Source organism: Zingiber officinale, chromosome 4A (genome assembly GCF_018446385.1).
Source record: "Zingiber officinale cultivar Zhangliang chromosome 4A, Zo_v1.1, whole genome shotgun sequence".
NCBI classification, from domain to species: Eukaryota; Viridiplantae; Streptophyta; class Magnoliopsida; order Zingiberales; family Zingiberaceae; genus Zingiber; species Zingiber officinale.
Window position 1 is genome coordinate 123,428,566 of NC_055992.1, and position 69,646 is coordinate 123,498,211.

General features: G+C 43.2%; 8 protein-coding genes and 1 pseudogene across 8 annotated transcripts in view; 4 read left to right on the forward strand and 5 right to left on the reverse strand.

Moving 5' to 3' along the window:
• Positions 1-18,122: 18,122 nt before the first annotated feature.
• Positions 18,123-21,760, forward strand: LOC121972736 (mitogen-activated protein kinase kinase 7-like). Its single transcript, XM_042524378.1, has 2 exons — positions 18,123-18,243; positions 20,609-21,760. The coding sequence occupies exons 1-2, from the start codon at positions 18,123-18,125 to the stop codon at positions 21,730-21,732; spliced, it is 1,245 nt and encodes a 414-aa protein (XP_042380312.1). The 3' UTR covers positions 21,733-21,760.
• Positions 21,761-21,910: 150 nt separating this feature from the next.
• LOC121972737 (probable cinnamyl alcohol dehydrogenase 9) lies at positions 21,911-26,770 on the reverse strand. Its single transcript, XM_042524379.1, has 6 exons — positions 26,682-26,770; positions 24,634-24,664; positions 23,160-23,242; positions 22,538-23,051; positions 22,219-22,372; positions 21,911-22,118 (listed from the first exon to the last, which is right to left on the reverse strand). Exons 1-6 carry the CDS (start codon positions 26,768-26,770, stop codon positions 21,916-21,918), a joined length of 1,074 nt encoding a protein of 357 aa, XP_042380313.1. The 3' UTR covers positions 21,911-21,915.
• LOC121970907 (protein kinase PINOID-like) lies at positions 23,459-24,634 on the reverse strand. The gene is made up of 3 exons (XM_042521906.1): positions 24,308-24,634; positions 23,915-24,055; positions 23,459-23,761 (listed from the first exon to the last, which is right to left on the reverse strand). The coding sequence occupies exons 1-3, from the start codon at positions 24,451-24,453 to the stop codon at positions 23,479-23,481; spliced, it is 570 nt and encodes a 189-aa protein (XP_042377840.1). The 5' UTR covers positions 24,454-24,634; the 3' UTR covers positions 23,459-23,478.
• A 4,534-nt stretch (positions 26,771-31,304) lies between the features above and the next one.
• Positions 31,305-32,490, forward strand: LOC121973622 (annotated as a pseudogene).
• Positions 32,491-32,743: 253 nt separating this feature from the next.
• Positions 32,744-33,775, forward strand: LOC121970911 (protein ELF4-LIKE 3-like). Its single transcript, XM_042521909.1, has 2 exons — positions 32,744-32,882; positions 33,295-33,775. Exon 2 carries the CDS (start codon positions 33,318-33,320, stop codon positions 33,630-33,632), a length of 315 nt encoding a protein of 104 aa, XP_042377843.1. The 5' UTR covers positions 32,744-32,882; positions 33,295-33,317; the 3' UTR covers positions 33,633-33,775.
• LOC121972738 lies at positions 32,772-36,740 on the reverse strand. Its single transcript, XM_042524380.1, has 12 exons — positions 36,654-36,740; positions 35,789-36,323; positions 35,509-35,598; positions 35,372-35,430; positions 35,250-35,266; positions 34,826-34,879; positions 34,506-34,587; positions 34,250-34,423; positions 34,041-34,136; positions 33,777-33,945; positions 33,335-33,648; positions 32,772-33,238 (listed from the first exon to the last, which is right to left on the reverse strand). Exons 1-10 carry the CDS (start codon positions 36,738-36,740, stop codon positions 33,865-33,867), a joined length of 1,275 nt encoding a protein of 424 aa, XP_042380314.1. The 3' UTR covers positions 32,772-33,238; positions 33,335-33,648; positions 33,777-33,864.
• Positions 36,741-37,186: 446 nt separating this feature from the next.
• On the forward strand, positions 37,187-37,930 carry LOC121970908 (zinc-finger homeodomain protein 8-like). The gene has a single exon (XM_042521907.1). It carries the CDS (start codon positions 37,311-37,313, stop codon positions 37,863-37,865), a length of 555 nt encoding a protein of 184 aa, XP_042377841.1. The 5' UTR covers positions 37,187-37,310; the 3' UTR covers positions 37,866-37,930.
• LOC121970910 (calmodulin-like) lies at positions 37,930-42,581 on the reverse strand. The gene is made up of 4 exons (XM_042521908.1): positions 42,396-42,581; positions 41,108-41,265; positions 38,488-38,568; positions 37,930-38,333 (listed from the first exon to the last, which is right to left on the reverse strand). Exons 1-4 carry the CDS (start codon positions 42,469-42,471, stop codon positions 38,199-38,201), a joined length of 450 nt encoding a protein of 149 aa, XP_042377842.1. The 5' UTR covers positions 42,472-42,581; the 3' UTR covers positions 37,930-38,198.
• A 21,401-nt stretch (positions 42,582-63,982) lies between these two features.
• LOC121970912 (histidine--tRNA ligase, chloroplastic/mitochondrial-like) overlaps positions 63,983-69,646 on the reverse strand; it is a 12,401-nt gene continuing 6,737 nt past the window's right edge. The window contains exons 6-12 of the mRNA XM_042521910.1: positions 69,616-69,646; positions 67,934-68,008; positions 66,408-66,525; positions 66,143-66,285; positions 64,982-65,110; positions 64,586-64,746; positions 63,983-64,327 (exon numbers count right to left, since the gene is read on the reverse strand). The exon at positions 69,616-69,646 is cut by the window's right edge and continues 62 nt beyond it. Of these exons, the coding sequence (XP_042377844.1) occupies positions 64,189-64,327; positions 64,586-64,746; positions 64,982-65,110; positions 66,143-66,285; positions 66,408-66,525; positions 67,934-68,008; positions 69,616-69,646 (796 nt within the window). The 3' untranslated portion in view covers positions 63,983-64,188. The remainder of the gene's footprint in view (positions 64,328-64,585; positions 64,747-64,981; positions 65,111-66,142; positions 66,286-66,407; positions 66,526-67,933; positions 68,009-69,615) is intronic.

The following is a 69,646-nucleotide window of genomic DNA, read 5'->3' on the forward strand; positions in this document are numbered from 1 at the left end:
AGCCACAGACTCTTCTCGGCCAAACAAACCTCCGCGCGGCGCTTTTTGTGTTTTCCGCGACCAGTTCACGGCCGGTCTGCAATTTCCACTTCATCCCTTCATCATTGATGTCTGTAATTTTTTCGGCATTCCGCTCGGAAGCCTAGTTCCCAACACCTTCCGCCTTCTATGTGGTGTTGTCGTCCTGTTTAAAATCCATAACATTCCCCTCGGACCGGAGGTTTTCTACTATTTCTACTATCCTAAGCAGTCCGAGTCGGACACTTACATGTTCCAGGCTCGGCCCGGCTTGGTTTTCTTCAATAAACTACCTTCTTCCAATAAGCATTGGAAGGAATTTTATTTTTATATTCGCCTCCCGAGCGGGCTCCCTTCCGAACCCAATGGCAGGTCGGAAATCCACTCTCCCCAGAACTCAAAAGATTCAAGACCCGACCGGATTATCTCCACGCCGCCAACATGCTATCCGGTATGCGGCTTGACATCAACAAGTTCCTTCCAGAAGGGGTTATGTACATCTTCGGCTTGAGTCCGATCAGAACCCCACTACCGAACGGCTTCGGTAAGAGTTTAACTTGGTAAATTCATTTTAATTGCTAACTGATTTTCTCTGTTTTCCTTTGCAGCGAACACCATCATGGAGTTAGTGATGGCTGGCATCTTGAAGAGAAGGGCGGTAGCGCTCGAAGCCGCGGCAGCAAAGGAGATGGAAGCGCTCGGCATCCAGCCGGTTGGATCGCATGAAGGGGAGAGAGGGACCCATGCTGGGGAGTCGGCTGCTCAAGCTTATCTTCCAGAGCAAGTGACTGGCGCAACTGCTAGTCGAGAGCCTTCCGCTCGGGAAGAGGGCTCGGCGCAACAGGAAGAGCGCCCCCTCCGACAAAAAAGACGCCGAGAGGAAACGCCACTCCGCTCGGCTGCTTCAGTTATACATCCATCCGAGCGGGTTACCGCCGCTTCTCGAGGTAAAGCTCCAGAGATCGAGGCGATTTCATCCGATCGGACTCCCTCCCAACTTGACGCATCCGCGGACCCTCTCGAGGCAGTTCCAGTCAGTGTCCTTCCGCCCGCTCCCCGCCAGGTCCATTGTTCTATAATTTTGTCCCAGTTTTCTGCGCCGGCTTCCGCTCCTTCTCCGGCTTCTGCCCAGACGACACCCGGTCGGCGCCGCACTATCCGAGTCTCACTTCACCTACCTACCGAAGAATTGCTGCCCGAGGCCGATCGACCCTCCGCGCCCGAGCACATGATCACAATGAAGGGGCCCTTAGCTGAAATGTGGGTCGACGCTCGGGCGCGTGTGGCACTGATTCCGCTCCGCAACTTGGCCGATAGCCACATGCAACAGGCCACCGGGGTAGGTGTATTTTCTCCAACTCCCTCGCACATTCTTTCTGATCGGCTTATAATAAATTTTCTTCTGTCAGAGATGGGTGGCGGAGATCGCTGTTTCCAATCGGCTTGCCATGGTGGACGAGGAGCTTAAAAGGCTACGGAGCTCGGGCGACGCTCCTCCCCAAGGCCCTTCGTATGCCGAGCTTCAGAAGGAGCTCAAAAAGACTCAGGATTTGCTGGCGGCCGAGCAGAAGAAGACGGCCGATCAGGCCCACGCCTTGGCCGAGTCCGAGCGGCAAGTCAAGTCGCTCGACCAAAAAATAACCCTGGCCACCACTCGAAAAAACACGGCCATCTCCGATCTGGAGAAAAAGAATGTCGAGGCTTGGGGATTGGAGTAGAAAGTCAAGGAGTTGATGGAGTAGCTCGATAAAGAGAAGGCGGGTCGCTCGGCCGACGCAATCAAGCATAAGGACGAGCTGAAAACTCTACAGGAATCCCTTGCTGCCTCCCAAGCGGTCTTTACAGAATATTAGGAGGCCGAGCCGAGCCGGGTCGCCGCCCTGAGACAGAATTACATCCGCTCGCCTGAATTTTCGGAGAAGGTTTGCGAGCGGATGTATACTGCATTTGACCTTGCTATGGCCGCCACGATGACCTATTTGAAGTCCAAGGGGCACCTTCCCGAGTCCACCATCATCCCAGCCGCGGATCAAGTGGCTCTTCTCGACAATATCCCGAAGGATCTGTACGATTATCTTGAATAAGAAATTTATATGTAACTCGGCTGCTCAGGCAAAGACTACCCTTTTTGTAATTCGGCCGATCGGCCCTAGTTTCTTTAATATAATCTCTGTTGGCTTGCTTTGTCCTTTTCCTAATCAATATGTGTGCTGTCCGCTCGCCTCTTATCCTATCTCTCATGTTCGAAAGGGATTTTTATGAGTATTTTGAGTAAGTATTCTGCTCGACTGAATATGACCCGCTTCGACAGGAGGTTATTTGCTGGATATTGAAGTACCTTTGGGTACTGGGCCGAGCGGGACGTAGAGGCGGCCGAACGATTATCGATGGCGAATACCTTTGGATACGTGTTCGCAAGTCTTTTTTATTGCCAAATTCCGCTCGGAGGGTTTATAGACGTCGGCTCGTCTCTCGATTTTTAACGTCGGAGCTCGACGGTCTTCCGCTCGGAGGGTTTATAGACGCCGGACGTCAGAGCTTGACGGTCTTCCGCTCGGAGGGTTTATAGACGCCGGCTCGTCTCTCGATTTTTAACGTCGCAGCTCAACGGTCTTCCGCTCGGATGATTTATAGACGTCGGCTCGTCTCTCGATTTTTAACGTCGGAGCTCGACGGTCTTCCGCTCGGATGATTTATAGACGCCGGCTTGTCTCTCGATTTTTAACGTCGGAGCTCGACGGTCTTCCGACTGGTGGGTTTATCGACGCCGGCTCGTCTCTCGATTTTTAACGTCGGAGTTTGACGGTCTTTCGCTCGGATGATTTATAAACGCCGGCTCGTCTCTCGATTTTTAACGTCGGAGCTCGACGGTCTTCCGCTCGGATGATTTATAGACGCCGGCTCGTCTCTCGATTTTTAACGTCGGAGCTCGACGGTCTTCCGCTCGGATGATTTATAGACGCCGGCTCGTCTCTCAATTTTTAACGTCGGAGCTCGACGATCTTCCGCTCGGATGATATATAGACGTCGGCTCGTCTCTCGATTTTTAACGTCGGAGCTCGACGGTCTTCCGGCCGACGGGTTTATAGACGCCGACTCGTCTCTTGATTTTTAACGTCGGAGCTCGACGGCCTTTAAGGCTAATTTTAACACTGCCATTCGGCGAAGCTATTTGCCACCCTTCTATCATTTCTGCTTCCTGCATTACAAGGACACGGACGACCAAAACGTATATAAAATTACATTTAGCGCACCTCTCACCCAGCTCGATACGGCTGGAGATGATTCGCGCTCCATGGTCGATCCAGCCGCCGTCCGTCTTCATCCTCCAAATAATAAGCGCCCGAGTGGAGCTTTTCGATGATTTTAAAGGGGCCCGCCCAAGGAGCCTCCAGTTTGCCGACGTCGCCAACCGGCTTTACTTTCTTCCAGACAAGGTCGCCAACTTGGAATGCTCTAGGGATCACGCGCCGGTTGTAGTTTTGCTTCATCCGTTGCCGGTACGCCATCAGCCGGACGGACGCCTTGGCTCGCTCTTCATCGACCAGATCAAGCTCCATGTTCTTCCGCTCGGCGTTATCATCATCATAATTTTGGATCCGGGCGGACTCGACGCCGACTTCGACAGGAATAACCGCTTCGCCGCCATACACCAAATGGAAAGGCGTGACGCTCATTCCTTCCTTTGGGGTCATGCGGATGGCCCATAAGATGCCTGGGACTTCATCCACCCAGCTTCCTCCCAAATGGTCGAGCCGAGCACGCAGAATGCGAAGAATTTCCCGGTTTGCTACTTCGGCTTGACCATTGCTTTGGGGATACGCCATGGACGTGAAGTGTTGCTCGATGCCGTAGCTTTTGCACCAATCTTCGAGCAACTTTCTCGCGAACTGCCGCCCATTATCGGAAACAAGTCGGCGGGGGATGCCGAACCGGCAGATGATGTGTTGCCATATAAACTTTTTGATCATCTGCTCGGTGATCCTGGCCAGTGGCTCGGCCTCCACCCATTTGGAAAAATAGTCGACAGCCACCAGTAGAAATTTCCGCTGATCGGTCGCTATAGGAAATGGACCCACAATATCCATTCCCCATTGGTCGAACGGACATGAGACGGTGGCTGCCTTCATTTCCTCCGCCGGTCGGTGGGAGAAGTTGTGATACTTTTGGCATGAAAGACACGTCGCGAAGGTCCGAGCGGCGTCGGCTTGCAGGGTTGGCCAGAAGTATCCGGCCAGCAGGACCTTCCTAACCAACGACCGTCCGCCTGGATGCCCTCCGCACGATCCTTGATGTACTTCTTGGAGGATGTACGCCGCGTCTTCCGAGCTCACGCATTTCAAAAGCGGGCGAGAGAAAGCCTTCTTGTAGAGTTGATCTCCAATAAGAGTGAACCGACCGGCTCTCCTTCTGACCAGCTGGGCTTCATCCCGATTGGACGGTGTAGCGCCTGAGCGGAGGAACTCCATAATGGGTGTCCTCCAATCGCTTGGAAACGCGAGGCCTTCCATCCGGTCGACGTGCGCCACCAAAGATACTTGTTCAATTGGCTGCTGGATGACGACTGGTGTTATTGCACTTGCGAGTTTGGCTAACTCATATGCCCCCTGATTTTCTGCTCGGGGTATCTTCTGGATAATTACTTCTCTGAAATTGGCTTTAAGTTTTTCGAAGGCTTCAGCGTAGAGTTTAAGCCGAGCGTTGTTAATCTCAAAAGTACCAGAGAGCTGCTGAGCGGCCAACTGAGAGTCTGAATGCAGCGTCACCCGTCCGGCCCACACATACCGGGCGGCCTGTAAGCCGGCTATAAGGGTCTCATACTCTGCTTCGTTATTTGTAGCTCTATAATCCAGTTGGACGAATAAGTGCATCTTTTCTTCTTGGGGAGAGAGCAATAGTACGCCAATCCCGCTCCCGAGCCGGGTGGATGATCCGTCCACAAATAATTTTCACATCACTTCGGGCTCTGGCTTTTGCACTTCGGTGATAAAATTCGCCAAGGACTGCACTTTTATCGCCGGACGGGGCTGGTATTGAATGTCAAATTCACTCAATTCCGTTGTCCATTTGATGAGCCGCCCGGACGCTTCTGGGTTCAATAGCACTCTTCCCAATGGGCTATTCGTCCGGACGATGATAGTATGAGCCAAGAAATAGGGACGGAGGCGCCGAGCGGCGAGAACCAGAGCGAAAGCCAGCTTCTCGAGCCCAGTGTAGCGAGATTCAGCATCTTTTAAAATATGGCTTAGAAAATATACAGGTTCTTCTCCGCTCGCCCTTACTAGTGCCGAGCCGACTGCTTGCTCGGTTGAAGATAAGTAGATACAAAATAGCTCACCCACAGCTGGCTTGGCTAACACCGGCAGAGAGTTCAAGTATGTCTTCAGATCTTCGAATGCCCGATTGCATTCTTCGTCCCAGTGAAACTTAATGGCTTTGCGCAAGATTTTGAAAAAAGGTAGGCTCTGGTCGGCAGTCTTGGAGATGAATCTGGACAGAGCAGTTATCCGACCGGTCAAGCGCTGCACTTCCCTCATATTTCTTGGGGGCGGCATATCTTGCAGTGCTTTCACTTTGCTGGGATTTGCCTCGATGCCCCGCTCGGTCACTATGTATCCCAAGAAACGCCCGCCTTTTGCTCCGAACAGACACTTCTGAGGGTTAAGCTTAACTCCATACCTCCTCAGCGTTCGGAAAGTCTCCTCCATGTCTTTAAAGAGGTCGGCCGCTCGGACGGACTTAATGAGAATGTCATCCATATATACTTCCAGATTTCGCCCGATCTGCTCCTTAAACACTTTGTTCATCAAGCACTGATAAGTGGCTCCCGCGTTCTTCAGCTCGAACGACATCACATTATAGCAGTAGGTGCCGTCGGCTGTAACGAAGCTGACTTTTTTTTGATATTCTCGGGCGAGCGGCACTTGATGATAGCCTTGGTAAGCGTCGAGCATACATATCAACTCGCAGCCAGCTGTGGAGTCCACCAATTGATCGATTCGAGACAGAGGATAAAAATCCTTCGGGCAGGCTTTGTTGAGATCCCGAAAATCTATGCACACTCTCCATTTGTTGCCCGGCTTGGAGACTAATACTACGTTCGCCAGCCAGCTCGGGAACTGGACCTCGCGTATATGGCCGGCCTCCAGGAGCTTCTCAACTTTCGCTCGGATGATGACATTCTGTTCAACGCTGAAATCCCTTTTTCTCTGCTTCACCGGCCAGCGTCCTGTCGGACATGGAGCTCGTGCTACGCTATACTCGACGAAATTCCAGGCAGCTCGTGCGTCGACCAGACGAAGACATCCCAGTTCCTCTGGAGGCATTTGATCACTTCCTCTTTCTGGCTCGCCTCCAAATCGGTCGCAATGAACGTGGTGGCCTCCGGTCGGGTTGGATGAATCTGCACTTCCTCTTTTTTTTCATACACCAAAGAGGGTGGTTTATCGTTTATGGCGTTTACCTCGATCCGGGGCACTTTCCGAGCGGAATGGGCTTCAGCTCGGACAATCTCGACGTAGCATCGCCGAGCTGCTAGCTGGTCTCCTCGTACTTCTCCCACTTTATCTTCCACCGGGAACTTGATTTTCTGGTGGAAGGTGGAGACGGTCGCTCGGAACTCGCTGAGCGCCGATCGCCCCAAAATGATGTTGTATGCTGAGGGAGAGTCGACGACGATGAAGTTTGCTGTCCGCGTTCTCCTGAGCGGCTCTTCTCCTAGCGAAATAGCTAGCCAGACCTGTCCGACCGGCAAGACTTCATTGCCCGTGAACCCGTAGAGGGGGGTGGTCATGGGCAGCAGCTCGGCTCGATCAATTTGTAGTTGGTCGAAGGCCTTTTTGAATATGATATTGACCGAGCTCCCTGTATCAATGAAAATGCGGTAAATAGTGTAGTTGACTATTACCGCTTTGATGAGGAGAGCATCGTCATATGGCACTTCGACTCCCTCCAAATCCCGGGGCCCGGAGCTGATTTCGGGTCCGCTCGCCCTTTCCTGGCTGCAGCCGACCGCATGGATCTGCAGCTGTCTGACGCTCGCCTTTCTTGCCCTGTTGGAGTCACCCCCGGTCGGGCCACCTGCTATGATGTTGATCTCGCCTCGGGAAGTGTTGTTTCTATTTTCTTCTTCCCGAGCTGACGGCCTAGGCTGCTCCCTGGACTTCCGGGGATTATTCTCGCGCCGCGGAGTATGATGCCGATCGGGAGTCTGTCGCTGCCTCCTGTCGGATATTATCCGATCGGCTTCACGAGGTCCCTGTTGCCTTTCGGCTGATGGCGATCGACGACCGCCACTCTGGGGAACGGGGTGAGCAATTAGTGGAAGGCTTCGACAATCTCTCGTGTTGTGCGTGTCCGTCCGGTGGAATGAGCAGAACATGGGCGTCCATTTCTTTTTAGACTTAGGCCGCTCGGCAGACACTTCTTGAATGGCGTGGGATCTCCCATATGGCAAGGGGCGAGATGCTTCAACTCGCGGTCCTCTGGGCGGCGGATGAGCAGTGTGCGACTTCAGTTCGGCGATGGGCGCCCGCTCGGTTGGAGTTTCCTTCCTTCGCGCCGCTTGCGCGTCCTCCACATTGATGTATTCGTTGGCCCGGTGTAGCATATGATCATAATCTCGGGGCGGCTTCCGAATGAGCGAACGGAAGACGTCCCCGTCCACGAGGCCTTGCGTAAATGCGTTCATCATTGTCTCGGAGGTGGCCGTTGGAATGTCCATGGCCACCTGGTTAAATCGCTGGATATAAGCTCTGAGCGACTCTCTAGGCTCCTGCTTGATGGCGAATAAGCTGACGCTAGTCTTCTGGTAGCGCCGACTGCTTGCAAAATGGTGGAGGAAGGCCGTTCGGAAGTCTTTGAAACTTGTGATGGATCCGTCTGGAAGCCTCCGAAACCACCGTTGAGCCAATCCCGAGAGGGTGGTAAGGAAAACTCGACACTTCACTCCATCTGTGTACTGATGAAGGGTAGCTGTGTTGTCGAACTTACCCAAATGATCGTCCGGGTCGGTGGTTCCGTTGTATTCACCGATCACCGGGGGCACATAGTGCTTTGGTAGAGGATCCCGCAGGATGGCCTCCGAGAATTGACGGTTGATCCGCTCGGGTGAGGCGTCCGTTCGGGGGGCCTTGACTTTTCTGCTATCTCGTCTTGGCGCTTCATCTGATGAAGACCCTCGATCCCGATTAACTGCTGTGGCTTCAGGAGTGCGGAATAGGGCCCGATGAAATGGAACCGTGGCCTGTGGTGCTTCCGCTCGGCCTCCTGATCCTGATATTGCTTGCTACTCAATCCGTTCGGCCTGCGACTTCTGCCTTTGTTCCACAAGCTTAGCTGCTCGTGTCTCGATCAGAGCGTCGAGCTCCTCTGTGGAGAGCATCACCGAGTGCTGTCGTCCAGCTTCGTCCATTGCTTCCGATTGGATTCATGAGCGTTCCCACAGACGACACCAAATTGATCCTGTCCGAAAGCTGAATCAACGGACGCTGGGCACATGGCGCTCTCCAAATTGCTGACGTGGATCTCTGACCGTCCGCGCGGACCTCCAGCGAACCTGCAAGGAAGTCGGGCCGGGAAGAGGTTCCCGGCGACGACCCTCCGACGCTCAAGTCAGGCAAAGCTCGACAACAAAGAAGTGGCTCCAAATATCGTAGAATGCGTACCTCCAGCGAAGTATAAGGCTCCTTATATAGAGTTGTGAAGGAGCTCACGCACACCTACCGAGGTAAATACGTGTCCTTAGCCCATACCTCGGTATGTGCTTGTCAGACAAGCTTACCTGACACTATACTGCTACAGTCCGAGCACGTCTATGATGTGACAAAGGAACCCGCAGTCATAAGATCCTGCGTATGGTCCAATCGTCGAACATGCTCGCTGTCAGAATATGCTTCTCTGTCCTTTTGTATCTTCTGTTCCTACGCCGAGCGTCCTACCGGTCGGCAGTCATGGGCATCGTCCGACCGGTCATTCGTGCTGGTCCACTTAGGAGATTCTCGGTAATGTGCTCTGTGGAGACTGTTCGCAATATCCGCTCAGCCATATGTCTCTATTCAACGAACGTCGGAACCCCTAGTCCCGTCGGGTCGTCTTTGGTTCAGCCGGGACCCCGTTCGGCCGACCGGTCTCCGCTTCTCCGGTCGGACGTCGGATAATTTGACCTCCCCGTGGCGTTGACTTCCCAGAATGGGGTCCCTCGTTCTTACCGCCGGATCAACCTTCTTGGTTGTAACCAGGTTAACTACTGAGCCTTCACTTATTTTCTGTCTCTTTAATTTTTGTTTATTGTATTATTGCTATTGTACTATTGTGTTGAAAGATCCGAGGAGGGTATAGTTTTTATTTCTCAGGCAATTCCCCCCCCCCCCCCCCCTTGCCAACCTCTGCTGCACCTACAAATCGTCCACTCGACAGGGAAGTGGGGTTGGCGTGCTGCTGGTTTCCCCCCACGGAGAACGGATGCACCTGACCGTATAGCTAAACTACCGAGCAACCAACAATGAAGCAGAGTATGAGGCGTTAATAGCAGGGTTGCAGGTCGCTCGGCATGTGGGAGCTAGCAATGTTTTGATTCATTTAGATTCACAGTTGGCTGCTCAGCAGCTTTCGGGAGCATTTGAAATAAGCAACGTCAGGCTCAAGCTTTATGCGGAAGCCTTCGCAAAACTAAAAGTCGGTTTCCGAGAGGTGCTGGTACAGAAGATTCCCTGAGTGGAGAATTAGGCTGCAGATGAGCTGGCTAAGCAAGCCAGCTCGATATCACCGATCGTCATCGAGCGGCCAGTCGAGTAGGTGTCTCTGGTCGCCCACATTGACCGAATGGAGGGGCTCACATTCCCAAACGACTGGCGGACAGCCATAACGGAGTTCCTAAAGTCAGGAGCAGCACCGTCCGGTCGGGAGGAAGCGCATCTGCTCAGGAGGAGAGCTGGTCGGTTCGTCCTCATTGGCGACCAGCTCTACAAAAAAGCATTTTCCAGACCTCTGCTCAAGTGCGTCGGTCCGGATGACGTGGACTATATCCTACAAGAGGTGCACCAAGGCTCATGTGGTGGGCATCCGGGCGACCGCTCGTTAGCAAGGAAGATTCTTTTGGCCAATTATTTCTGGCCAACCCTACAAAAAGACGCCGCTCGGATTGTCGCTACGTGCCTATCTTGCCAAAAATACCATAACTTCTCACATCATCCTGCGAAGGAGTTAAATACGTCCACAGTATCCTGCCCATTCGACCAATGGGGCCTGAACATTGTGGGACCATTTCCAATGGCGACCGGACAACGAAAGTTCTTGTTAATAGCAGTGGACTATTTTTCCAAGTGCATTGAAGACGAGCCGCTAGCTAAAATAACCAAGGAGATGGTTAAAAAATTTATATGGCAGCATATCATCTGTCGGTTCGGCATTCCGCGACGGCTCATCTCCGATAATGGGAGGCAGTTCTTGGGTCAACAACTCAGGGAATGGTGCGAAGGGTACGACATCCAGCAAGCCTTCACCTCCGTCGCGTATCCCCAGAGTAACGGGCAAGCTGAAGTCACCAATCGGGAGATCCTACGAATTCTTCGGGCACAACTCGACCATGAAGGTGGGAGTTGGGTAGACGAGCTGCCCGGGGTATTATGGGCACTCCGAATGATGCCCAAGGAAGGAACAAGAGCGACCCCCTTCCACCTGGTGTATAGGGGAGAGGTCATCGTCTCGGTAGAAGTCGGGGTAGAATCCGATCGGATCCAAAGCTACAACGAGAACAATGCTGAGCGAAGGCATTTAGAGCTGGACCTGATGGACGAGACGTGAGCCAAGGCCGCCGTCCGATTGATGGTGTATCGGCAAAGGATGAAGCAAAGTTACAACAGGCGGGTAATTCCGAGATCTTTTCAGGTCGGTGGCCTCGTCTGGAAGAAAGTCAAGCCGGTCGACGATGTGACCAAGCTGGGAGCTCCTTGGGCCGGACAGTTCAAGATTGTAGAGAAACTCCGTTCGGGCGCCTATTACCTCGAAGACGAAGACGGACGGAAGCTAGAACGACCGTGGAGCACAAATCATCTCCAGCTGTATCGAGCTGGGTGAAAGGTGTGCCAGTGTAATTCATTACGTTCTATTCTTCTGTATCTTTTGACCGCAGGAGTGAAATTAAAGAAAACCAAGGATACGAGCAATTTATGCCGAACAATCAAGCTCCACGAAGACCATCGAGAAGCGACGTTAAATCTCAGAGTCGGACCGACGACTATAAACGCCTCGGCCCGAAGTAAGTCGAGCGGCGACGTTAAATCCCAGAGTCGGATCGGCGACTATAAACCCCCCGGCCCGAAGATCGTCGAGCGGCGATGTTAAATCTCAGAGTCAGACCGGCGACTATAAATGTAACATCCGCGAAATTTTTTAGCTATACATATGGGTATTCTCTTTTAGAATAAAAGGAAAAGGGAAATAGAACCAAAAATAAATAAAAAGAGAGAGAAGTTAAGGCTTGAACCTTGAACCACTCACAATAGATAAAGCTAAATTGGTGTATGATAACCAATAGAGTCATGAATGATATATAATTAGCAGAGAATGGAAATTTGTAGTTAAAAGCAAGAGTATGATTAAGTAAGGAAGCAAGAAAATGTCAAGTAGCTTTCCTCCTCTTTCTCTTGGTTAAGAGAAGAAGCAAGCAAAAGACAAAAGACAAGTTGCCTTTTTCTTCTTTCTTCCTTCTATTTTCGTGAGAATGAATGAGGGTGAGGGAATAGAGGAATCAAGGGGATGAATTGGGACATTTTTTTCCTTTTTCCTCATTGAGGATAAATAGGAATGAGAGAAGAGAAGGGAAAGAAAGGTTGACTACTTCTTCTTTCTTCTTCTTCCTCCTCCACCGATACCTAAAACTCTCCCCTCTCCCATTTCCGAATCCCAAGCTAAGGTTTTCTCCCTAAGAAAACTAATTCACAAGAAGGAGTCCTCAAGATCTACTCCTTATAAGCAAGAGAAGCAAAAAGGGAGAACTAGAAGGAGAAGCTTTTTTCTTCCTCTTCACAAGGGTACCTTCTTTTAAGAAAAAAAAACAAGCAAGAGGAAGTAAGTATCCCCTCACCTGAGGTACAAGTAGTTCATGTGTTTTTCCATGAGTTTAGATTGCTGAAAAATCTAGGGTTGCTTCTTGAAACTTTCGACCACCAAAGTATAAAAACTTAAGAAAGCTTAAGACCTAAACTAAACATGCTCACTACGTTTCTTATGATATGTACCCTATGATAGGAGAGTAGTTTAGTGTTCTTATGCTTGTACGTTGCTTAGAACTTAGATTCATATTCTTTAAACTTTCGGCCAAGGCATGAATAAAAGACCTAGGAAAGCTTAAGACCTAACTAAACATGCTCACGATGTCCCTTATGATATGTAACTTAGGATATGAGTTCTGTTTAGAATTCTAATATTTTTTTTATGTTGCTTGAAATCTAGATCTATGCCTAGTAGGTTTCGGCCATGATAGAAATGAAGGCCTAGGAGAGTTTAAAATTTAATCTATCATGCTCATGACTTTCTTTATGATATGGTATGAAGATTTCTTAGTGTTTTCATACTTGTATGTTGCTTGGAACCTAAATGCATGCCACTTTAGGGTTTTAGGGTTTTGACCATGATAGAAATGAAGGTCTAGGAGAGTTTAAAATTTAATCTATCATGCTCATGACTTTTCTTATGATATGGTATGAAGATTACTTAGTGTTTTCATGCTCGCATGTTGCTTGGAACCTAGATGCATCCCACTTTAGGGTTTCGGCCATGATGAGATTAAGGGTCTAAGAAAGCTTAAAATCAAATCTAACATTCTCATGGTTTTCCTTATGATATAATATGAAGTTAGCTTGATATTCTTATGCTTGTATGTTGCTTAGACTTAGTTTCATGCTCCTTAAACATTCAGCCATAACAAAATTAAAATACCTAGGAAGCTTAGAACCTAAACTAAACATGCTCATGATGTTCCTTATGGTATATGATATGAAGTTGGTTTAGAGTTCACATGCTTTTATGTTACTTGTAACCTAGATTTATGCTTGGCAAGTTTCGGCCATAACAAGATTAAAAGACCTAGGAAGATTAGAACCTAAACTAAATATGTTCATGATGTTCTTTATGATAAGTGCTATGAAGTTGGTTTAGGGTTCATATGCTTTTATGTTGCTTGTAGCCTAGGACAATACCTTGCATGTTTCGGCCACTCCATGGAATTAGGGTTGGAGACCCAATTATGATTTACTATGTGTCTCACATGCTATGATATGGTTAATGTTTTCCATGCATGATTATGTTTCCCTATGATATGTTATATGCTCATTTATGTATGCTTATAAATCATGCATGATAATGACTCTTATGATGGGCTATATGCTCAAGTATGCATGCTTTATGATATGACAAGAAAAGGCATAAGAGATGCTTCCCTATTAGTTGGAATTAAGAGCACTCTTTATGATATGACAAGTAAAGGCCTAAGAGTTGCTTCCCTATTAGTTGGGACTAAGAGCACTCTTCATGATATAATAAGTAAATATGACATGCTACTTTACTTTTTATATGGCTTGTACCAGACCTTAGTGTCCAAGAGATGAGCTCCTTAGTTCGCCCCTAGGTCGACGGTCGTAGTACGGACCTAGTTCCCTAGTAGGTTCTGGACTAACTACCCCGTCCTAGGGATTGCGCGCATTTATGTTATGTGGTACATAGCCGGGCCCTCATGTTGAAATTATATTTAAGTATTATATGATATTTTTTTTTAAAAGACATCTTGCACATGACATTACACATGTTTTTGAAAGACATCTTGCATATACTTTTATGATATGATATGTTATGATATGATATGACATGATGCTCTTTTATGATATGATATGATATGACATGATGCACTTTTATGATATGATATGTTATGATATGATATGAAATGTTGCTTCTATGATATGATATGTTATGATATGATATGACATGTTGCTCTTTTATGATATGATATGACATGATGCTCTTTTATGATATGACATGTTATGATATGATATGACATGATGCTCTTTTATGATATGATATGTTATGATATGATATGACATGATGCTCTTTTATGATATGACCTGCTTATGTTAATTTATGATTAATATGAACTATGTCTACCCTATGTTAATGTTTTGCATGATTACTTAACACTTATTCATGCTTATGTTAGAAATTGATATCATGACTTCTTAAATTTAAAATTATGCTAAACATGCTCACATGATTATAGATGTTTAGATAATTATTTATTTGTGTTTAAAAGAAAAGAAAAATATATAAAAAAATACTTCCACTGCTTTAGAAATAGACTAATATGCATGTATGTTCCCGTAACCCCGTCATATGAGAAGGGCGGGCGTTACAATAAACCCCCCGGTCCGAAGACCGTCGAGCGACGACGTTAAATCCCAGAGTCGGACCGGCGACTATAAACCCCCCCCCCCCCCCGCCCGAAGACCGTCGAGTGTCGCTCGGACAGAATGTGTTTTGAGAAGTAAACGAGAACAAATTAGAAAGGTTATATTGACTCGTCGCATGGCCGGTACATAGACAAAAGTCGGATAAATTCTGATAATATTAACTCGCCGAACGACGAGTATACAGATGAAACTTCAAAATTTGAAGGCACTCCTCACTCCAAAACATCGAAGATTGGCTCGGAGATGGTTTCCAGCAGTCCGACCAGGTCTCTGGGGGGGGGATGGATGCCATCTTCGGAAGATGGCCCTTGGCCTTCAGATAGGCAGTCGTTGCATGGATGGCTTGCTCAAAGGCCAAGACAAGCCGATCGCTGAGCTTATTGCCAAATTCTTCCGAGCGGAGATAGTTTTGACGCATCACATCAAAGCGACCTGATTCGCCGTCTTGATATTCTTTAAGGGCAGCTCGGGAGCCTTCGAGGGCGTCCTGGAGATCCTTCTTATCTCCTTGAAATTTAGCTCAATCCGTCGATCACCTTTCCCGCTCGATGGACAGTAAGCCTGTCAATTCTTGGACACGTTGCTCCAGCGCCCGAGCTTGCACATTCTTTTCCTCTAGATCAGAAATGACCCTATTCTTCCTGTTCGTCGCCAGCTTGATCTCCTGGCTGTGAGACTTAACCTGGGCTTCAAGCCCAATCACCCTGGTTTCAAAGCCAGAAGATTTGTGCCACTCGGGCTCCAGCAGCTTTTCTGTTTTGTTCAACTCGGTCCGAAGCACTGCGTACGAGGGCCCCTGGGCTGGGGCCCCCCCCCCCCCCCCCCCAAATTTAAAGTTTCTTCAACTCTTCCTCCAGCGCTGTCAGGCGGTTGCTGACCGCGATGTTCTCCACCCAGCTCTGCGCGCAGATGAAATAACATCAAGAACCAAGCAAAATAATCATATATGAGTTTAAGGGGCATACCTCGGTAGCCTGCTGCAAGTGGTTGTCACCGAGTTGACCGGGAGTCATTAGGGCGACATGAGCCCTCGCATCCTCCCATATTTTGGCAAGCGGTCCGCGGATGGTGATCTGATGTTCCGAGGCAGCTGGCCGATCAGCCGCCAGAAGTAATTATTTTGTGGGGAGATGTAGGATGACCTTAATCACTCGACGGTCGTTCGGATCAGACTGGGCAGAAGCTGAGTGACTGGATGACTCGCCGAGCGGAGTGGAGATTATGCCCGAGCGCCTAAGTCGACGACGGGCCAGTGGAGGAGAACTGACGAGCTGCACTTCAAGGGAAGCCACTGGCAGATCGAGCTGGGAGGGAGTTCGATCCGAGGAAATTGCCTCGACCAACGCGGGGGCTGGGTCGACTACTGCAGAAGGAGCGTTGACCCGCTCTGACACTGGTTCCACAGATGTAGCCGAATGGGCAGGAGGGTCCGCTCGACGCTGCTTGCGTGTCACCAGCGGGGCGTCATCGGCCGAGTGCCCCACGTCCTCCAGCGTAGGATGTCCAGTGGACGAGGTAGCATCGCCGACCGCTTCGGTTGCAGGGACCTGAACGGCAGACTCTTCGACGACGGGCGTAGCTTCTTCGCTCTCACCCTCGTGTGAGCCAACCGGCTCAATGCCCCGATCGGCCATCTCCTGAGCGGTCGCTACCTCTATCACGGCGACTCTCAACCTCATCCGATCTGTGGCCTTGGCGCGCCACATGATATCGGCTGCATAAAAGAAGAATAAATCAGTTAGACCAAAAGGAAAGGGGGCGAGGAAAACGCTTACCCATGCTGCTCGGAAGCTTCATTCGGATCGGACTCAATCTGAATATGTACAGCGCACCCTCACAAAGCAGCTTGTGGATGTTGAATCTCTGCTCGGCCAGTAGATTGGCTGCGTGGAGGTAGTCTAGCTAGCTCTTGTATTTACCAAGATCCGGCGGGTTCGGTACGGCGGTCTGCCATTTAGTTCGGAAAGGTGGCCGCTCGGGAAGACGAAGGTAAAAGTAGTACTCCTTCCAATGTTTATTCGAGGTCGGCATTTTGTCGAAGAAAACAAGGCCGATCCGCGACTGGAAGAGGAAGGTGCCCCACTCGGACTGTTTGGGATAGTAGAAATAGTGGAAAGTCTTGGGGACTAAGGGGATGCCGTGTAGCCTAAAGAGGACAACTACTCCACACGACAACCTGAAGGAGTTTGGGACAAGTTGGCCGAGCGGGAGGCAGAAGTAGTTGCACACTTCAAGGATAAACGGATGTACAGGAAAGTGTAGACCGGCTACAAACTGGTCCCGGAAAAAGCAAATGGTGTCGATCGGCAGGTCATGTGGCCGATCGGATGGGGTAGCTAGTATTAGTTCATGGTCAGAGGGAAGTTCGAAGGTTCGGACGAGGCTCAGCGCGTCCCTCTCGTCGAACCGGCTCTCCGTGGTAGTATACCAGAGGCCGGGAGTGGGGTTAGACTAGCGAGAGGAACTGGCCATTACCGGGACAAGGGGCGAAGCAAGAGAGACAACAAGGGTTGACGGGAAAGATGACTGGAACAGTGCCCAAAGGAGCACAAACACGGCGAGAGTACGAAGAAAAACCCAAAAGAATGGAAAGGAGAAGGGCAAAGAAGCCTTACAGAGAAGGTGACCGAAGGAGGAGACGAGGGGTCGTCGGAAGGTTGAAGAACGAAGCCGCCGGAGCACCAAGCGTGAGCAGGAGCCTGAAAACACGAAAGCAAGTAGCGGCGAAGGAAGGTGATAAGAACATTATAAAGGTTGGGCTCAATTACTCCGAACCGTTGGATTCAGGTCACGGGACCCAAGGCCTGCATCTGACCGTTCATTTCAAACAGCCCGAGGGTCCCATCGGAAGTGATGCCGTCGCTGCACGATGATGGCGGCGGCGCCATGTGGCACCCAGTCATAGGATCACATTTAATGAGCGTCATTACGCGTTCAAGGCCACATGCTCAGCCTTAATGGCGAGAATTTGCACGAATTCTGAGGAGATCCTGAAAACGTCAACATTGACCGACTTACAACCGTCCGGGCAGCTAGCGGAAAGAAATAAAGCAAGTTCCACTAGGTAATCTGCCGAACGGCCGTAGGGTACTTTCATTAGGCCCGCGGAGAAAAACAATTACATCAGTGGCCGAGCGACCATCACACCACGGAGCTAATAGTCCAGTCAGTCGGACTTTCAACCTCCTTCGACTAGACTTGAGGGAAAGACAAGTGATCTGGTGATAAGGATAGGGGGGCCTACATTGGTAGAGGTCAACGACACGTGCAGGTTAAGGTCAGAGGTCAACCTACGAGATGGGCCGATCGGAGAGGTCTCATGATCGCCCGGCCAGGAGAAGTCTCATGGTCGTTCGGCCAAGATCACGCCAGGGCTGGTGCGAAGACAGCTCGACCGCGGGGTCAGGCTTTCAACACTCATAAGTTGCCAAGTGCAGAGAAATTACCGAACCGAACGGCATGACCGCTCGGCTAAACTACAGCTCAACCAAAGAAGCATTCTCACTCGGTCCGGCATGCCTTCAAGCCCGAGCCTTACGATGCCGAGCCGCTGTTTTGCTCGGCCCAAAACGGACTAGGCGCAGAAGGGGACAAAGGGAGCAGCTGAGGGCATCCTTCTCAAGGCGTACATCGCTGACAGGCAGCATGTCTGGCGGCTGGACCGAACAGAGAATTGTACGGTGGAAGTTTCCACTGTCACGTCAGAGATATGCCCCGACGATTGCGGCATGGCGTCAGGCACGCTTTTCTGACAAGGTCATTCCAGGTATGCTTTGAGGAGCGTGCACGCTTTGGGATGCGTGCACGAACCCCCCGGGAGTCCTATATAAGGACCTCCAGACTTCGACGGAGGTATGCATTCTACATCACTATAGCTACTGTCTGCATTCCTGTCATTCTGCTTCAATCTCTTCTCGCCGGAGTTGACTTGAACGTCGGAGGGCCGTCGTCGGGAATCCCTTCCCGGCCCGGTTTTGTGCTTGCAGGTTTCGACCGGAGGCTCACACTAGTCGGAGGATCGTACGCCGTCAACGAGAGCACCACATCCCCAACGTCTGTCGACTCAGCATTCGGACAGGATCAACAGCTATAATACAGTTAACTGTAGTTATAACAACTATAATTTTTTATAACTGTAGTTATAACCATTATAATTTTATAATTATTAATTATAGTAATTATAATTTCATAGATATTATAATTATAATGGTAGTAATAGCTACGACTTCGTAATTGCTATAATATAAAAATAATTCTAATAAAGAGGACTAAAATTTTTCAAAAACCTCCAAATAGGGGTGTCAAAAATGAACCCGATCTAACAACTCAATCCGAGTTGATGCGAAAAAAATCAGGTTCGGGTTGGACATTTTCGGATTCAAGTCGGTAGTGAGTTGGAGGGTTTTCAGGTTGAAATTTTTTAGGTTGGGTTGGGTCAGGTTCGGGTTGACTCAGGCTGACCCAAATATAGGGTTTATTTGATTTTTTTATCGTTAAATCAAATATTATTTTAAAAATTAAGATATTTTTATGTATACTAATATCAATCTTAGTATAATAATGATGAAATATTATGATAAAAGTGAAGAATTATAAGAAAAATAGTAAAAAAAATCATTTTGAATTGAGTTTTGGGGCTATCCGGGTCGGATTCAGGTTGGTCAGATTCAAGTTTGGGTTTAGGGCTTTCGGATTGAATTCAGGTTCAGTTTGGGTTGGGTTAAAAAAAATTTAACCGGACTCAACCCACCTGAATTGATACCCTTACCTCAAAATAATCTTTAAACAATATTTTTTGGGGTCTAATATTTGACCATTACGAGTTACATCGAATAATAAATGTAGATCTAGATGTCTGTGCCAACTTTAATTTGATATATTACATGTCTCGTGTTTCAATCCGAGTTAAAAGTTATTATCTCTTAAAAATTACATAACATTCACATTATACCACGACATCATGATCCCGAGACATAAAAAAAAAAATGATAATTCCAGTGAGCCTCATGGATTATCTCTGGGGGTGACCGGCCCGGTCCCACGGAAATTTACCACCGGCCACCAGGGTAAATCGGGAAGCGCACGCGACAGCTAACCCAGACATCCAGCATCTTTTGATTGCGCTCCCCATTTGGAGGAAAATTTATATAAATACGCCGTAGCTGGGGATTGAACCGTGAATATTTGGATGATAACCTGAATGTCTTACCGCGAGATCATATCCCGGGACATAAGAATAGTATATCTAGAGAAGGACCGCCGTATTTGATTAAAAAAAAAATCAAAATATGACCTTATTTTATGATTCTTAAAATAGAGAAATATTACCTACACATCCAATGATACATATCTTATGGCAGCATGTGTATTTTTTTTTGAAAAAATCTTTAATACTATAACCTAAAATACTCTTTATGCTCACAAAATTTCTTGTATACCATTGGATATGCATGCTAAAATTTCTCCCCAAAAAACTAAGGGTGTCCTTCTATTTATTTATTTATTTCTACCTAACGTAATTAAAATAAAACTATTAATTTGATTAAAAATACACGTCACGCTGCCACTTGGAATTTTAGATTAGCTCTCTAGACGAAAGATGCTTGCACTTCAGACAACCACATTTTCTACGCATAATTTTTAATTAATAATCCTTTTCTCCTCATTTTTATTCTTTAGATTTCGTCTATTTGTTTCCTTCCAACTTATTATTAAAATTTAGCGAATCCAAAAAAAACCTGGAAAATGCATTTTAATATTTGAATTGATAACGGACGTGTCAGGTACGCAGAATTTTCTATGCGACGAAACTTGAGCCGATTAATACGTTTAAATAGACGATGAAAGTCAACTACCGCTGAATATTTTATGGAAGAATTCCATGGATAAATCTAAAGAAATCACACGCGTTCCATGTTATTTCTCACCGAACTCCGTTTATATACTTTACAATTTGTTTATTTTAATAGGGTAATTAATTCATTTTTTTTAGTGTTCAGATTTTATCCGATCAATTTTAAAGATAAACCTAATTTATTTATCAAATAAATTCAAAACACAATTTATATACACTTTCTCAATTAAAATTCAAACTCTATTTTTTTATTTACTCCTCTAATCCTATTTAATAGGGAAAGTTTTTTTTCCCTCTCCGCCCTTGGCCACGTCCATCGTCCGCCATTGGAGTCTCCCGAATGCGGATCTCGCGCTCGAGCTTCCCTCCCGCGACTTCCACGGCCGCCGCTTCATTCTCCCTCCCCTGCCGCTGCCGTCGCCGCCGGCTCGCTCTCTCTCCGTTGGTTTCTCCAACGATGATCCCGATTTCCTGCTCTCGGACTTCAACACGCTTCGGGTCCTCGGCCACGGCAACGGAGGTACCGTCTACGAGGTTCTCCACCGCCGGAGCGCAGCCGTGTTCGCGCTCAAGATGGTCCGCGCCGACGTCTCGCTACGCCACCAGGTGCAGCGCGAGGTCGACATCCTCCGCCGCACGGTTGGATGCCGCCACGTCGTCCGATTCCACTCCCTCGTCCGAACTCCCTCCGCCGACGTCGCGCTCCTCGAGAACATGGACCGGGGATCCACCGACGCACTTCTCCGCCGCCGCGGTCGCCGCCCCTTTCCGGAGCTCGCTCTGGCGGCCGTCGCTCGCCAGGCTCTCCTCGGCCTCGCGGAGCTGCACTCCCGCCAGATCGTGCACCGCGACATCAAGCCTGCGAACCTCCTCGTCAACTCCGCCAGCGAGGTCAAGATCGCCGACTTCGGGGTGGGCAAGGTGCTGCTGCGATCCCTCGACCCGTGCGACTCGTACGTCGGCACGTGCGCGTACATGAGCCCGGAGCGGTTAGACTCGGTTACCTACGGGGCGGACTACCATCCGTACGCGGCGGGCGTGTGGAGTCTGGGGCTGGCAGTCCTGGAGCTGCACCAGGGACACTTCCCGCTGCTTCCGGAGGGGGTGCCGCCAGATTGGGCGGCGCTGATGGTGGCAATCTGCTTGGGGGAGGCGAAGGGGGTTTTACCGGAAGGGGCGGCGTCGGACGAATTCAGGGCCTTCATCGACTGCTGCCTGCGCAAGGAGAGCGGGAAGCGGTGGTCGGTGGCGGAGCTGCTGGGTCACCCGTTCGTGTCCGGCGCGGACCGCGACGAGTCGAAGCAGGCGCTCCGGGACTTTCTGCAGGAGAACTCGGACGAGTCGCCCGTGTTAAAAGAACCGAGGAAATTAGGGCAAATTCCCCCAATTTCGATCTTCTAATTCAATTTAACAAAATTATTTTTTGTAATTATGCAGATAAATCTTGCAATTTGTTAGAATTTGCGTAATTTCTTCCGCACAATGCTCCTTTATTTGAACTTGTCCAGACATGGAACATGTCGTTTGTTTGTTTCGCTCCAATCTCAGAATTCAACATGATTCCGAATTGCTCTGTTGCGATGCTTAAGTTGCACAAATGGTGTTGCCCACATCGATGACGAACCTGTATCTCACATCCCCTCTTGCGAGCCTTTGCATCGCATCGTTCACATCGTTCATTCCGACGACCTCAACCATCGGCAATATGTGGTGTTCGGCCGCGAAATCTAGCATCTCTTGTGTTTCTTTCAACCCCCCAATCATGCTCCCAGCTACACTCTTGCCTCCTGCAAGGGATACACCCCCAATTCTTCTGAGCTACTTAACAAACACTTCACCTGATGAACAGAACACACAAGAGCAAACAGTGGAAGTGACTTAGCTAACCTGAAATCAAGCCGTACGTCGGCAGCTCTGGCGGCTTGTTTGGCGAGCCGACCAAAATCAGCTTGCCATACACTCTAAGCAAGGTCATCAAAGTTCCCAAAGAGAGAGCACCACAACTTGTGCTGATGATGCCATCCATAGTGCCACGAGCAGCCTGACAAAAAGAACAAATGCCTTAAACATGGTAGGAGGTAGGACATTCTCTTATACAACGACGCTGAGCATATCAAACGCCCGTGGGGAGTGGAGCCAAGCCGGTCCAGGATTAGTCGGTTTTAAGAAATATTGGATTAACAAAAAAAAACAACAAAAGTGGCACCTTCATTTGCTCTTCGTTGCTGCTGACTATAAACGAGTCAGCCCCGAGGGCTTCAATAGCGTCCTTTTCCTTGTCAGGCGTCGAGTTGATGACGGTGACTCTCATTCCGAAGGACTTGGCGAACTTGACGGCGAGGTGGCCGAGTCCTCCGAGCCCAAAGACCCCCAGGTGCAGCCCCGGCTGGTCCAGGCCATGGCGCTTCATCGGCGCATACACCGTGATGCCTGCGCACATCAATGGCGCAGCCTTGTCCAGGGGCATCATCTCAGGGATCTTGACAGCGAAGCGCTCGCTGATCACCATGCTGCCGGCGAATCCTCCAAAGGTCTTGGTGCCGTCGGGGTGGGAGCTGTTGAAGCTGCAGACGAACTCCGCGCAGTAGTTCTCGTCGCCGACCCCGCAGCTGTCGCAGGAGAAGCAGGCGCCGGCTAAGTACCCGACGCCGACCTTGTCGCCGGACTTGAACCTCTGAGCGGCGCGGCCTACTTCAATTACGACTCCGACTATCTCATGCCTGGTCGACCACTAATTAATAGATTAGTACTGAGATAAAGCTTTGATAGTTATTATTGTTGCTGTGTATTAATTAAATCATTGGAGCAGATAGATAGGAAATTCTGACCCTGGGACGACTGGGTATATTGCATTTCCCCACTCGTTCTTGATTATCGAAAGATCGGTGTGGCAAATTCCACAATAGAGAACCTTGAGGGCGTGTTTGGTTCGGGGTTATCATTGATAACCTTAGTTGGTTATCAACGATAACCTTGTTTGGTTTAAGTAATTGGCGATTCCTGGTAATGCAACATTCCCGCCACATCAGCAATTAGGGAATAGAACCAGGAATCAGAAAACCTTGAAAATCTTAGGTTTTCTACGATTCCTGGGTTATCAATATTTTTTTCCAAAACTACCCTTCGAAGAGGAGATGAGAAGGGATGTCATCCGAGCTCTGTACCCGTTCGTTCTTTGTGGAGATGGCGCACCAGCGGGGAAGGGTCGGCCGTAGGGAAGGATAGCGGCTGCTTGACGATGTTGTGGAGGGTCTGCAGGTTGGTGGGCCCGGCGAAGGGAGTGCGCCCGTAGAGGAGGATGCCGTAGGCCCACCAGTCGACGGCGCTGCCGTGGGGTTGGCCTGCGGCGACCTCTGGCGCGACGTACTCGTGGGTACCCACAAAGGAGCACGACCGAGCATCGACAGGCTCCGCGACGAAGCGCCAAGGGTCGGCCTTCGTGGCCATGTGGGGCGGCGACCGGCGAGTGAGGAAGGGGAGGCAGGAGGGATCGGCAAGGAAGCACTCACCGTTTTCAGCGGCAGAGTGGCCCTTGTCCGCGGCGGTGGAGGTGGCGATGGGCTCGAGGGTGGGCGAGGAGGTGGACTCCAGGGAGAGGTCGAAGTCAGAGAGCATGATGTGGGCGTCGGAGCGGATGAGGATGTTCTTCGGCTTCAGATCGCGGTAGACGATACCGAGCATGTAAAGATACTCTAGGGCGAGCAGCACCTCCGCCGCGTAGAACCTACGACATTTCAATCAACAACGTCAAAGCCAGAACAGAGCCAAAGGGAAGCATCTTTCAGTTACAGCTACAACAAAGTCAAATAGTTGGAAAGAAGGAATCTTTCAGTTATGATTGAGATCGCCAAGTAGTCTCCGATTGAAGAGAAAGTACAAAATTGTGTGAATTCCGTGAAGGTAATATGAAAAAGTTGGTGGAAGATGGGAAAAGGATTCAAATTTTTAGTCGAAGAAAAGAGGTTCAGTGGAGCACCTGGTGGCGGCGATGGAGAAGCGTTGGCGGGGCTGGCGGTGGCGGAGCGTGTGAAGGTCTCCGCCGCTGCAGTATTCCATCACGACGCAGGAGTAGTGCGGCGAAGCATCGAAGTCGGCATAGAGAGTGGGGAAAAAGATTTTCATTCAATTAAATTAATTCAAAAAGTTAAAGGATAAATTAGTAAATGTAAAACTAAGTAATTGTATAATCTTAATTGAACCAAACACCAAATAAGTTATATTGTATTCCCTATAACCTTAGTTATGTGATTACTTGGTAATCACATAACCAAGGTTATAGATGATGACTTGAACCAAACGCACCCTGAGGGTTATCTCATCGCTCTTCATGGCCCTGAAAAGTAATGTGAAATCAGATGCAGCAGTATTAGAGAGTCTAAAACTAGTTGTGGTTCACAGAGAAGTTGAATTGTTATTTGTTCGGAGTTTGATGTGGAATTGCGGATGGTAAGCATGGGGTCAGGGTGTCATTATTTAGGACTTAGTTAAGCATGGGGTTATACGGCACTATTCGACCTTCTAAGCCAATCCAATCTTCCTAGTTGCTGACTCTTTGACTTCCTGACTTATCGACTCGGCAAGTTGCCAACCTACGGTCTCCCGAGATCCCGATACGCTGCAATTACTAATATTAAAGAGGATAACATTGAATGCTCAGAATGAATTTGATCATCCAAAATATATATATTATATATATATATATATATATATATATATATATATATATATATATATATATGGACATATTAGTAATATTATATGTATATATTAAATATATGCATGTACATGCATGCATTATAATTGGGAGATAAAAATTTTTAACTAACCAATAAAATTTATTGTAACAAGATTTACTATATTAAAGAATACCATACTTACAAATAACATCCTTTAATGTGGTATTAAAGGAATATTCATGAGGTCTTCTTCTACATAAAGGAGATTATTTAACTATGCGGATATTCTATTATTTTCTTTTTCTTTCCACTACTATCAAATCTTTATTCTCTCGGTAAATCCTTTGATGATTATGAGGACATCTTTAATAGTTAAATCTCTAAATATGTTTTTTTTCATAATTTTAATATGTCACATTAAAACTTATTAAAATATCTCTAATGATTAAAACTTTAAATGAGATTTTGTATGATGATGATCTCATTCATAGTTATATGACTTCATGCATATTGCATTAAATTCGAGACAAAAAAAAAATAAATTTATATTTTTACTATTACTCTTAAAATACAAATCTCAAACCTCACCTCTATAATGATTTAAAAATGTTTATTTAATTTTTTAAATTTTATAAATCTTTCATAAATCTTGCATTGAAGATGCCCTGATTCTCTATATAAGAAATCATAATTCTACGTAAAGAAATTCAAGAGATAGTATTCTTTATATCGGGATAATAAAAGTTCCTAATAGTTATCATGTTGTATCAATGTTAATGCATCATTAGTAATATTCAGAATTCATAAGTTTTGGAAAAAAAAACAACAACAAAACAAAACAAAAGTTAAAAGGACGCTAAAATTGTGTTTTTTATTTTGAAAATATTTTTATTTTAATATACTTGTAACAGTAGTTACTACCATAAATAAAATAAATTGATTTAACTTAATTTAAAAATTAATATAGAGAACACTTTTAATTACAAACTTTGATAAATATAATTAAAATTATTTTAAAATAATGGAAATCATCGTAAATTATTATAATAGTCACCTACTACAATATTATAACAACTAAGAATTAACTACTATAACCTTATAACAGTCAATAATTAACTGTTATAACATATGACCACTATAATATTTTAGCAATCGATTGCTATAATAATTATTATAATAACTATTAAATTTGATTTGATTTTTAAAAAATAATTATATTAAATAAGTTAATAAAAGTATAAAAATGTATATATTATTTTTGATAAATTAAAATAAAAAAAAAAATTTACATATTATAATAACTAGGGAAAAATAAAAAAAAAATCTTTTTTTAAATCATCAAAATGTTAGGTGAACATGATTAATCTAGCTTATACGAGATACAATATCGTAGTTACTATGATATAAATATTTCTGAATATGTTAAATATGTATTGTAACAATTATAAAATTATAATTGTTATAACATGTCTAATCGGTTCATAATTTAGATGACAAATTTAGACGATAGATGATGAAGAGATCGGTACTAAATTGTAAAAGGGTAAATATATAGGCACCCTTAATTCGAGAAAAAAAAAGTGATTTTGACTTTTACCCTAATAAGTACTCTACCCTTTATCTTTTCTATCCATTTTTGCCTATACAAGAAATAGCTAAGGAGGATTGAGATACCTTTTTGGGAAGGTGAAGGGGAAGAGGACTCCAGAGGTGTCCCTTGCTGCCCAGCCAACAACATCCTCCTCCTGTTTCTGTTCTTCCATGGCTCCTCTGTTCCTTCCTCAAAGATGGCAGTGCGATGGAGAAGGAGGGCAGTAGGGCCTTATAAAGGGACGAGGCCAAGCTGTAATTGGTTGAGAATAATGGCTCCCACCGTTCCCTGCCAATCATGGAGGGTTGGGCCCTATCAGCCTTTCCCAAAATGTAATGATCGGAGTGACAGAGAGCGAACACATTCTAAGGTGGAAGAAGTTTTTTGGGTATCACATTACGCCCTTCCATTATCAATTTTTTTTAATAAAGTGTGGAAAAAAATATATTTATTCCCCAAAATGTTTTATTTTATTATACTTAACCATTTAAATTGGAAAAGAATAATTACCTTCCTAACATAGTTGAAATAATGAAGAGAAGGAACGTTACTCTATTTTAACAAAGAAGAAAACAATAAATGAAGCGACGACGAAAGAACGTTACTCTATTTTAATTCTGTCAGATGAAGAGAAATGGAGTTTAAATACTTCATTAGCATAAATAAATCGTATTTTCTAAAAGATAAAAGAAATCGATAAATCATTCCTTTTGGAAATAATCATACATGCATTTCCTCTCTTTGTCTTAACATTTATTTCTTTTGGTTGCCTCCGAGATTATGGTACCATAGAACATATGTCAAACTCCATCATCTTTAATAATCAGATATATTCTTCATCAGTAATGAGTTCGGACTGGATAAAATTTTCAAATTTAAACCAAAAAATAAAATAATAATTAGGTAAACCTAATCTAATTTTCTTGAAACTCTAATCTGTTAAGAAACTGAAAATGGAGAATCCAATGTTCTTTGGTTTAGCTTATTTGATTTTTATAAATAATATTAAATATACAAAAAAATTTGATAGGTGATAATGTCCGAAAGTCGATGAGATGGAAAATTGGAGATGTGGTACTCTCATTGACCGCCTGTAGACTCCGTTTCGTCCTATAACACAAATATTGTCAGTGTCGAGCTAGGGAAGGGGTCCTCGACATTGATCCTCCGACGCTCAAGTCAGTCACCGGTGATGAAGTAGAAGGTAGAACAACAACAAGAATAAACAATGTAGTACGAATAGTGTCTATTGCATACCTGTGCCGATACTTGAACTCCCTTTTATATAGAGCTCCTATAGCGTACTCGCACGCTCCCAAGGCAAACACGCTTCTCTAAGTTTTCCCTGAAAAGACTTGTCAGTAAAGTGTCCCTGACACAATAGCTTAACAGACCGAGCATATCTATGATGTGACAGCAAAAGCTTCCGTCATACGATCTTCTGGCTAGTCATACCCGACGTCGGCGACACTAACTCCCAAAATAACACAGCGAGGTAGTTGCTAGGCCGAGCGGGATAGCCGCTCGGCCGGGACTTCGCTGTTCCTGTGTACCGCCCGCTCGATCGGGATTTCGTTGCATGTGTTGTATCCACTCGGCCGAAACTCCATTGTGCCTGTGTCACGTCCGCTCAACCGGAATGCCACTGTGCTTGTGTCACGTTCGCTCGGCCGGAACTCCACTATGCCAGTCGAGTCCTTCTACCTAGCCGAGCGGGGTAGTTGCTCGGCCCGGCTTCTGCACATCGTCTTCTCTTCCGTCCAACGTCCAATATTCCATCGAGCGTCGATCATTTGATACATCTCTGTATCAAAGGCGGAATCGGACCGGAACCTTCTCCTTCCGGTCAAGAAATGGTCGTTGGGCCGGTCGATGATATCTGAGCGTTGACTGTCTTAACTTTGACCTCCACTGTGATAATTATTCTCCGCAAGATAAGACCCTTTCTTATCACCACATCAATGAACAATCCTAGTTTCTTCCAATTGGATCTGTGACCGGAATTGGAATGTAATTTTCAGATTTTTGATCAATTTTTTTTTAAATTTTTTTTATTTATAATGTATATACAAACAAACCCCCATTTTGGAGATCATTAACAAGCAAAGCCTTTACCAACTTAGCACGCTGAATCCTCTTTTATCAAATTTATAGTGACTTAGATTCTTAAAATGCTACTTTTATGTAGAGTTTGATGATTTAATTGTTACATATTTTTTGAAACACTATTGCCCCCAACGGTATGCTCTAGCGCGGGATGCAAAATTCAATTAGAGGTAAATAATTTATACAAGTACGATCAATAAAAGAGATATTTTTAATGGAATTTTATAATTATTTTAAATTAATAATCACATAGATTGTAACTAAGTAGAAATCCTAACTTTCTAACTTATTATATTTTTAAGTTGTTATTCCTTTGATATTAATCGATTTTGCTTAATTAAATTGTACATCCTTGCTAAGCAAAAGCAAGAGACTATTTCTTATTATAACTTCAGGCTATTCAACCCCTTCTCTAATCGATCGTACCAAGACTAACAGTATATGGTCTAAATGGTTTGGCAGAATGACGAAGTTAGTCCAATTCCAAAGAATCGTGGAGCTCCACGTTCTAGTTTTGTAGCTGGAGAATCTCTAGTTGCTGACTAGCATGGAGTTAGAAATGCAAGGAGTCTAAGTGTGGTGCCTCCGATTGTCATTGTTTGTAGTAGTGGAAAAATGCAAATCGTTTGTTTTCAATATTTCCATCAATCCGTTTCAGAATCAATACGAAGAAGATAATTACAGCGATTAAGGAGACAAGTGGATTTAAGGGGATGAGTTATACGAGATATAGAAATTTATGTCTTGTCAATCCCGAAATTTAATTTCTCGACCTCAAGTAAATTTACATTTAATTACTATTTCAGCTATGTCCGTGGGACTATCATTGTTTGAAGTAGTACGGGAGAGAGGGGGAGAGCAACTGCTTGGCAAATGATGATGCAAAACTCATGGAAAGACCTTCCATTCAGCAAAGAAAGGCAAATTGTCACATTACAATAATTCAGACCTAAGAAAAATTGTATTGCCAAATTAATTTTGTTATGATCCCAAATTATATTTAATATATATATTTTTTAATTTTTACTTGACTTGTCACATTACAATAATTTAAGTCGAGAAATCAAATTTTTAACCAAAGATTTATATATTGAATTGACGTAGAATTTAGAAATAGTTAAGATTTAATTAACTAAAAATGATTTCTTTAGCTTAATAATTATATGGTAAGTTAGAGGTGAAGGGAATTAGGGTATAGCAAGAAGAAAAAAAAATTGACTTATTAATTAATAAAAATATGTCAGAATATTTTTTTATTTTATTTTTGAAAGTTATTACAATTAAATTTGTAAAATTATCATGGGCCCATCAAAGTAGGCCCAATAACGGCTCCAATATATATTTGGATTTGGATAACGATTGGAATTTAAAATCGGGATGGATTGTGCGGAACGCATCCCCGTTCATCCGTCTAGCAGGAAAGGGTTGTGCTGAAGCTGAACGCATCCTAGTCCATCCATCTCGCGGAGAAGCTCGTCATGCCGGCACCTAATTTTTTTTTTATAAGTAAAATATATTAAAGCATAGTGAAAAAAATGTAGAACGAATTAATTAAGATGGAATAGATTTAAATGCATAGTTTCGACTTTTAAAGAGCATTCGATCAAGATTTGACGCTTCAATCTCAAAATTATGGTAATTTCTTTTATATATATATATATATATATATAGATATATATATATATATAATAAACACAATTCACGTAATCAAATCAAATCAAATAATTCACATCCACATCCACATCAATTTCTTTATTACTATATCTAAAATTTAAGATAAATAATCCACTTTATTAAATTTAGATAATCATTTTTCATTATACGCTAGATCAAATATCTTAAAATTTCTATCATCTTTAATTTTTTTTTATTATTTTTTCTCTTTCTTCTATTTTCATTATTATATTTATGAAATGAGTGGAATGAGAGAGATTAAATGGAAGGAAAGAGATTGAGTGGAATGAGAAAGATTAAAAAAAATATTATTTTATTTTTAGGATAGAGGTTTTATTCCGTAAATTTAAAGAATTAGTATTCATCAAATCTAAATTTAGAAAATAAATAGAATAATTAATACAGAAAATTTTTAATTATTCTATCTAAAATTTAAGATAAATTTTTTTTTGAATAGGATAACTTATGTGGATATTCTAAATTTTTTTATATCATTTTTATTTTTACACAAACATATCCATGCAAACACTTAATTGAGCCAGGCTAATTTATTCTGTATATGTGATGGAGGAATTCAGCTGTCTCATATCAATCAGTGTCTCTTCATCTGCTTTCAATATGGCCCTCACCATTCGATGCGATAGCTTTGAAACTTTCCATGAAACGACGACAAACCTGAGAAGCACTCGTGGCAGGTAATTTGCAGGTGCCTCTGAACATGTCCCACAATTTATGGGCACGAGAGAGGCCAATGGTCACCAGAGCTGTTCTTTTGTCCTCTTCTAAAACATGGAGCAGCACCTACGTGAGGTCCTTCATGGCCTTCCACTTCACTTTTTCTTGCTAAAACTACCTTTCAAATAGCACGCTAAACCATGGACTTTGAACTATAAAAGGCCCTTGGGATTCCTCGGAGAGTCACAGTACTGAATTAAGTGGCAACAGATAGTTGACAAGGAAATGGGGAGGAAGCCGGGCTCTTCGAATGAGGGGATGATCAATAGAGGAGCATGGACTCCTCAACAAGACAAGGTGCTTGTTTCCTACATATCGACTTACGGGGTGGGCAAATGGGAGTCTCTACCTAAAAGAGCCGGTCAGTTCAGTTCAGTTCATTTCCATATTCTGAAAAGTGTTGTCTATACATTTTCTCAAGAGAAAGTGTTGGATTTGGAGAATACACGTAGGGCTTAAGCGTTCCGGGAAGAGCTGCAGACTCCGATGGCTCAACTACCTGCGCCCAGACATCAAGAGGGGGAACATCTCCGACAGCGAGGAGGCCTTGATCATCAGACTCCACAAGCTACTTGGAAACAGGTCATTTTCATATTGATGTTCCACAAGTATTTGTAGAGTATAGTGATTCCCTTTTGTTTTCCAATTGGGGCCGGCCACAGGTGGTCTCTGATTGCAAGGCGATTGCCCGGCGAACCGACAACGAGATCAAGAACTACTGGAACACGACCTTGGTGAAGAAGCTGCAAGGTGAACTGCCTCAATTCAACAATCCGTATCGCACAATTTCAACTGGAACCGAATCGAATTCTAGCTGCACAGCGACCAAGCCGCCACCACAAGGAAAGGTCACTGTTGCATCTCTGCCGACTGATGCTGACTCCAACATGGCTCGAGCCTTTTGTGGTCTGGATGCTCCTCTGATGCTGCCATTGTTGGCCGTCCCAGAAGGCTACTCTGGTTCTGCCATGGGCATGCTTGCAGTGGCATGGCCTTTGGATTCAGGTGCTTGGGAAGAGCCAAACATCGTCGGCATTGAGATCGAAGAGTTTGGATACGAATCGCAGAGAGGTGACGGCATCAAGAACTGTCAGGATCTTGAAGACATGATGGCTAGTGAAGGAGCAACAAACGGCACTTGGGAGGAAAATGATGATCCTCCCAGCTTCTCCTTACTGTCGTAGATAACAAAACTCCTCCTATGCAGTTCTGTGTGAAAGTCCTCTGTGCAGTCGCAAAAGTTGGCCGGAAAGATCTCGGATTCGACCGTACATGGGGCTTTCACACAGAAATTGAGTGCGAATTTGCTTCAGGCAGATTTTATCTTTTAGTTAGTTAGTTTGGTAATAATGTGCAAGATTCAAGTGGGAAGCATACGTCGAGTGAGAATAAATAAAAGGAGTTTTTAATAACTCATCAAAAATAAAATTTAAAAAACTAGTTTATTATTAATAAACTCATAAAGTATCTAATAAACTCATTTAACATTAAACTAAATTATTTATATATAAAATAAATAAACCTATATTTATCATGAGTATTTAAGATTGAAATGGACATATCTGATCCCTGACTCACACTCACATACGCAAAACCCGAGGGGACAAGGCCACGCCGCTGCTTTCCTCCACAGAAACTCTTTTCGTGATTTTCTGCACCTCTCTCATTTGCCGCATTCCTCTCCAGATTCGACTAAATTGCCGATATCATCGAGGTTTTCGCTCCTTCATCGTCTCGTTCCTCTCGCCGCTGCCCTTCACATCTCTGAGGTATGTTTCATGACAATCTGCCACGAAAAAGATCCCACCTTTAAGATCTCTTTTTTCATGCGTTTGGGTTGCATCATAGATCTATTTTACCGAGCTTTCTTTTGGGCCATGGTGAATATGGTACGATTTGGTTCCCTGGTTTTATTTTCTCTTCCGTTCGTGCACTCTGATGGCTGTTTTTTTCTTTGTTTCGGTTTTCCTTATTTGATTATCGTCTTGATTGTTCAAAAGAAGAATTTGTTAAATGAGACTTCAAGATAGCGGCGGCGAGCATTTGGGTGTCATGATCGCCTCGCTTGCGTTGCCTTTCTGAAATGAAGCTTCCATGGCAACTATTTCTCCTCCCCTAGTAAACCCTAACAAGTTTCCGATACGCCTTTTGAATTTGATTTAAAGTCTTCACACTTTGCAGGGCTCCTGGCGACAAAGGAGGGGATGTTGGAGATGGATACCTTGGTCATCGGCAATGGAAGTCAAATCGAGGGCAAACTCTTGGGGGCCTTGCAAAGGAACTTCCTCCAGGTGCAGAGCATTCTGGACCAGAACAGGCTCCTGATCAACGAGATCAACCAGAACCACGAGTCCAGAATCCCCGACAACCTCAGCCGCAACGTCGGCCTCATCCGAGAGCTCAACGACAACATCCGCCGCATAGTCGATCTCTACGGCAATCTCTCCGTCCCATTTGCCTACTCCAAGGACGCAGACTCTGATGGAAAGCGCGGCCACAAGAGGAACAGACCGGCGTAAAGAATCATTCAATTACCTAGATAGAGAGATATCAAGTTGGGAAGAAGAGAATGAGACAGCTTACACTTGTTAGCATACAGAACATTGTATAAGCTTTGCAGATGATCAGCTTGCAGATCGAAATAAAAGGTGATTATTTCTTACGTTGTTGTGATCATCACGTTGTTCGTCTTCTAAATGCCATCTATATCTCAAATTTCATTCTAACGAAACCATCAATAAGAAGTGAGCATCATTGTGATACTCCAGTGCCTTCAATAAGGGCAGCAAATTTCACCTTCCAGTCTGTAACCTTTTCTTCCCCATTTGCCACCTACACAAATATCACTACATCATCAGCACTCCCTATCAGTGTTGCAGAAACACATGATGCAGTTTGGGTTAAATGCATCTTCAAACTTAGCTTACTTGAAATATTAGACCTTCCTCTGGTGGTGACTCGAGTGCCTCCACACAAATAACTGCTGCATCCTCTTTACTCAGATTTCCCTTTGCTGCATCACCCTACATTTGGTGACGACATGCTTGTGAGAAGGATTGAATAAATTGCATCAAAAAATGCCTACATTATCAGATATGAATGCCCTTGTTGCTTAATTCAAATTATTGTTAAGTACCTTGCTGAAGCTGAAAGCGTGATCGCCGCTAGGAACACTCTGCAGCAAGCCAGTTCTTATTATTGTGTATGGAACACCAGCCGTTATCACAACCTTTTCATCTCTATCCGCCAGCTCTCTGGCTTTGCTATTCATAATTGCTTGAAATCCGCCGCTTCCTTTGTAATACGCCAACTGCAATCTGATCAAAATTCATGCTTGAAGACCATGACGAGAGATAAAACATGAGAATTTGCTCCATGAAAAACTTGAGGACCTGAGATAGAAGAACAATGTGGTTTACACCTTTTGTTCGAGCTACATCAGAAAAAAAAAACCATCCTGCAAGATAAGAGAGTCTAGCAAAAGATCATAACAGTCAGATGAGACAAAAGAAAATGGAATCACATTGCCTTCACAGATTAGCAAGCAACATCAACTATGCAAGAATCAAATACCTTTAAGTCTATCTTTTCTATGGCAAAAACAGAAGTCAGAATCGAAAATGAGTGTAGTAAACCTAAACAAGTATATATATTCTAGACATCTGGAATATAGAAAGAATCGAAGTACACATCAGAATTCAAAAATACATACATCTGATGCACAAATGATCGCACAAACACCTCTGAGAGTCTTTGTGAGAAAGGTCTTGTCATTCAGATCTCCAACCAATGACTACATAAAGCAAAGGATTCAAAGAATCCACTCTACTTTGTAGAAATATGATCAGTGCTATCATAATTGTGCAGGTGTTCTCCTCAACATAAGTTCCAAAGGCATCAGCAGCAGCTCGTTTATCCAACTATTGCTTTATCCGGACACGCTTAAGAATCAATGAAAGGATTACCATCTAGTGTAAGTGTAAACCACAGAAGAAATAGTAAACTGAAGAAACTATCATATTGGCTATGCCTAGATTGGTTAGAAATCAAAACTTGGAAATAATTTGGAAGGAAAAAGACTAATTGTCGAAGAAGAAGAAGAAGAAGCAAATTTGACTGATATTGGATATTGATACATGAAAGAACTAGCGAACTTTTAGCATTGAAATACAATGTGAACTAGTTACTTCCAAAACAAAATGAACATTATACATTAATGAAGAGATAATCTCTCCTGTCTAGGTCAGAAAGGCCTCACCTGACCAATTTCGCTTTCACCATCAGTGACCAGCACAGCATCGCGTGTTTCTTCGATCTCTAGTATCCATCAAGGTAAAAGGTTATTGATATGGACCACAAAGATACAAGTTATAGTATGCATAAATTTCATTCTACCTGAAGATTCATCCTCATCCTCATCCTCCAGATCACCATCCTTAGGAGGCAAATCAGGCGCTCCATACCACTTCCTCAACTTAGGCCCGCCTAGAAAATAAGGTTAATCTTCTCACATCAAAAGTGCACATATAAACTAATGAATCTCAGACGATTTGTTAGAAAAGTTTTATTCCGCGATCAAGTGAGAAAAGAGACAATCCTACACGAGATACAAACTTCTTTCTCAAATCAAGAAAAAAAAAACTACGTCCAGATGAAATTGCATTACAATACTTACCTTCTATGTAGTCGAGGAGTTGATCGGCGAAGTTGGCTTCTTTCTTCTTGGAGCAGCGGCACGCCAGCGGTGCCGGCCGAGGGGTTTTCCTGTGGAAGGAGGGCGTACGGGAATCAAACGATTGAGATGATGAGAGATAAAGGACGATACGAGGTGCGGGCGACGTCGAGCGGAGACGATGAGCGACCGCCGTTGGAGGCTTCTGAGGTTGGAGATAAGGCGCGGCAGAGAAGAAGGGCGAAGCCCAAACCCCGTAAGAGATTGAGTTGGGAGTGACCGGATATTTACGAGATTGCCATCGGCGACCCGCATGTACCGGGGCATGGCAATTAGAGCGGGCTGGGCTGCCCGTTGCATGACACTGCCCGGTCCGGCCCGGCCAGGGTATTATGGGCTGAAGGGCTGTGGCCCGCAGGTTTATACCGGTTCGGACTCGACAGGACCATGCTTCTTGAATTTGACTCGATATTAGTATATAATTAATTTTAATGTTTCTTTTATCAAATTCATAGTAGTTGCAATTAACATAATTCCACTAAAAGATTTCATGCACGTTTTAGTTTCCGTCAGCTGGCACGTGATACGAACTACGACCGACGTCACATTTACGCGTCGCTCACGATCACGTACAAAACATTACTGAGCCTATATATATATATATAACGACTCTTGCTTGCTCTCTTATCTTAATAATCTCTCCATCTTAACCATTTTAATCACTTAATTAGAGTGATGGATGACTTCTTCTCCTATTCCGCTATTCATTTTTCTTCAGGCTTTTGTCTATCGCATCCTCTCCAAGTCCTCCACCATCTTCTTCGACGACAGAGCCTTAACTTTCGATCAGCAAGCTCCTTAGCATTACTTTCTGATATGATTGCCAGTGGCGAGGTCTCACCGTCGGCACCAGGACACCTTTACGAGAGAAATCACTATCATCGTCCGACGACATGAAACAATATTGATATGAAATTAATAAATTTCTTGTTCGTGTATTTGATTTATTGTTAAAATTTTGTTTGTATAAAAAATTCTCCTTAAAAATTTATTTATATCCACAATTAAATTTCTATTAAATATATTTATTTAATTTAATGATTTACTCAAACAATATAATAATCAACTTCGATCATCCTAAGGAATGCACTCATATTCATGCTACATTTCCCTAAAAAACAAAGACATTTCAGCATATGAAAACCTTTTGGAGTGATGATTTAGGAGATTAAGCCTTCTCTTTGTAACGTAAACTCAGTGAGAATAATCATTAAAGTATTCTAACAAAGTTTTGTCAGCTTTGAAATACGACCATCGATGCAACCATATCCGAAGAAGGAACCACCCGGAGTAGGAATTCCGCATACGCGAATTTACTATTTTGACACCGCCGAGGCCTGTAGGAATGAGAAATAGGTTAAATATGGCATGTCCTCGGATGTAATTTCAAATTGCTCCCTCTACTCGATAAATCCCCCCTAAACTTCCCAAGAACATTCACCCCGAAGCATTCGAACCCACGGTGATGGAGGGTCATGAGGGCGCGAGGGAGGTGCATAAAGAGTGCATGAGGAACCACTCGCTGAGGCACGGCGCCGGCTACACCGTGGACGGCTGCTGCAGGTTCATTCCGGCGTCCGGCGACCGCCAGCTGCAGTGCGGCGCATGCGGCTGTCACCGCAACTTCCACCGCACAGACTTCTGCATCGCCGGCACCCTGCCGGAGCGGAGTGAGAGGCGGCGGCCGCGGGCGAGGTTTTCGGAGGAGCAGAAGCAGCGCATGGCTGGCTGCGCGGAGAGGCTTGGGTGGAAGATCCCGAGGAGCCGTGCCAGGGCTGGAGGCGAGGAGGATCAGGTATCGAGGTTCTGCCGCGGGATCGGGGTGACCAGGCAGGCGTTCAAGGTGTGGATGCACAACCACAAGGGCAGCGCCAGTTCTGCTCCAGTAGCGGCGGCGGCGGCACTGGTGGCGTCGTCGGAGGCCACCGCTCGAGGTGGAGCGGCTATGAACGGAGGAGTGGAGGAGGTGATCAAGATCGGGGACGAGGCGATGGAAGAGGAGGCAAAGGATCTTGATTGAGCTAATTTGCATGCAGAATGTGTTTGATTTGGACATGATTTTAATAATAAATCTGAATCCTCCGTGAAAAACTCTTTTATCTGTGTTCCTATCTGATTCATTGACATGCTTTTACAGAAGTCAAATTTATTCATAATATGTTTGACTAGAATTACTTTGAATCTAACTCACTTACTAATCAGATACTTATTGATCTTTCATTTGTGTCTCGAAATAAAGACCGAAATGTTCATGTGAAGCACTCGACCATAAAAGGCAGGTTAGCCATGATTGTGGCCCAGAACAACAAGCAGGGGTAGTTTGGTAGAGTGCCTCCATAAACTGATGCAAGCATTACTTGTTCAACATCATCTGCACAAACTCCTGATAGTCCACTTGTCCATCGCCGTTGATGTCTGCTTCTCGTATCATTTCGTCGACCTCCTCGTCCGTCAATTTCTCGCCCAGGTTTGCCATCACATGGCGGAGCTGCAAATGCAGAAAAAGGAAAGCAGAAAGCAGTATTATATAGACTCTGTTTACAGATTCGACAAGAGCCTGATACAAGGTATTTGTCATTCGATGAGCAGGCTCAGAGTTCTCTGACGATGTTATGGATTCAAATCTTGGGAATATATGGCACCTCTTGAGCAGAAATGAACCCGTTTGAGTCCTTGTCAAACACTTTGAATGCCTCCATCAGCTCCTCCTCAGAATCAGCATCCTTCATTATTCAAAAGCAAAATATAGTGAATGTATCATTTTGGTTAAAAGATGATAATTAAATAAGGCTTAGGAACTATTTATCAGAACACTGTGGATTCAACTAAATCTCCTTAACTTATAATATCATATGAAATAAAATTCAACTGCATCTTTTCAGCAAGGGACAAGGATCATTCTATAACAAATTGAATAGGGACTTTTTCCATGGAAGAAGCCTGGACATATGAGTAGTTGAATGTGCCATGCATGATAATGCGTGCTTACCTGCAGATAATTTGTTCATGGCTGAGGGAGACATCAGTAGCACACACCATATCAGTAAATTGTTAGATAAAATAGAAAAATATAACCTAAATTGAATGCCTTAGTTTCTGAGTAAACCAAATATTTTAGTCTGTAAATGCATTAAGTTTTAATCCCATTTTGCATAACTAAACAGATATATTTCTAACATGATACTGGAGTCTCCTACTCCTTCCCAACCCATCCGGCCACCCCCATTCACACCTCCCTTCTGTTCCCTACTGGAAGCTTTCGTTTCGCTGTGAAACTCCAAGTTTATGTTACATCCAATACGAGCCCATACTCCAGTTGCAAGTTTATCTCCCATCCAATGCCCATTTTCCTCCAACCTTCTCACAGCTGTGGTAGGCTCAATACCCCTCCCCTTGTCTTTCTAGACCATCCTTGTGACAAATGAGCAATGAGATAGATCTATGTTGATCCTGTCCGAAAGCGGTGAAGGTGGCTGGCTGGGAACGTGGCTCGGGTGTTAACCAGATGAAGACTCCTCACTATCCTGCGTGTCACAAATAGTGTAAGTTGCCATGTCAGGGAAGGACGGGACCCTCTGACACTGAAGTCAGTGATCGTTTTCGGAGAGGAATAGTGAAATTTCGAAGCACTTCCAAACAAGATAGGTTGGCTCTAACACCTTTCAAAGTGTATTAATTTGTTGGATTGCAGGCCAATTTGTTGAACTGCAAGGCCCGCAATAGTCTACTTTGACTAACTAATCGAATTACTGATATAGTCCGACCAACTCTTACTCCCGAGAGGTACACGATCAGTGTTTATGAATGTAGTTGGTGACTCGGCTTTCACTCAACTTCTTTATTTGAGCCGCAAGCAACCAAGTGTCTAGCATGTCCGATCATACCATACGTTCGATCGGCTAGAGCATTGGGTTGGGGTAATTGATACTTGGCTCCATGCTTCATCATTGTTTATGAAATCGGGCTTCGAGGCCCGGATTGAAACTCAAGACCCGGCCAGCCCGAAGGTCCAGTAGGGCATTCTCTTGTTCCGAATGTTGTTGGCCATTCTTTTGACTCTGACTTTGACTCCCACGTCAACCGACCTTCTAGACTTTGACTCATCCCAAAGGCCAAAGGGGCCCACCTTAAACACGGTATCATATGCGTTAATAGATCTGTGTATTAATAAATGATGACTGCGGAGGACACTTTTGCATAGTTCACCTGATCTATGGGGTATGAGACCGTCACAGCTTTATACATTTTCAACGTAGTGATGCACAAAGGATGGGTACCTACTTTGCCCTTTGCTTGTTGTTCGATATGAAACAAGAGGCAGGCCACCTCATCAATTGAGATGAAATTAGAAGTGTTATGATGCCTTAAAGCATAGCTTGGATAAACAATATATTTAAAGACAACTGACGGGCACCATAGTTACACAACCTTAATTAATTAGATTTGACAGTGTAGAAAGGATACTCAAAATAATAAAAAGGTGCCTAAATGTTGGCAATATTTAATGACCAGATATGGTTTCACATTGGCAACCCTAGATAGTTATTGTTAAAATATACAGTTTAGGACATTAGTTATCAGTGCTGAAAACATGGTACGAAGTGGAGTCAATTGACCCCACAAAAATTATCAAATTAATGATTTAGTTTCAAGAAAAATTAATGGCTTTCTCCTTTATATGCTCTTAATTCAAGAAGTATGTTGAGATAATTTAATAACCACAAGAAATATAAATTAGAAGTATGTATAAATTATAAAATTTAATATATTTTTATAATGTAACAATTGCACATGAGTGTATTGTTCTCTAATTTTTTTTGGAATGAACTACTTGGTAACTAACCATGCAACTCCTCTTTTACCCTTGCTACTTCCATCCAACCTCACCTCCAGTTCTATATATAGAAATCTAAGCCCCTTACCTACCTGATCCTTTCTGTGGATGTAACCTGATCCTGGCCATCAGTGATTCTTCCGCATTTATGCAGTGCCAGAAAACAATGCCTCAATGTCAATCTATCAAAGATCAAAATCTCTGCAATACTTGACAACTACGACAGATCTCAAGTCACTAGCTGTTTTCATTAGTTTTTTTGCTAGAAAATTTTTTCAGACTTGCATTATAAAATAATATCATAGGAGAATGTACATATAAGAAAAACCTACCTGTGGACACAAAAAGAGCAGCAACCATCATGTTTTAATTTCATCAAAGAGATGCTATGAAGCAAAAAAACAAAAGCACATAAAGTGAAATCTGACCTTGATTTTACGTGTCATCAGATTCAAGAACTCAAGAAAATCAATTGTTCCATTTTGGTCAGCATCAACTTCGCTGATCATATCTCTCAATTCAGCTTCACTTGGGTTTTGGCCTAAGGATCTCATAATGGTGCCCAACTCTTTTGTAGTTATGCAGCCTAGACAAAGGAAAAGATGCATATATTAATCTCCAGACACCAGTCCAATACCAATGTGAAAGTAACCATTGAAAAACTATTTCTTGGGCATACATAACCTCAAATACATAACAAATATCAGACAAACTTTCCAACTGATGCACATGGATTTAAGCATTTGAGGGAACCTTACTCTTCATTCATATACAAGCTATGCTTAAAAGAAAGTAAATTAAAAACATGTATATGCTTAAAAGACAAGGTATCAAAAACCAAACTGTAAACCTACTTTACATGCAATAAAACAAAAATCAAAGTACTTCTAAGAGTACATAAAGAAATTGTATTGATGATTAAAACTCTAGATGATAGTCAAGATTAGCTATAGAACACGTGTACACATTTTATGTTACAATTTCATCTGCTAGGTCATATGCATCTCAACAGTCTTAGAACTCATACCCAGTTGTATGAAATATTCTTGTACGCCACGTTAGATAAGGGAAGATATTTATTAGAAGTGCGGCAGCAATGATTCTTGCCTAAAAAATTGAAACAACAAAAATAAGAAACATGCTATTACTAATAAACATGTTGTCATTTGAAAGAATGATGCACCATCCGCGTGTCATTTGATTTAATTGTAGCTTGGTTTCACACTATATTTAAGCAACTTGATACGATTGATCCCAATTTCCCATTCCATTTGCTCATTCAGTGCAACTGACACACTAGTTTACTAAAAGCATTGTGAGCAATCAATTCCGTTTGCAACCAACTTGTTTACAGTGATGATAAAAAGAAATGTTTAGTTTTTTGTGCACACGAATCCACAGAATCAGGTGCGAAACTTTTCCTCGCTCAAGAAATTATAGAAAGAGAGAAACCATGAACCAGATGAATCAGAAGAAAAACGTAAGAATGTCTAACATTAACATTGCCCAACATAAGATCACCCTCTATCAAGATCGACGCAAAAAAGGCCCCATCATCATTTCGATTGCAGAGTTCGCACATGATAAAGAGACAGCAGGGATCCATGATCCACCTATCTCAATATCTTACAACTCACAGAGAAACACCACGAGAAGACACATTGCGGACAACCTAGGGTTCCATTTAAGGTAGAAGCGGGAGAAGAGAAGGGATACCGTCTCCGTCCTTGTCGAAGAGGCTGAATGCCTCCTTGAAAAAAGCGATTTGCTCCTCCGTCAACTGCTCCGCCATTGATCGCAATGAGGATAGACGATTCACTACTTTGCGCTCTTCTTCTTTCCGCGTCCTTGATTTCGTCTTCCTCACTCCTTTCCCGGTGGTTTTATATTGGGCGAGGCGAACAAGGGCTTGACTTGCTTGACGACTTCTGAAGACTCCTTGTCGACCCGTTACGCGCGCCTAAGTCGGACCCCACTGAAACACGCACAATGCGGGCCAATACTCCTCTTTCCTATATTTTTAAAAAGTTAAAAAAGTCATTATTCCAGGGCTGTTGTAATAACAATTATACACCATACCAAATAAAATATTTTTTAAATTCAATTTAATCAAAAAATATTATACATAAAATATATTTATATAAAAATTATTTATTCATTTATTTATTCAACATCATTTTTAAATTTAAAGTAAAGAATGGAAAATGAAAATAAAAAGGATGCCCAAATTATACAAATTGTAAAAAAAAAAATCAAAATAGCATCCTATTTTTTTGTTTTTAAAATACTCTTTGTTTTATAGAAGTTATGACTACCGACTAAGTTGGTAAAAAATCATTTTAAGTTATGACTACCCATTTAAATTTTATTAAAATTATTTTAAATTAATCAAACCACTTTAAAATATTCGTAGAAGCGGTTACATAGTTATAATGAAATTCTAAATTTTAAACTTTGAATGGTAAATCTTAAATCTTAAATATTATTATTATTATTATTATTATTATTATTACTACTACTACTACAGTCAACATCAATGATCAAACTCATGTTTTAATAAATAACAAATACATTAAAATTAGATATTTTATTTTTTAACCTTGTTATCAAATGTGTAAGAATTGATGGGTCTACAGGACCTGACATCAGTCTGATATCTGATAGAAAATATAATTGAATCTGCAAGACCTGACAGTTGGCCAAAGTTCAGTTGGATCTGCAGACTTGACAACTAGGGGAAAACCTGATGGGTCAAAGGTAAGTCAAGTGATTGCAAATGATAAGTGAGGTAAGTTACCGGAGGAGAGTGATCCAGTAAGGGCGAGTCCCTATGGGACTGTAGGCGCTGGTTTAGTTTAGATCCATTTTGAAAATCTAAACTGATACCATAACTAAATCTTGGTCTTGGGAAGATAGGATCTAATTAATAATCTCTTATATTGAATTATGCTAACTTTATTTTGTAGGTATAGTTTGTTATTTAGATTAATACTGCTGCAAGGGTGAAAATACATTTTAAGTCAGGGATGAACAGTGCTGGAGGCGCCCCTCGCGCGTTGGTTGAAGGCGCCTTGTAGTGTTGGCCGAAGAGCCCTCGCTGAAAGGCATGGAGGTGCCTCCCATGTGGTTGGAGGCACCCTGGAATGTGGCGCGGAGGTGCCTTAGAGCGCCTGGAAGGTACTCTCAAGTGGATAGAAGTCATAGTCCGCGCGACTTATTGTGACCGAAGCTTAAAGGATTAGATTTACACCTAGAGGTGCCTCAGACAAGGCTGAAGGCACCCTCAACACTCCATATAAGCCTAGTTCAACTAGCACTTAAGATAGAACTTCTTCATCAGGTACTACGACCCTTCTGCTGCTCTGAACATATTGTATTGCTGCTACGCTACTACTGCGCAAGGTTCTAAAATTTGCTAGGCGCTAGTCGGGCGGCAGACCAGTGCCTACGCCGACTAGGCGGGGAATAGGCGCCGCTAGGCGGATTCCTCGATATCCCTTGTTTTTCATGTGGACTGTGGATAATGTCATATGCAAATATAAATATTGTCTTAAACAATTTCATAGTAATGGAGATCTAACTATATATGCTGAAATAAATGCATACTTTCCAATACCAAAAAATGAAAAACTATAAAAGAAAACTAATAGTTTTGTGCAAAGACAATATACTAGACTCAGTAAATATGAGTAAAAGAAATAGTTGAACATACAGTAAATTATTATAATCATGTAGTAAATAGTAGAACATATATCCAACTCGAATTTTAAAACCTTGCTATAAGCTAAAACAACTTTAGTGGTGGAAAACATTAGAAAATAGTAGTAATAGTTCAATTTAAGATTACAATACATTGTGAACTAGTAACCACTAAGCAAAATATAATTGTTGAATAACATAAATCATGTCTTAACAAAATGAGTTCAAAATTACATAACTAATAATATCTCATAGACTCATATTTATTCTACTTCTTCTTCTCCATAATTTTCAATAACTTGTTCTTCATCGGACACAAACTCAATATCATTATTGTGATCCTCGTCTTCTTCTTCAGATTCAAAATCATCTTCATGAAGTTCTCTCACTCAAGAGCTTCTTCAGGGTTGTAGATTTTCATCTGCTCCACTTGCTTCATCAACCATTTGCCAAGTGAGCCCGGAACCTAGTTCAACTTTATCATCTTCCCCACCATCTACAATCCAACCTTGTGCATTTGAAGTATCTTTTGCAAGAAGGATATTGACATTCCTTTCTTTTTATTTTTTTTGTTTGTTCAACAATCTAGCATTAAATTGGACAAATACTAGATTGTTCAACTTGTTGGCATCCAACTTATTTCTTTTCTTTGTATGAATCTAAAAAAAATAGAGAAAGTAAATATTATAGTTAGTACCTGAATATAGAGTATAGACATTAAAAATTATAGCTAATTTAATTAAAGACTGAAAGTTTAAAACTTACTCCTTCAAATGTACTCCAATTTCTTTCACACCCAGATGAACTTGTAGTTAATGAAAATATCCTCAATGTCAACCTTAGCAAGTTAGGTGTGTGAGCACCGTATGTACTCCACCATGCATATGGATCAAATGTATCATCATTCTTTTCACATGCTTTTGCTGTCAATGTTTTTCCAAATAACCCTGTCTTATATCTATATTTTGGAAATTCTTTGTTAATAATTGTATCTTGAAGATCTAACTCATTGGCATGCAAAGTTTCCATGCATTCAAAAATCCCCGTCGCGACCTCCTCATAAAGAGCAATAGAACTATCTTTATAGTAAAAATAAGGATTCAACAAAAAAGCAATGGTATGCAATGATGTATCAAGTCTATCCTTCATTTTTGACTCAATAATGATTATGATAGGCTGATAATTTAATTCCACATTATTCAGAGCCACCTTGATATCTTCTTTAGTTTGAATAAGCTCCCCATATAGAAACCCCATCGTTGACTTTCTATCTCCATCTACCAATTGAAGAACACTTACCAAAGGAGAAAATATTTTCAAACAAAGTGTCACACCATTCCAAAAACTCATGCTCATCACTGTAGAGTAAGCCAATTTTCCTTTGTTTGTTTTTGACCATTTACATTTCTCCCACATATCACTTGTACACATGACCCTTAAACTAGCTTTTTTTTCAAGCAAACTTTGTAATGTAAGAAAATTTGATACAAATCTGGTAACTCCTGGTCGGACTATGTATCTCTTCTTCGTGAAACTTCTCATCAATGACAAAGTCTTATGGTGAGCATAGATGAAAATGGTAAAGACTTGAATTGCTCAATAACCTTTTTATATCGTGAAAGTTTGTCAATACTTTCAAGCATGATATTAACCGTGTGAGTTGCACAAGAATTCCAAAAAATCCCAGGTCGCTTTTCTCTCATTAATTTAGCCGCAGTCATATTGTTGATGACATTGTCTGTTATAATCTGAACAATATTCTGAGCTCCTACTTGTTCAATACACTTGTCAACATACTCAAAAATAAATTCAGTTGTATGCGTCTCGTCTGAAGACTCCTTAGACTCTAAAAATATAGTACCCTCCTTGCAATTAACACACAAATTTAAGATGTTTCTGCTTTTTCTATCACTCCATGCATCTATCATGATCAAGCATCCATTCTTTGCCCATTCTTCTTCATGTTTCTTCAGCAATTATTTTGTTCTTTCAACTTCGGCTTTCAATAGTGGCTCCCTAAGTTGATATTGAGTTGGAGGCTTGAATCCTGATCTAAATTGACCCACTGCCTCTATTAGTTGCTTGAAGCTATCATTATCAACAACATTGAATGAGATTCCATTTTAATAAACTCATCTCCCAATATATTGTTAAACTTGTTGAGTTCTCTCTTTGAAAAGAGCCTCATTTATATTTTTTTGGCGAAGCACTTTACTTCCACTGGAGTCTACATTTTCTGGAGCAATTGTCGATGCATATCTATCCATGGGGCCAAGTGGAAGAGGTTTTTTAATTCCATCAATCCCTTCAATTTCAAGACTTTCTTCTTCGTCTAGAGAAATAGTCACCTCTGCTCTACAACTTTGTTCTTCCATTATTTTGTTCTTCTTTCTGTTCCTCTCTTCTAAAATAGTCTGTTTGCACTTATTTTTATCTTCTTGAGATGCTTTTCGACAACCAGATACATTTCCAGGTATATTTCCAATGTGCTCCTTTATCCTAGCTACTCCCCTTGACATTGCTTTTCCACATAACTTACATTTAATTTTGTCGAGGTTCTTAGGATCAATCAATATCCCAAACTCCCATCCGATGTCATTTGACTTTCTTCTAAGAATCCCGAATTCGGATCGAGTGACAAATGCTGTCGAAGATGGATTGCTTGCCATTGATAACAGATAATCTGAAAAAATTATATATAACAAGACATAACATGATAATAAAATTTAATTATATCAAACAATACAAAATAATGAAATATATAACATTAAGTCATTAACAAGTCTGAGAATATTTTTTTATATATCTTAATCTAATTAATAAAATTTATTAGATATTTGTTTAAATAAATTAAATTTTAAATATATTTTTTATATTTTTAAATCTGTTATATATATATGATCCGGTAGTAAGAACAGGGGACCCTGTCCTGTGGAGTCAACGCCACGTGGAAGTCACAATGGCAGTTGTCCATCCGGAGAGGGATGGGTCCGATCGGCTGGTCGACCGGACGATATTCGGCTGATGGTTAAAGGCGCCCTGTCGAAATCAGGGTTCCGGCGCTCAGTGGAAAAGGTCGCGGGGCCGAGCGGACTTCACGCTCGGCCAAAGCCATAAGGTAACACTGCTAATAGTCTCCACAAAGCACGTGATGGAGGATCTCCCCAAGTAAACCACCGCATATGTCCGGCCGGATGTTGAGGGAGATGTCCGCCCGGAAGCCAGATCTGGAGCAAAGGGGAAAAGGACAAGGAACGTCTTTTTCTGACAGCAGGTATGTTTCACGTGTGGGCCATGCTCCAAATCTTGTGACAGGGGATTTCGCTGTCTCATCGAGGACATGCTGAGACTGTAGCAGTATGGGTTAGGGAACCTCACTGACAAGTCCTTACTGGAGTATGGGCCATGGACACGTGTACACCTCGGTAGGTGTACACTCACTTCTTCGCTACCCTATATAAAGGCCCTCATTCTTCGCCGGAGGTACGCATTCTACGAGTTTTGAAGCCACTGTTTCTTTTCTTGAGCTTCGCCTGACTTGAGCGTCGGAGGGTCGCCGCCGGGAACCCCTTCCCGGCCCGACTTCTGTGCAGGTTCGTCGGAGCTTCGTGCCACCAGTCGAAGATCCACATCAGCAGTCGAAGAGTGTCCCGTGCCCAGCGTCCGTTGATTCAGCATTCGGACAGGATCAATTTGGCGCCGTTTGTGGGAACGCTCCTGCATCCGAACGGAAACAATGGACGAGGCTGGACGACAACACACGGTGACGCTTTCGACGGAGGAACTCGACGCCTTGATCGAGATAAGGGCCGCCAAGCTTGTGGAGCAAAAACAGAAAGCCACAGCCGAGCGGCCGGAGCAGCAAGCAACCTCAGCTTCTGGTGGCCGAGCGGAAGCACCTCAAGCCACCGTTGCATTTCATCAAGCCTTATTCCGCACCCCTGAAGCCGCAGCAGCTCATAGAGATCGTGGATCTTCTTCGGACGAAATGCCTAGACGAGATGACAGAAAAGGGAAAGCCCCCCGAGCGGACGCATCTCCCGAGAGGATTAATCGCCAATTTTCAGAGGCTATTCTACGAGATCCTCTGCCGAAGCATTACGTGCCTCCGACGATCGGCGAGTATAATGGGACAACCGACCCAGACGATCATCTGGGTAAGTTTGATAATACAGCTACGCTCCATCAATATACAGATGAAGTAAAATGCCGAGTTTTTCTTACCACTCTCGCGAGATCGGCTCAACGGTGGTTTCGGAGGCTGCCGGACGGATCCATCACAAGCTTCAAGGATTTCCGAACGGCCTTCCTCCACCACTTCGCAAGCAGTCGGCGCTATCAGAAAACCAGTGTTAGTCTGTTTGCCATCAAACAGGAGTCGAGAGAGCCGCTCAGAGCTTATATCCAACAGTTTAATCAGGTAGCCGTGGATATTCCAACGGCCACCTCAGAGACAATGATGAACGCATTTACAAAAGGCCTCGTGGACGGGGACTTCTTTCGCTCGCTCATTCAGAAGTCGCCTCGAGACTATAACCATATGCTACACCGGGCCAACGAATACATCAACGTGGAGGAAGCGCAAGCGGCCAGGAAAAAAGAAACTCCAACCGAGCGGGGAATTGAAGCAAATCCCAGCAAGGTGAAAGCTCTACAAGAAATGCCGCCTCCAAGAAATACAAGGGAAGTGCAGCGTTTGACCGGTCGGATAACTGCTCCGTCTAGGTTCATCTCCAAAACTGCCGATCGGAGCCTTCCTTTCTTCAAAATCTTGCGCAAGACCACTAAATTTCACTGGGACGAAGAATACGACCAGGCATTCGAGGATTTGAAGGCATATCTGAATTCCCTCCCGGTATTAGCCAAGCCGGCTGCGGGCGAGCCACTTTGTATTTACTTGTCTTCAACCGAGCAAGCAATCGGCTTGGCGTTAGTGAGGGCGAGCGGAGAAGAGCCCGTGTATTTCCTTAGTCACATTTTAAAAGATGCTGAATCTCGCTACACTGGACTCGAGAAGCTGACTTTTGCTCTGGTCCTCGCCGCTCGGCGCCTTCGCCCATACTTCCTGGCGCATACCATCATTGTCAAAACCAATAGCCCGCTCGGATGTGTATTACTAAATCCAGAAGCGTCCGGACGGCTCATCAAATGGACGACGGAGTTAAGTGAATTTGACATCCAATACCAGCCCCGCTCGGCAATCAAAGCGCAATCCTTGGCCAATTTTGTGACTGAGGTGCAAAGGCCGGAGCCGGAAGCTATGTGGAGAGTATATGTTGATGGGTCGTCCACTCGGCTCGGAAGCGGGATTGGAATATTGTTGCTCTCCCCGCAAGAAGAAAAGATGCACTTATCCGTCCTGATGGATTATAAAGCTACAAACAACGAAGCAGAGTATGAGGCCCTAGTAGCCGGCTTGCAGGCAGCACGGAATGTGGGTGCCGGTCGGGTAACGCTTCACTCGGATTCCCAGTTGGCCGCTCAGCAGCTCACAGGTACTTTTGAAATCAACAACGCTCGGCTCAAGCTTTACGCTCAAGCCTTCGAGAAACTCAAGGCCGACTTTAGAGAAGTTATTATCCAGAAGATACCCTGAGCGGAGAACCAAGCGGCTGACGAGTTAGCCAAACTTGCAAGCTCAATAACACCGATCGCCATCCAGCAGCCAATTGAACAAGTATCTTTGGTGGCGCACGTCGACCGGATGGAGGGCCTTATGTTCCCGAGCGACTGGAGGACACCCATCACGGAGTTTTTGCGCTCAGGAGCCACACCGTCCGATCAGAAGGAAACTCAGCTGTTAAGGAGGAGAGTCGGTCGGTTCACACTCATCGGCGACCAGCTTTATAAGAAGGCTTTCTCACGTCCGCTGTTGAAATGCGTAAGCTCGGAGGACTCGGCTTACGTCCTCCAAGAAGTACATCAAGGATCATGCGGAGGACATCCGGGCGGACGATCGCTGGCTAAGAAGATCCTGTTGGCAGGGTACTTTTGGCCAACATTACAAGCAGACGCCGCTAGGACCGTATCGACGTGCCTTTCGTGCCAGAAGTACCATAACTTCTACCACCGGCCGGCAGAGGAAATGAAGGCATCAACAGTCTCATGTCCGTTCGATCAGTGGGGAATGGATATCGTGGGTACATTTCCTATGGCGACCGGGCAGCGAAAATTTCTGCTAGTGGCGGTCGATTATTTTTCCAAGTGGGTGGAGGCCGAGCCACTCGCCAAGATCACCGAGTAGATGGTCAAGAAATTTATTTGGCAGAACATCATCTGTCGGTTCGGCATCCCTCGCCGACTGATTTCCGACAACGGACGGCAGTTCACCGGAAAATTGCTTGAAGATTGGTGCAAAAGCTATGGCATTGAGCAACACTTCACATCTGTAGCCTATCCACAAAGCAACGGTCAAGCCGAAGTAGCCAATCGGGAAATTCTTCGCATTCTGCGCGCTCGGCTCGACCATTTGGGAGGAAGTTGGGTGGATGAAGTGCCGGGCGTCCTATGGGCCATCCGAACGACTCCAAAGGAAGGAACGGGCGTCACGCCTTTTCATCTGGTGTACGACGGTGAAGCGGTGATTCCCGTCGAAGTCGGTGTCGAATCCGTCCGGACCCAGAATTACGATGAGGGCAACGCCGAGCGGAGGAACATGGAGCTGGATTTGATCGATGAAGAACGAGCCAAGGCGTCCGTCCGGCTGATGGCGTACCGTCAACGGATGAAGCAAAACTACAACAGGCGCGTAATCCTCAGATCATTCCAAGTCGGCGACCTTGTCTGGAAGAAAGTCAAGCCGGTCGGCGACGTCGGCAAACTAGAAGCTCTGTGGGCGGGTCCTTTCAAAATCATCGAAAAGTTCCGCTCGGACGCTTACTATTTGGAGGATGAAGACGGACGACAGCTGGATCGGCCATGGAGTGCAAATCATCTCCAGCCTTACAGAGCTGGGTGAAAGGTGCACTGATGTAACTCACTTTTGTGTATATTCTAGTCGCCCATGTTCTTGTAATGCAGGCAGCAAAATTAATTCAAAGGATGGCCAATGGATTTGCCGAGCAGCGGTGTTAAAGTTAGCCTTAAATAGGCCGTCGAGCTCCGACGTTAAATATCGAGAGACGAGCCGGCGTCTATAAACGTCCGAGCGGAAGACCGTCGAGCTCCGACGTTAAAAATCAAGAGACGAGCCGGCGTCTATAAACGTCCGAGCAGAAGACCGTCGAGCTCCGACGTTAAAAATCGAGAGACGAGCCGGCGTCTATAAACGTCCGAGCGGAAGACCGTCGAGCTCCGACGTTAAAAATCGAGAGACGAGCCGACGTCTATAAACGTCCAAGCGGAAGACCGTCGAGCTCCGACGTTAAATATCGAGACGAGCCGACGCCTATAAACGCCCAAGCCGAAGACCGCCGAGCTCCGACGTTAAATATCGAGACGAGCCGCGTTTATAAACGTCCGAGCGGAAGACCGCCGAGCTCCAACGTTAAATATCGAGACGAGCCGGCGTCTATAAACGTCCGAAGGAAGACCGCCGAGCCGACGTTAAAATCGAGAGACGAGCCGGCGTTATAAACGCCCGAGCGGAAGACCGCCGAGCTCCGACTTTAAAATCGAGAGACGAGCGGCGTCTATAAACGTCCGAGCGGAAGACGAGCTCCGGCGTTAAAATCGAGACGAGCGGCGTCTATAAACGTCCGAGCGGAAGACCGTCGAGCTCCGACGTTAAAAATCGAGAGACGAGCCGGCGTCTATAAACTTTCGAGCGGAAGACCATCGAGCTCCGACGTTAAAAATCGAGAGACGAGCCGGCGTCTATAAACTTCCGAGCGGAAGACCGTCGAGCTCCGACATTAAAAATCGAAAGACGAGCCGGCGTCTCTAAATAATCCGAGCGGATTAAAGCATCTAATGTCCCAAGACACGCGACTTCGATACCGTGCGATCGTCTCTACGCTCCGATTGGCCTACTATCCAAAAGTACTTTGCATTGGGTAAGCGGGCTCTACCATCAGAGAACACGGTATATTTCGCCGAGCGGGGAGATCACGACGATTACTTTGTTAAAATCCCTTATGAGGGAGCACGAGACATAATAGTGTGCGAGCGGATAAACACACATCTTGGTTATGAAAGGAGACAACAAATACAAGAAAAACATTGCATTAAAGGTAAATCCTTAAGCCGAGCGGCCCAATTACAAAAAGGATGATATCCAGGCGGGTGGCCGAATTACATAAAGCTACTCAATGTAATCATAGAGGTCCCGGGGAATATTATTCAGAAGCTCCACTTGATCGCCGGCCGGAATAGTAGTAGACTCCGGAAGAAGACCCTTAGACTTCAGATAAGTAGTGGTGGCGGTCATAGCCAAGTCGAAAGTTGTGTACATCCGCTCGCATATTTTCTCTGAGAATTCAGGCGAGCGGATGTAGCTCTGTCTTAAGACAGCAATTCGACTCGGCTCGGCATCTTGATATTCTTTGAAGGTCGCCTGGGAGCTAGTAAGGGCCTCATTCAAAGTCTGGAGCTTGTCCGCGTCGGCCGAGCGGCCCGCCTTCTCCCTGTCGAGCTGCTCTATCAACTCCTTTATCTTCAGCTCCAGGCCCCGAGCCTCCACGTTCTTTTTCTCCAGATCGGAGATAGCTGTATTTTTCCGAGTGGTGGCCAGGGTTATTTTTGTGTCGAGCGACTTGACTTGTCGCTCGAACTCGGCCAAGGCGTGGGCCTGATCGGCTGTCTTCTTCTGCTCAGCCGCCAACAGATTTTGAGTTTTCGTCAGCTCCTTTTGCAGCTCAGAATATGAAGGGCCCTGAGGGCCGGACGGACCAACTGTTGCTTTCAGTTGTCGCAGCTCTTCATCCACCAAGGCCAAGCGGTTGGAAACCGCAATTTCCTCCACCCATCTCTGGCAAAAGAAAGTTATAGCTGTTAGATGCCGATCGGAAAGAATGCATACAAAACTTCGCAGAGAGCGAACTTACCCCCGTGGCCTCCCGCATGTGGCTATTGGCCAAGTTTCGGAGGGGGATCAGCGCCGTGCGTGCCCGAGCATCGGCCCACATCTCAGCTAGGGGCCCTTTCAAGGTGATGGTGTGCTCGGGCGCGGTCGGCCGGTCGACCTCTGGAAGCAGCTCTTAAGTCGGGAGATGAAGAGTGACCCGAATCGTGTGGCCATGTCCGGGGGTCGTCCGACCGGCGGTCGGAAGGGGATCAGAAGCCGGCGCAGAAAACTGGGAATGAATGGTCGAGCGCTGGGCTGAGTGGCGAGCGGGCGGAAGGGTGCTGATTGGAATAGCCTCCACCGGAGCAGCTGGCTCGTCCCAGTCCGAAGGCGTCCGGTCGGACGAGATGGTTTCGGTCTCTGGCGCCTTGCCCCGAGCAGTTGCAGTGACCCGCTCGGATGGTTGGACCGCGGAGGTTGCCGACCGCAGGGGAGTCTCCACTCGACGCCTCTTTTGTAGAGGCTGCTCCTCCTCCCGAGCGGAACCTTCCTCAGGGGCAGTTGGTTTTCCAGGAGGGGTGGCTCCGCTGGCCACGTTTTGCTGAGAAGCGGGAGCGGCCGACTCAGCTTGAGTCCCGCTCTCTCCTTCGTGGGATCCGACCGGCTGGATACCCAAAGCTTCCATTTCTCTGGCCACCGCAGCTTCCAGAGCGGCCGCCTTTCTCTTCAAAACACCGGCTATGACCGAATCCATGACGATGTCCGCTGCAAAGAAAGGAAAAGAAATCAGTTAGCAATCAAAGCAAATGCCCAACCAAAGTTCTTACCGAAGCCGGCCGGAAGAGGAGTCCGTATAGGACTCAAGCCGAAGATGTACATCACTCCTTCGTGAAGAAGCTTATTGATGTCAAGTCGCAGACCGGCTAGCATATTTGCGGCGTGGAGATAGTCCGGTCGGGTCTTGAATTTCTTCAGCTCGGGAGTGGGGGGCAAGTTGACTTGCCACTTTGTCGGGAAGGTGGCCTGATCGGGCATACGGATGTAGAAAAAATAATCCTTCCAATGTTTATTGGAAGTAGGAAGTTTGTTGAAAAAGACCAAGCCGGACCGAGCTTGGAACATGAAGGTGCCCGGCTCGGCTTGCTTGGGGTAATAGAAATAAAAGAAGACCTCCGGTCGGAGGGGGATGTTGTGAATCTTAAACAAAACGACAACACCGCAAAGGAGACGGAAGGTATTGAGTACTAAACTGCCGAGCGGCACACCGAAAAAATTACAGACATCTATGATGAAAGGATGTACAGGAAAACGAAGACCGGCGGTAAACTGGTCTCGGAAGACACAGAAAGCTCCGCGCGGCGGCAGCTAAGCGAATTCGAAATCCTCTGGGATTTCGAAATTGTCTGTCAAAATATCGAAATCCCGCTGTTCGAATCGGGACTGTATGGTGGTGTACCATGGGCCGAGCGACTGATCTTCGGGATTGGAAGAGCTAGCCATGGGCCGATCGGAAGGAATCAAAAGGCAAAAAGGCAAGAGAAAAACAACAGCAAACAAAAGGAGGTTTCAAGGATCGAAACTGAGAAAGAAATGCGGAGGAAACACCGGAAAGGAGGAAGGAAAGATATAAAACCTTGCTGCGGGGAAAGGGATCAAGGAAGAGGCGCCGGAGAGCGTCGGAGAGTAGAAACAGGATCGCCGGAGCTCCAAAGCGCAGGGGGCAATGGTCGAAATCACGGAGGCAAGTGAGGGAGAGAAGGAAACGAAGAATTTATAGGGTGAAGGCCGGGCGGCCTCCACCGTTGGATCCAGGTCACGGGAATCAAAGCATGCATCGAGCCGTCCATTTCGAATCGCTTCGATCACATCAAAACACCACGCCACCGCCGCCGTACGCCGATGGCAGTGCTCCACGTGGCATTCAATCATTCGGAGCATTTAATGAAAGCATGCTCAACCTTAATGTCGAAGATTGGCGCAGAACACGAGGAGATCCGGTGAATGCCATTGTTGATTCGCTTAAGGCTACCTCTATGGTTGGCCGAGCGGAGGATACCAGCACGGAGGAGCCGCTCGGCCAGATTCTTAGTCCAGTCAGTCGGACTATTCGCCTCCTTCGACTAGACTTGAAGGGGAGGCAAGTGATCCGGTAGTAAGAACAGGGGACCCCGTCCTGTGGAGTCAACGCCACGTGGAAGTCACAGTGGCAGTTGTCCATCCGGAGAGGGATGGGTCCGATCGGCTGGTCGACCGGACGATATTCGGCTGATGGTTAAAGGCGCCCTGTCGAAATCAGGGTTCCAGCGCTCAGTGGAAAAGGTCGCGGGGCCGAGCGGACTTCACGCTCGGCCAAAGCCATAAGGTAGCACTGCTAATAGTCTCCACAAAGCACGTGATGGAGGATCTCCCCAAGTAAACCACCGCATATGTCCGGTCGGATGTTGAGGGAGCTGTCCGCCCGGAAGCCAGATCTGGAGCAAAGGGGAAAAGGACAAGGAACGTCTTTTTCTGACAGCAGGTATGTTTCACGTGTGGGACATGCTCCAAATCTTGTGACAGGGGATTCCGCTGTCCCATCGAGGACATGCTGAGACTGTAGCAGTATGAGTTAGGGAAGCTCACTGACAAGTCCTTACTGGAGTATGGGCCATGGACACATGTACACCTCGGTAGGTGTACACTCACTTCTTCGCTGCCCTATATAAAGGCCCTCATTCTTCGCCGGAGGTACGCATTCTACGAGTTTTGAAGCCACTGTTTCTTTCTTGAGCTTCGCCTGACTTGAGCGTCGGAGGGTCGCCGCCGGGAACCCCTTCCCGGCCCGACTTCTGTGCAGGTTCGTCGGAGCTTCGTGCCACCAGTCGAAGATCCACATCAGCAGTCGAAGAGCGCCCCGTGCCCAGCGTCCGTTGATTCAGCATTCGGACAGGATCAATATAAATTAATAATATTTATTGGAATTTTTAAAATTTTAATTTAATTTTCATATTTTTTTATTTTTAAAACTGATTTATATAAATTAATAATATTTATTAGAAATTTTAAAATTTTAATATAATTTTAATATTTATAAATCCGATCAATATAAATTTATAATATATAAAATTTATAAATATGATTTATATAAATTAATAATATGTATTATATTTTTTTTAAATTTTAAATATTTTTTATATTTTTAAATCTGATAAATGATAATATTTATTATAATTTTTTAAATCTGTTAATATATAAATTAATATTTAATATTATTTATTTAAAAAAAGTTAAATATATTATTTATATATTTAAATCTGATTATATAAATTAATAATGGTTATTATAATTTTATATATTTAAATTTGCTTTATATAAATTAATAATATTTATTATAAAAAAAATAAATTTTAAATATATTTAATTGGGATCGTAATTTTATTAGGCTATGAACCCAACCCTATTATTGAAATTATCCCCGTTAGGAATTATTTTAATTTATTAAATCTAAAAAAAATAACAAAAAACGTCATGGCGCAGATGCCTCGCGGGAGGGGTCCGACGCTGCTGGAAGCGTCGTCGGACGCGTCCGGTGCCGCCGGAAACGCCGCTGGACACGTCCGACGAAGTCCGACGTTGCTTCCAAATGCGACGGAAGTGTCGCAGAAAGCTTCCAGTGCCGCTGGAAGCATCATGAGATGCTGCCGGATGCGTCGTACGACGCTTCCGGCGGCTACGGACGCGTCCGATGCTACCGGAGACGTGCCGCGACGATGACTCAATAAGAATAAAAAAAATTAACAGAAAGTAAGGGAAAAAACGTAAGAACTTACTAGAGCCACGGAGCGACAAAGCTTTCGACGCAGCGACGCAACGACGATGAGAGAAGATGAAGCGGTGCTGAGAGACGACGAAGACGTAAACACGCAAACAACAAATTTGGTACAAAATATTAAAACATAAATATCTACGCTGAGGCCCGCCGAGAGCCACCTAAGCGGTTGGGCCGCCTAGGTCACCCGCCTGGGGGGTTTCCGGCGCGGCTTGCTGTCGCACAGCGCCTAGGCGGTCGCCGAGCCTATGTTTTCAAACACTGCTACTGCGTGACATCCGACCGCCGCCAGCAAACCGACACCAACACAGGCTCTCAATTTTGATAATCACGTGTTGGTAACTTTAAATTACTGTCATTTACCTTATTGCTAAGATAGTATAGTCTGTTACATTGTCCTTCGTTATTATTATACTCGATTCACTCTTTCGATGATTCCGAAAGAAGTATTTAGTAGATTATCCATCAATATAGTCTGAGAGATCATGGGTATTGGAGTAAGAATCGCTGAAGGGTCCGAACCAAGTAACCAACTGAGTCTCATGTTTTGCTTCTCGTGTTTTTATTTCTTTCTTTCTACCGCACTTTGTTTCAAATTATTAAAAAAGAATTTTGTTTTTAAAATACACATGATTCACCTTCCATCTCACGCGTGCACTGATCCTACATATCACAATACTTTTTACCAACTTAATAGAAAAAAAAAATAAACTTCATCAAAATTATTTTAAAATAATTGTAGAAGGTATTAAATATAATGACTACTGCACAATTGTAGAATCTACCAAGTAGTTGTTACTAAGGTGGTAAACAAGCCAAATTTTGGAGTGTTCAAGCTTATTTGATATATATAACTGAGACAAGTCAAGCCGAGACTAAAATGAACTAAGCATTTGGAATGATTGTTCAAGCTTAGCTTGGTTTATTTTTGATGAACTTGAACTAGGTTTGAGCTTTGCTTGAGCTTGGTTCATTTAGATGTTATCGAGTTTTTAATTTAAATTTAGCTTGAGCTTGGTTCGTTTAGATGTTATCGAGCTCTCAATTCAAACTTATTGATTGTTTGAAATTTTTACTTATTTGATTGGTTATTAGCTTGATAATTCAAATTTGTTTGTTTATTTTAATTTTTATTTATTTATTTAGCATATTGATAATAGTTTTATTAATGAACATGGTTCATGAACATTGTTCACAAACGTTATTTACAAACCTTAACAAGTCGAATAGGTATATTTTCAAACTTATTTATTTAATTTAATAAGCTGTTCAAGCTTGTTTATTTAATCGATCTTATGTGTATTGAACGAACATAAACAAATCCTTACGAAGTAGAACACCAATATTATTCACCAATGTTCAATTTATTTACAATTCTAATTGTTACATAAATATTAAATTCTGAATTTTAAATCCTGAGTACTATTATATTTAAATATTTTTTTTACCAACTTAGCTAAAATTGTTTAAACTTCATCAAAATCATTTTAAATTAGTTAAAATTACTTTAAAATAATTATAAAAATATTAAATAGTGGCTATAATGCTACAACAATATTGTATTAATCGTTATATATTGTAACAACTAGTTGTAGCTACTGTAGTAGTTAGTCGTAATTATTTTTTTATTTTTACCATAGTAGACGTGAGACTCATTTATTAATCACTTTGATCTTCATGCTCCAATTGCTAGACAACAAGAAGCACTATGTCTCCAAGTCTTTCGGCATCGTAGCTAGATGCTCTTGGAGAAGCCAAACTACTTTTCCTCTCATTATCATCATCCCCACTTCATACAAGTCATATTTTTGAGCCATCAAAGATTAGGATTAGGTCCACAATGTTCGATCATCCCAACTTAAGCTAGGATACTAAATTCACACTAGATGGAGGAAAAATTCGAAATATTATTCGATTTTATATTAGATATCCCAACTACACGAAGAAAAAAAATCTTCTTAGAAGGAACTTACTAAACTAAAAATCATCAAAGAGATTGTTAAGATTATATCATAGAATTGAATCTATCAACTTTAATATTCCTATATTAACATCCATAAGAAAGCCTCTCATCTATATGAATCAATCATGCTATCATAAACTCTGAAAATGGGACTAAACTTTCATTCATATTGGCTTCAATTTCATTCCTCATTCACTTTCAAAGTGAGGCTAATTTTCCAATTAAATTGGAGCAAATTTTAAGTAATTTTTTCATTCACTTTGTCTACGAGATAAATATCAAAACCTACAAATTTTGATAATTGGATGCAAGAAAAAATTTACCTAAAGGTTGAAGCTAATGATGTCTTTCTTGACCTTGTTATGCTATTAATAAGAGGGGGAAAAAACAGAGCATCACATTGTGGGGCTTGATCTTGCCATTCATAAGGATGCCTCTCTTTACCTTTTCTAAAAGCAAATCCTAAAGAAACAAAAGAACTTGATGTCGGTGCACATGCCCGCCAATCGTTAACTAGTAGTGTAACACACGTATTATCATCGTCGAAAGAAGATTTTAGCCAATGATAGATATTGACACAACAAGCGAGGAGTCGTAGGCGATAACCCAAAGTGGCTCTTGAGCCTATAAAAGAGATCAGTGGCTACAAACAAATGGTCGGAGGAAGTGAGATTGGACTAACTCAAACCACCCCTTAGCATTCATATCTTACAATAGTTTTGAGTCATCAGGGAGGCCATGCATAGCCTAAAGTAGGTTGTCTCGCTCGAGGTAGAAGCATTTGCTTGAACCACATCGACTGAACTTTGCCCGATCGACTGCATGTTGGCTCCATAGCAAAGTATGCAACCATGCCTACTAACAAGCCAAGGCAAGACATTTAGCACATTAAACAATAAGTTATGTTCTAGATAAAATCTAGACACATCTACCTCTAATTAATCGGGTGAAAATTAAACACCTGAATTATTAAAAAAAAGGAAAACAAATACAGGGACAATAAGTTAAAGCCTGAGAGTGAGATCAGGCTCCTCCTCCTCCTCTGATTGTTGCTGTTGCTGAGTAACTGAAGTGACCGAACTTGCATCCACCATTGGTCTTAAGCTCCCAGGCCAGCAACAAAAATCCAGCTCCTCATCCTCCACAAGCCCTGCTCTGACCGGCTCCATCAGGTCCCTCATGGAGATCCCGCCACTCTCCTTCTTCTTCCACTTTGCCACTCCGCGGTGCGTCGAATAGTAAACTTGAATTTTGGTCTTGTCTTAAAATTGGAGAGATAATGCGTTGGGCAGGTGGCTACGTTGTAAACTGTGTGAAGACTTTAAATTCTAGAAAAAGAGGTTTCTTTTTCCTCTCTGCACACCCCAAAGAGAATAGATATGATGCAGCGCCAAAAATTAGGAGAGGAGTCCCTGATGTAGACTCCATGACGCTCAAGTCAGTATACTGGCCGAGCGAAAATAAGAACAATAGATAGCTGAGCACAATTAAGAAGCGTAGTTGAGAGTAACTTGATGTGATTTCACTTACCTCGTCAATGGAGAAAACCTCCTTTATATACTATCTATCATAACTTTTACAATAATGAGGTGATAGAAAATGTCGTATGTAAAAAATTGTTGAGTAAAAGAATATGTACAACTTGAGAGGTATGTAATCATCGTCCGAGAAATCTTCCGTTACTCGTGTGCACCCCTTTTGTAACTTACGTCATTAATGAGACAGTTGAATGAATTTGCTATCATAAACTATCGGCTGATGGGAAGTGTAATCATCTTCGATGAAGGTTCTAGTGAATGCTCAGATTATAATAGAGAAATATTTTTTGAAAAAATAGTTGTTATTCTGAAAGATTTTGTGATTCTCTAATCATGTTGTCTGCTTAGTGTATCTCAATCGGATCTTTAAATCGGTCGACTGTGTGGTCGTTCTTCCCTTAAGCTGCTTGGTTATACACTAGGTGATATTGAAAATCTTCTTTGGAAGTAATTTGAAGTTAAGTCCCTTAGGTCCGGTCGATTTTATGATCGACCGACCATATCGGGACACTTGCCTCTGAGAAATAGGAAATCGAGTTCCAAGAGATTTGATTGGTACTTTAGTTTATATGAGAGAAGACTTGTCTTTGAAGTGAGAACCTGAGATCTAGAAATCCGGCCGAGTTTGTAAAGAGAATTTCTTTTCTGTATGTGTAAGTGGTAGGCGTGCTGAACTGTATAATTCTGATCGGCGTTATTATCGACATCTAGATGAGGAAGGACTTGCATGTGAGAAAGTCCATAAGGTCGACCGACGGTAGTATCGACCAACCATATGCTAAAAGACTTATACTGAGTGGGAAGCTGGGTCCCTTGACCCCGATCAGACGTATGACCGACCGGATATGTGATGGGTCAGACATTCCTTAAACTTGGTCAGCTATCAAATAATCAGATATATAATATACCTTAATACAACAACTGCAGTCTTCAAAGAATGAAAATGGAAAGAAATTAGCCTTGTGGTTCTGGTTCTCCAGCTTCTTATGGTGCCAAAAAATTAGAAGATAGATTTGTTAGGTCACATAGCACATCTCTAATTATGGAACCCATGTGTATACCTTACACTTTTACCTCAAGGTCAACCCCAAAATGACCTTAAGGAGTAAAAGTTGATAACCCTTGGGAGCTTTCAGGCCCGCCTCATGCGATATGAAAAGGAGATAAATCATAACAAATTTCGTCTAGTAGAGTGACCCTTTACATTGAATCAATTGATCCGCAATACATTTCACACGCAATGAAAATCAACTCCATCCAAAATGACCATAAGCAAATAAATAAGGGATTGACGGTGTCCTTCTGTATGCTACGTTTCCTTCTTTCCCTCTCTCTTTGGGTCCACAACTACATCCGTCCTTTGATGGATCGAACTTTGGTCATTTACGATTCAAGGACGTCATCGGACATCAGGCCAGTTGGTCAACGTGATCATTCCGACGGTCAAGTTAGCTTGGACTTAGAAAAGGAACTCGTAGCCGCGCAAGATGAAAAAGAGTAGCTTAAGAAAATCATACCTTCGTTGAATGTTATATAGCTGATGAGAAGCAATATTCACGTAGACGGTCCCGCGAGCCCTAGACTAGGCACATAGGCAACCATCTTGTCGGCTGGGTGATAGTCATTATACCGTACATTTGACATATCAAGTCATTAGATAGGTGTCGGCTTCAGAGTAGACAACCTGCAAGGGTCAGTACCGTGTCAAGAGATATCAGAGGTTGAGGTTGAAGAGAGTCTGCTCAGAAATGGAACCCTCTCCTCCTTTAGAGATCGTTGTGTTTGAGTGGATCAAGAAGGTTGGAGCCAATTGGGACCCGTAGAGCATTGTCGTTTTTGGAGAGAAAAGCTGAACAAAGAATCTTACCATGAGGTTTGAGGTTTTTAGTTGCAGTAGTGAAATTTCAAATTTTTTCTTTTGAAATTAACAATGTGAGCGGAGCCTATAATTAATTAACAATGAAATTTAAGATTTATAGAGAGGTTTTTTATTGTAAAGAGAGTAGCATGTTTTTATGCATATGATGGAGTATATTGGAAATTAAAAAAAAAATTATTTAAAACTCTAACCATTATATGATGTAGTATATTGGAAATTAAAAAAAAAAACTTATTTAGAACTCTAAGGATTGAAGATGTCCTTAGTCTTTGGTTGTGCAGGGATGATAACGAGGGTGACAGTCTTACCGGGTTATCCAAGCCGCATCAAGGGCAAAGCTTTATGTGCCCTTTCTTTTCCGTGAGACTTAATTTGATGCATTCATCTTAAACAAACAAACAAGTAAACAAACAAGAAGATAATTCGTATGTGAAGAGCACAGTAGCTTTGAGAATACAACACATCTCTAGATGTGACGATGCAGCAGCAGCTTGGGTGGCCACAGATAGATGGGGTGGATCTTTTGGTCCACAAAGGTTAGATCATTCATTGGTCCAGTTTTTACATTGGTCCAGTCTTTACATTGGTAGAGGACAATAGTCTCCACCTGTTAGATAGATAGATACTTGTTTACATAGCAAGACAGTGCCAGGATAAAAGTAGAAGATCTTAGACTTTTTTTTTTATAAAATTTTCTTTATTTTTAATTTGTTTATTTTGCTTTCAACTTTGTTTAGTTGGGCAAAAGGCGATAACGCTCGCCCCCAGCACCCCCGTGGACCTTGCCCAAGGCTATCACGAGGGGGTTAATCATGGTAACCGAAAGGGTTAAGGGCGTAGTGGGCTGAGGGACACGGGGATAAAGGATTTACGCCCTTGCTGCTGCCGTGATTTGAACCCACGTTCTCATTGGGCAAACTTCTACGCCCAACCACTTCGGATAATCCCGTGGGACTTTCAACTTTGTTTAGTTGCTGTCGTGCATTGAAGAGATAGAGATGGAGGTATCTCATCAATCTGGTATATTCCTCGTGTGTATCTTCTCATATTTTTGTATGGTCCCATTTGATTCTTTTGGCGAGATTATGTTTGTCAATAGCTCGATAAATATTTTTGTGATCATTTGGAACGAACTGTGAAGATATTGTAGATGAGGAGAGAAGATAGACAGATTAGCTTTTGACATTAGCCGCCCTAACATTCCATCCACCAAATAAATCAAAAAAAGTCCTCACATTCCATCCACTGACTCTTGGCGTGACGTCCTAACTTTATCAATAATTCAATCTGTCATAAATAAATCCTGCATGAAAATTAAATCCTTCAAAAATACACCCTACCTTACCACCGCATCAACAAAATAAAAACTGATCATATCTAATGTAAAGTTGTTTAAAGAATTAATTTGTCATGATTCCCCACCACTTATAACATATGGACCCTCAAGTTTAAGGGAAAAGAACAAGTACAAGTTGAGGAATGCTTTAGGATCACAATCAAGGTAGGAAAAATAAACAAGATGAATGTATTTATTCAGTTTAATTTTTAAAAAAAAAATACAGGAAAAAAAAGAGAATCATTTTTGCCAACATTTTTCCCGCTCTCAGCCACTTAATTAAGAAACTATTTATTATAATTGAACAACAATTATAAATTACAAACCGTTGAATTGTTCTGTTCAACCCAGCTCGTCAATTTTGACTTCGTATTCTTCTCTTGTCGATAGAACCTTTACCCGCACTGTGCCTCGTTGCCACTCGGAATTGCCCACCAAGAAAAGCCTACTTGCATTGATTCGCTCAGCGTGCTTAAAAACCCTATCAAACAGGCAAAAAAGAGGGGGGAAATCAAGAGGGAAGCAAGGGGAAAGAAGTGTTTTCTAAACCGATCAGCGAGGTGGATTTTCTGTTGAACTGACAAAAAGATGATCTGGAAGGTGCTATACCATTCCCATGTTAACCTGCCGGATCGGGTCAGGTTTATAGAATACTTATACTAGATAGTGGGATGCCCTAACTAATTTCTGAAACAAAGAATTACGGACTAACTAAATTGAACTAAAGTTCAAGACGTACCATTTGAGGCGTCTATCCTCTACAAGATCGACACTGCGGCCTTTTCTTCGAAGGGAGGAGGCAACCATTGAGGCCTGATCTTCGAGTTCCTCATCCAACGGAAAGACTATGTCATCTACTTGGCGTGCCAGATCAGGTAGAAGCCCTTTTTCCTTCAGTAACTGTGATCAAACAGCAGACACCCAAGAATGGTTATATCGAAAAATAACAGAAGTGCAACCATCTAATCCTCACGTTGCTAACTAAGAAGTGGATAACTGAGATGCTAGTTCGAGGAAAATTTGTCCAGTGACAACAATTTCTTCTTAACGAATATGACTCTTGATGAAGTTTCTACGTTTTCATCCTGGACGACTCAATAACAATAACAACAATAAAATGATAGAATCTACTCACTTCAACTACAACAGCATCCCCAAATCCAAAACCACAAGCAGGAATATCTTCACTACCGAATGTGGATAGCAATCGATCATATCTTCCACCGCCACAAATTGCTCGGAGCTTACCTTCTCGGTCAAATGCCTGATAAGACAAAAAAATCTGAACATATGAAGCAAGAACCAGGTCCTTCAAATTATTCTGTGACATGGCATACAACATGAGGCCAAAAAATTGCAATTGAATTACGTTTTAGGTACATCAAAACTAAGAAAAGGTCAAAAATAATCACCAAAACAAAAGATGCCTATGATAAAATTTTTCACTCAACAGTTAATCTAGGTTTTGCCTTTCCTGTCGTCTGTAATTTTTTCCTATCTGGTGATTTGCCATGGTATAAATGTAATTAAGATTGCCATTAAGGCATATTCCATTCATCTATGTGGCATTGGCCTTTCCCTAATCAACAGATTAGTTGAAAATCGAAAAGGAGTTAGAATTTGGTTTAAATAAACAGCTTACTTCTAGTGAAACCTGCAGTGAATTTTAGTTCTTGTAAAGATTTTATTCGGTCACCTAAGGTGCCAAAATTTAGTTAATATAGATGGTTGAATCCACAACCCAAGTTGATACCAAGTACAAAGTCACTCTACTGCTAAATGAGGAAATTATGCCAATCGATTGGAATGGCAAGAATTACAAAAAAAAAGTCGATATTACATAAAAAAAGAAACAAATTGTTATCTTAACATTACCTCATTCATATTTAAATTTAAACTGAAAAACCCAAAATTAATTAAAGAAACCAAAGTCTGCAGGTTATAGCAAAACTAATCAACTAGTCTCAGCCCAGACTAGGCTTTCAATCATAGTGTATTGCAAGATGTTACTTAACCAAAGCAGATGTAAAAGCTGTAGCTGAGATCATTTCTTAAACAAATAATTAAACTTTTTGTCATATAACTGTAACATTCTTCTTCAAACAAAGTAGACCAAAGCTGGCAAAAAAAATAAACAATAGGATAGCTATCAATAAATCAGATTTTGACCAAACCATGGACAATCTGATGTTAGACCTAAATTATACAACCATCTTTTGGTATGTACCAATTCCATGATTTTGGAAAACAAACCAGCCTACACTAACAAGAAAGAATAGTTTATTAGATGTCTGACCTCGAAGACAATTCCTGTGTAATAGGCAAGTCCACGGACTACAGATGCATCGAAACTAATCCACTGAGAATAGCCATAATGGTCAGCAAGTGAAAACAGTTTTTTCAAATCAGCAACAGCTTCACCATCAGATCCCAGAATCTCTACAATCAAAGAATAAGAAAAATCATAAGAGACGGTCACTCCATTAGTTCATGCAACATGATATATGTTTGACTATCACAAAACAACAGCAGCAGTAAACTTGAAAATTCTATAAACAAACCTTCAAGTCTCTCCAATGATTTAAGGGAGAGTACTTCAACTATTCCTTTGACAGCTTCTGGTGTCACCCCAGCCAACATCAATTCCTTCTCAACCTCTTCTTTGGTGATTTTTCCCAACTGCACTACATGTAACAATGCTGAGCGTTATAAGAACAAATGCTAAAATTTATTGCAGTTGCAAACTAAGTTTAAACGGGCATTTAAGAACTCAACAAAGAATACATAAACAAAAAACATATTTTAAAACAATTAATATTGAGATATTGCTTGGCTGTGTGAAGAAACATATTTTAAAAAAATTCCATGAGAGAGACATAATAGAATACTAAATTCTGATGGAACTAAAATTAAGCTAGGTCAATTAGTGTACAACTCTCCTAGGAAGAGTATTTGTGTTCTCAGTTGTTATTAGAAAATTCACACGAGATGGAAAACATCAGCAAGAACCCTTCGCATCAAATCATGTGCTCGATGAGTAGCATTCCCTTAAAATACTCTACTACTGCACTTCGTGTTTTTTTGAGGCAAATGCCATGAGTTTGTGGATGTCCACTGAAACCTATACAAATTAATACATAGCTATAATAAATAAAGTAAAGCAGGTTAAGCACTTCTTCACAGCAAGCTGCGGAGCCAAAACCTTGGAGTGTGATGTGTGCCACCAGATACAATACTCCAATTCCTGAAAAGCTTAATATACCATACTGAAAGGAATTTGTACATGCATAATGGGGATGATTAAAATCATATAGCTGATTGTAGATGATGATACTTCAAACAATTCAGCAATATTAGCAACCAAAGAATATGAATGTATCAATGGTTAAACGTTGCACATGGAAACATTAGTTAGAAAATAGTAGCACCTTAGTAATTTGCACAATGGTATGGGTCAAAGCCGTGCATTAAGGGTTGATGTATGTTGAATTAAATTAGTCTGTATAGAAAACAAGTAGTTTTAAAAACTTTTCAATTCCTCCCCTCCCCCTCTTCCCATTGGATTCGCTTGGTAGTTCCTGTAAAACAATCCTTGTCTGGTTGATGAAACAAAGTATTGAGAATGCAAATACTTGCACAATTTGAAATTGTTATCCGAGTTATGTCAGTTAATACACCTGTTTGTTATCTACTAAGAAACATACTTTGAAAGTTTCCATTTTTTACATCTCATTTGCAAAGCTTCCATATGTCAAGATGAAATATATTTATTTATTTAGGGAATAATTAGGCAGTTGCCTGAAACAATTGAGGACCCAAGTGGTTTTCTTACTGGTTCTGCTAGTAAATGAAAAATCTCTCTTTTATTCCTTACCAACCTTTCTTGCCTGAATAAAACAATGTCTAACTAGAATCCTTAATCGACAGAAAAATCTTTGAAGCCGATGGAATTTTACATCTCATGGATGATAAACTTGCATTAACAAAGGCACTCTGAGGAAAATAATTAGTGCAGTCCAGAAACCAAAATTTTCACCCCAACATTAAATAGCAAAATAAAAATACTAATATCAGGAGGCAAACTAACTTTGTCGACAATCACACAAACTTCTGCAAACAAATTTTCTGGTATAGAATACATTTGCAGCACTGCCTGAAGGACCTGCAAGGTAAATAATCAATTTGTAAGTTATTTGCAAACCATTGCACTGCACTAATTTGTACTATAAAAAAAAAAGGGCAGCCCGGTGCACGAAGCTCCCGCCATGCGGGGTCCCGGGGAAGGATCCATTGTACGCAGCCTTACCCTATTTTTTGCAAGAAGTTGTTTCCAGTATTCGAACCCGTGACCTTTTGGTCACATGGCAACAATTTTACCGTTGCACTAATTTATACTATATATATATAAAAGGACAGTCCGGTGCATGAAACTCTTGCCAATGTGCAGTTTGGGGAGGGTCTATTGTACGCAGTCTTACCCTATTTTGCAAGACTGTTTTCAAGACTGAAACATGCGATCTCCAAGTCATACGGTAACAATTTTACCATTGTGCCAAGGCTCTCCTTCTTGCACTATAATATATATGTCCAAAATAATAATAATGAAAACAAAACTGCATAGACCGAGTTCTAGCCATGAGAGATAATAAAAATTGGCTAGGAAAATAGACCTATCAACATAGTTATAGCAACCTCTCATGAAATGGCAAAGGCCACTAGCCAGATTGTATAGTCTATATAAGTTTGTAAGTTAAACATCCAAATAGTAGGAACTAGAAGGTGATGAAACTTTAGACTACAACTCACAACTTACATAGGCTTACAAGTAACTAAGGAGCCTAAATCTGCCTTCGGATGCAAAATCATCTTATAAAAACAGAAGAATGATTGCAGAAACAGGCCCTAGTCATATATACTAACGGATTTTCAGATGATTTTATTGCATCCAAGCTCACAAATATAGTGACAGACTTTTGACATCGTAGTCAAAATTGATAGTTTCTTTAGTTTGTACCACTTAGCAACCCAGTTGCTACAATTGTGCATGTTATTGGACTCAAATAACTGAGCACTTGTTTCAATTAAAAAAACCTAGAGGCTTCTTTTTGTATGCACAACAATAATGATCCTCGATTCCTCCTAAGCGACTCTCCTTTTTGCAAGGTCCACAACTTGCTGTTGGACGGCAATAGGTGCAACACCATTAAGAAGATTAAACTGCACCTACATTGAAACTTTAAGATGGTTACTTATTCTCAAATAGACTTGATACAAAAAGGTCATAATATTCTTTTTCAAAAGAATAGAAGTGTTCGTAACACTATTAGCCACTACATTAGAAAGATTAAAAGTCCACCTGCATTCAAATTTTAAGATGGCTATTTAAAGAGAACCTTGTCATGAAAACCGATATTGATCCTACTTGTCTTTTCTGTGACATGCAAGATTAAAGATTGTCAATCATTTAAGATGTAATCTTACACATCTTCCTTTGTTTACTTGAATCACTTCTACAAGCAAATATATGTAATGTAAAAAACTATTCTCGAGAGAATTGCAATTTTAGTAATCCTACAGTAAAACCCTGATTTCACTCTGCAATGCACATGCTCGCATTATGTCCACGTTGATAAATACAAATGTGTCAAAAATTACAATCTCCCTCACCACTTTTGATAGATAAATAAGTCAAAGTTTTGCTTCTTCAATGATACAGAATCAAGGTAAGTCAAATGATAGCAAGAAAATGAAGGATTTGTTTGAAAATACCTTTCGGCTAGAGATTCTGATTCCCACATCT

Excerpts from the sequence above, each read along its gene's own strand:
- LOC121972736 (XM_042524378.1), top strand. The coding sequence starts at position 18,123 with ATGTCTGGCGGCTGGACCGAACAGAGAATTGTACGGTGGAAGTTTCCA. Across the intron at positions 18,244-20,608 it reads TTCTGACAAGGTCATTCCAG|GGAAAGTTTTTTTTCCCTCT; the intron begins GTATGCTTTGAG and ends CCTATTTAATAG.
- LOC121970907 (XM_042521906.1), bottom strand. The coding sequence starts at position 24,453 with ATGAAAATCTTTTTCCCCACTCTCTATGCCGACTTCGATGCTTCGCCG. Across the intron at positions 24,056-24,307 it reads TTCTCCATCGCCGCCACCAG|GTTCTACGCGGCGGAGGTGC; the intron begins GTGCTCCACTGA and ends GAAATGTCGTAG. Across the intron at positions 23,762-23,914 it reads TTCGACCTCTCCCTGGAGTC|CCCTTGGCGCTTCGTCGCGG; the intron begins CACCTCCTCGCC and ends CACGAAGGCCGA.
- LOC121972737 (XM_042524379.1), bottom strand. The coding sequence starts at position 26,770 with ATGGAAGAACAGAAACAGGAGGAGGATGTTGTTGGCTGGGCAGCAAGG. Across the intron at positions 24,665-26,681 it reads CCCTTCACCTTCCCAAAAAG|GGCCATGAAGAGCGATGAGA; the intron begins GTATCTCAATCC and ends ATTACTTTTCAG. Across the intron at positions 22,119-22,218 it reads GACGTACGGCTTGATTTCAG|GAGGCAAGAGTGTAGCTGGG; the intron begins GTTAGCTAAGTC and ends TATCCCTTGCAG.
- LOC121970911 (XM_042521909.1), top strand. The coding sequence starts at position 33,318 with ATGTTGGAGATGGATACCTTGGTCATCGGCAATGGAAGTCAAATCGAG.
- LOC121972738 (XM_042524380.1), bottom strand. The coding sequence starts at position 36,740 with ATGTCGTCGGACGATGATAGTGATTTCTCTCGTAAAGGTGTCCTGGTG. Across the intron at positions 35,599-35,788 it reads ACTCCTCGACTACATAGAAG|GCGGGCCTAAGTTGAGGAAG; the intron begins GTAAGTATTGTA and ends CTTATTTTCTAG. Across the intron at positions 34,424-34,505 it reads ACATTGTTCTTCTATCTCAG|TTGGCGTATTACAAAGGAAG; the intron begins GTCCTCAAGTTT and ends ATCAGATTGCAG.
- LOC121970908 (XM_042521907.1), top strand. The coding sequence starts at position 37,311 with ATGGAGGGTCATGAGGGCGCGAGGGAGGTGCATAAAGAGTGCATGAGG.
- LOC121970910 (XM_042521908.1), bottom strand. The coding sequence starts at position 42,471 with ATGGCGGAGCAGTTGACGGAGGAGCAAATCGCTTTTTTCAAGGAGGCA. Across the intron at positions 41,266-42,395 it reads CTTCGACAAGGACGGAGACG|GCTGCATAACTACAAAAGAG; the intron begins GTATCCCTTCTC and ends TCCTTTGTCTAG. Across the intron at positions 38,569-41,107 it reads TGATGACACGTAAAATCAAG|GATGCTGATTCTGAGGAGGA; the intron begins GTCAGATTTCAC and ends TGAATAATGAAG.